We start from the raw sequence: 70,614 nt of genomic DNA on the forward strand, positions 1-70,614 counted from the left end.
TCTAATTTACGTAACTGAACTGAACAGAGCTGAACTAAACAGAGCTGAAATGAATTGTTTATGAGAGAAGGAAATTAGGAACTGAACTAAACTGATTGGAGCTGTACTGAACTAAGCTGACCTGAACTAAAATTAAGTTGAAGAGAGCAGACCCTAACACATATTAACTCTAAATGCGTCAAAGTAGACTTGTATTGTAATTGATTGGGGAAAAATAACAAAGTGCGATAATAAGATTAACCCTTAGCGCTAAGCTCCTATGGGTTTAGCAAACATATCGGATGAAAAATATATCATTACATGTATAATCGGTGATAGGTGGTAAATAATTTGGGGAAAATATTCAACGTATATGAAGGTAAAAATTACCACTACATACATAATAGTACACAAAAAGTACGATGCAGACAATTTATATTTTAATAATAGTACATTATACGTTATAATGTACCATTGTAGAGTGAACTTTTTCCAAAAGCTTGTCAAATTTACAATTTTGTTCTCCTATATTGTTGACCTTATGTTTTGATGATGACTCAAGGAAGCTAAGCAAACCTATATAAGTTTAACTTTCGTTTTTAGCTTTGATTTATGACAGGTTTATGCTATGAAATTCTTGAGTGAGAAGGGAGCATAAAACAAGATCTAAGTCAGCTATGGAAGGATAAAGAAGTCAATCAAGTCGTGTTCCTTTAGTGAGGAACTGAAGCTCCAGAGTTGAAGCTTCGAAGGAGAGTTCCTTGTGTGAGGATCTGAAGCTTCAGAGCTGAAGCTTCAGAGTCGAAGCTTCTCAGAGTTTCAAGGAGTCTAATGTATATTATCTTTATTTTAGGCTTCTTGTATTTATGCTAAGTACTATGATAATTTAGGATTCAAGTGGATTTAAATTTATTTATGATAAAGATTTTATTTTCCATATTTTAACTGATTTAATTTCGAAAATATCTTTTTGGTTAAAAAGATTTTTCTATTTTGATCTTTTCTTATTCTTTGGAAATTCCGACTTGAAAAATATTCTTTTAAACGTGTGTTTTATCTTGTCAAAAGAAGTTGAGAAAAATAAGGAAGCCAGTAAAACCACTTCCTCATAATTCGATTGACTTGCTGCCCAAGCTCTCATGAACTGCACTTCCTAGTTTTATGGAAGTTGTGGATTAGTGGAGATTAAGGCAAAACGACAATGTTTTAACTTCCTTTTCTGCCTATAAATATATTTAGTTTTCTGTTGAGAAAAACACACTTGAGCATTACAGTCTTTTAGCTTTAAAAAAAGTCATAATCCACTTGAGTCCTTGAGTGTCTTTGTACTTAGCAATTTAGAGTTTAATCTTGAGTTGTATTGGCACTACTAAAATTCGGCTAAATTGCGACCGCCTCTAACGGTCGCAAAAAATAGCAAAAACGGTCGCTAAGAATGATTGCGACCGTCAACGGTCGTAAAGGGGTGTCGTTATTTACATGGTCGCAAAAAAGTCAAAATTGCGACCGCTTGGCGGTCGCAATTTTATTGCGGCCGTTTCCTTTATTTTCAACGACCATGTCAACAACGGTCGCAAATATTATGATTTACGACTGCAATAGAAACGGTCGCAAAATTTACCATTTGCGACGGCTTAAGGCGGTCGCTAAAAATTTTAAAAAAAATTAAAAAAAAAAGTCGATACACCCAACAGATCCAGCAAGCAGCAGCACCCTCAAGCCTCAACCACCTGTACCACCACCACCACCAACTGCCTTCCCTAAACCCTGTCAACCCGCCACCACCGCCAACCGCCTTAATCCAAAAAAACACCAAAAAATTAATCCCACAAATTAAACCCAAATTACCAGAAAATTAAACACTATAAAATTAAACCCGTAAAAAAATATAACCCACAAAATTAAACCCAAAATAAAAGAAAATTAAACCCATAAAAAATATAACCTACAAAAATATATCCACAAAATTAGTCACCAAAAACGAACCACAAAACAAACCCAAATTAAAAACGAAAATCAAACCCAAACATAACAAATATCAAACCAAAAAAAAAAAAAAAAAAAAAAAAAAAAAAAAAAACGAAATCGAAAATCAATCCCAAAATGAACAAAATCTAACAAAAAAAATCAACATTCGTGGAAATTCGAACAAGAAATGCAAAACAAATTCGGAAAAAAAAATCAAACAAATAAGTATTAACACGATAACATACCTTAAACCCCAAATAGACTTCTAATTTCATCTCAAAATTGGTTTAGAAGGCCAAATTGGACCATAAAAAGTCTAGATCTAGGCTTTTCATGGTCCAATTTGAGCTTAAAAACCGTTAATATGTTCAACCATAAGATTATGAAGGTGGAGCTCGTGGTGGTGGGCTAGTGATTGTAACGGTGGAGGTCGTGGTGGTGACGCTGTTGAAGGTCGTGGTGACTAAAAGAAGAAAGGAGATGAAGAGATGAGAAAAAAAGAGGAGATGAAGAGAAAGGATGGGTGAGAATGGAAAAGGAAAGAGAAGATGGAGAAAATGAGGAGAGAGGAAAAGATAGGTTAGGGGTGAGAAAAACGGCTGCTTCTAACATATAATAGGGTTAGGGTGGGTTATGCACGAGTTTTATACTCCATTTTATTAAAAAAAATCATAACTTTATTACGACCGCTCTTAGCGGTCGCAAATGGTCGCGAATTGCGACCGTTTCCATGACAGTCGTAATTGTCGCAATTTGCGACCGTTTTGGCGGTCGCAAATAGTCTAAAATTGCGACCGTTTCTATGACGGTCGTAATGGTCGCAATTTGCGACCGTTTATGGCAGTCGCAATTTGCGACCGTTTCTATGACGGTCGTAATGGTCGCAATTTGCGACCGTTTTTGACGGTCGCAATAGAGTTGTTTTTATTTACAATTATTTTTAACATGTATATTATTTTTAAATACTTTTGCGACCGTTAAATAGCCTAAAAACGGTCGCAAATCTGCGACCGCCTTAAGAACGGTCGCAAATCTGCGACCGCCTTAAAAACGGTCGCAAATATTATATTTTGCGACCGTTTTAATGACGGTCGTAAAAAAACGGTCGTAATTTGACCGAATTTTAGTAGTGTGGGATAGAGTTTGGGGAAACTCTAAGAGTGTTTTATTTCTTTGAGTGAAGCAAGGAGAAAGAGAGAGTTAGAGAGATCGTCTGAGGGATCAGTTGAAGGGAGCTTAAGTTCGTTGAGGGACTTGAGTTTAGAGTCTTAATTTGTAATAGGTTGTTTGCCCTATTATTATTAAGAGTTGAGTTTAAAATCCCTTGTGGTCGTGGTTTTTCTTCTTGATTAGGGCCAAGAAGTTTTCTACGTAAAATCTCTCTTTGCACTTTTAGTTTTTGTTTGAGTTCCTTTATAAATTCCGCAAAAATTACCCTAGTTCCTCTACAATACAATTCACCCCCCTCTTGTATTGTTCATTCGAGTCAACATATATGTTTTGTAAATATATAGAAGCTATGCACCTAGTTGCACTCCAATAATGAGAGTGAGGGGTAGCTCAAGTAGTTAGAGCTTCCCTCCCGGTTCCAAGAGATCTAGGGATCGATTCTCACCCCCGCCCTTGTGGCTCTCTAAACAAAAAAAAAAAAGTTGCACTCCAATAATAATGACTAATGCATAAGTGAACATATATACTATGTGTAAATTTAAGTACGTCTGTCACTAAAATAGGGGCAGAAAAAATATATACGATACAAATAAAATTTAATAATGAAAGTTATTTACTTTCTCTGTCCCATAATAATACTTTGGACCTTGGGGTAGATACGTAATTTAAGAAAGCTATAAGTAAATCCATTTAAAATCGGAGTAGTATATGCTACTCCCTCTATCCCTTAATACAAAGTCTATTTTTAACATTTATTACTCACACAATAAAGAGAAAGAGGCTTTATATTAAGGCCATGTTTGGTAAATGGCTTTTTGGTGGCTTTTTGATTAGCTTTTGGCTTTTGGCTTTTTTATGAGGTCAAACAGTCAAAAAATGAGTTTGGTAATTGGCTTTTTAGCCCGTGAAAAAGCTGGTTTTTAAGCCAAAATGAAAAAGCTGCTTTGAGTAGCTTTTTTGTTGGCTTTTGGCTTGTTGGCCCACAAATTATCTAATAAACAGCTAACTACCAACAATTAATTTACCAAACACTTTTATAAATAGCTAGCTTTAACAGCCAATTTCAAAAGCCATTATAAACAGTCAAACATACCAGCTGGTCAAACAAGCCAAGTGAACCAGCCAACAGCCAATTGCCAAACAAGGCCTAAGAGACGGAGGGAGTACTTCGTAAATTCATATATATCGGTACGCGTACTATATCTAGGCACCCCTACTTGCCTTCCATACAAAGTATTACACAAGTGAACAACCATGGAAGGTCCAAAAACGCCCACCACTACCACCAACCCTCCACTCCACACTCACAAGCTCCTCTGTCGAGCCAAGTTCAACCACCTTTACATGGCGGTTTACGCGACGGCTTTACTAACCCTTCTCTACCACCATATACACACACTCCTCAACTCATCTTTTACTCTCCCCCTTCTCCTCCTCATCATCTCTGACCTAGTCCTCGCCTTCTCATGGGTCTGCACCCAATCCTACCACGTCCTCCCTATTCGCCGCCAAGAACACCTCGAAAACCTCGAAACACTAAACTTAACCAAAGGAGACGAAGCATTCCCATCGGTTGACATATTCATATGTACAGCGGACCCCGATAAGGAGCCACCCATGGGGACGGTGAACACGGCGTTGTCGGTCATGGCTTACGATTACCCACCGGAGAAGATATCGGTGTATGTGTCCGATGATGGTGGGTCCCAGGTTACTCTGTTTGCTTTCATGGAAGCTGCTAAGTTTGGCCGCCATTGGTTGCCTTTCTGTAGGGAAAATAATGTGGTGGAAAGGTGTCCTGAAGCTTACTTTAATGGCGGTTTCTACGCTACTAGTTCAATTGAAGCTCACAAAATGAAGGTATTTAATTTACATTTTACTACTTTAATGGCGGTTTATACGCTACTAGTAATCTCTCCATATATATCGGTCTCTAATTAAATAAAAATATTTGGATACAATATTTTAAACTTACAAACATAAAGTATAACAAATTTCTTATAGATCTTAAGAGAGTAGAACTATTTTTTGTTTAAATAAAATCTAAAAATCAAAGAAATTTACTCATATGTATGTACTTGATCACTATCTTATAGGCTCACTATTATATACACAAAAGTACAAATAATTATTAATTTTAAACAGAGAAAATATGCATAATTTGAAACGGACAAAGTACGCAATTTACTCCGGAAGGTGATCGATAGGTATTAATAAAAAAAATAAAATAAAAAAAAAAACTTAGATACGATACTTATCAATTAACTTGTGACTTTATCAACTCAATTTAAATCATGTATGTAGTGCACATATAGGGGTGGTTTTAAACATGTGGAGAGTAATCGACTATATAAAGCCCCTAAGTAATTAAATTTACTAAAGCTCTAATATATGAAATTTACTAAAACAGAGTAAAGAGAAAACTTGTTAATTAATAGTTTATTCTTCAATTTTATCATAAAATTTATAATATAGTAATAGATTTTTCCTTAAAGAAATTCAATTTAACAAAATTACTCTAAACCGTTTTCAGTGTTAATATTTGTAGCGTGCACATAAAATAAGATTTGGAATTTAGTAAAGAAAAGGAAGTTCACGTGAGCTTGACCAATAGTGGAAGCGGTAGAACCGCAATAATAACCAATATTATACGAAGTACAATTATATATTTGTTCAACTTCAACTCTTCAAGGTGATCTTGAGGCTATGGCCAGTGGCTTATGGATTGCTTTAAAATGTTTGTATCAGCCAACTTTGTCGGTATATTTTTCAATTTTAACTTGAACGAGGTTTGTCTACTTCGATAGTGTACATTGTACAATAATATGCCACTGCAAAATTTTCAGAATAAATTTACTTTCATTCCTATATTCTATCGTATATAAATAATAAATTCAAAGTTATAAGTAAGTTATGCGTTAATTAAAGTTAAATTATGAAAAATTTGGATTTTGGTACCTCGAATATAGGGGTAATTGAAATTTCGTACGCGTTTAAAATTTATTTTTAAATTGGTACCTCCAAAAACACAAAACTGTAGATTTCAGTACCTCCGTCCATATTCCGTTAAGTTTTCCGTTAGTGGGGCCCATGATCTAATTATTTAATAATTTAATTTATTAAAAAAAAAAACAAATTATAAAAAAAAAACTTAAAAAATAATAATAAAAAAATGAAAAATCCCTAAAATCTTAACCAGCCACCACCGGCGCCAACCCCCACCGCCGTCACCCAATCCCAACTGACCACCCTTGACCCACGAAGTCAGCCGACCGACCTTCCTCGAACCACGAAACCAGTCGTCCGACCACTCTCGTTCGACCTTCGAAACGAGCCCAACTGTACCCTAACAACCTCAGCCCCGATTTGGTTTCAGGGTAAAGGGTGAGAGGAGTACGACGGTTTGTGGGTTTTGGTATGGGTGTGGGTTGGGGTTTCGACAGTTCGGCGACGGTTTTGGGTAGGGGAGAGGAGTTCTGCGGCAGTGGTGGGTTGATTTGCTGCTGTCGGCGGTGGTGGGTTTCGGGGAAGGGGAAAACAGGGAGGGAAAGGGAAAGGGAGGGGATGGGGTGTCGCGGCCAGGAAAGAGGAAGGGAGGGAAGATGGTGGTGGTTGCGCTAGGGTTTCAGGGAAGGGGAAAACAGGAGGGAAAGAGAAGAGGTGGCCGGCGCCGGTGCCAGAGAAAATTGGCCACCAATAGCCGGAAGCCGGCGCCGGCGCTGGTGGCAGTGGGCCAGTGGCTGTTTTTTTTTTAATTATTTTTTAAGTTTTTTTTTTATAAAATGTTTTTTCTTTTTTTTTTTAATAAATTAAATTATTAAATAATTAGATAATGGGCCCCATTAACGGAAAACTTAACGGAACTGAACGGAGGTACAGAAATCTACAATTTTGTGTTTTTGGAGGTACCAATTTAAAAATAAATTTTAAACGGGTACGAAATTTCAATTACCCCTATATTCGAGGTACCAAAATCCAAATTTTCCTTAAATTATTGTACTTGTACACCTTCTTTGTACATCTTTTTTATTTGTATTTGTACACCTTGTAATTGTTATTACTTTATTACTCCCTCCGTTTTTAAATACTTGCTCCATTTTTATTTTTTCCACTATTCATTTATCTTACCTTGACTAATGTTTGTGATTTATACATAAGAAAAAATATAGTTATGTGGGTACTTGTTGGAATCATCTCAATGAATAGATTGTTAATTTTCAATTATTAGAATGTATATTTATTGATAATTAAAGATATTAGTGATCAAAGATTAGCATCGGCATACGTGTCCAAGAGAAATGGAGCAAGTATTTAAAAACGGAGGGAGTAGATAAGACACGAAGTAAACTCTACTAATTTAAATTATACTCCGTAATATTTTTTTTTTGTTCCACTCGATTAGCCCTTTAGACTAATTCGAATTTGGAGTTCATTTATGAGTTAGATTTCAGTCCCTTATACAGTAATCTTTAACCTAAGTTGTAATATGTAGATGTACACAGTACACAAGGATATCTAATTTTTTACGTAGTTTGAAGTAATCTCCTAGAGTCCTAGTTCCTAATTGTTATACGAGTAGTTATTTTATGTTTTTGTTTTACTATATATACGTCATACTACTACATATGTATTTACTTCCTAATAAATGTCCTTGTTTGGAAATTTTCAAAAAAAAAAAAAAAAAAAGGCTATTTTACTTACCTTAGTATTTCCATATGTTCATTGTTCAACCATGCATATTTAATGAACATATTTAAATTTAATCTAGCTAACTCCACAACCCACATCGGCCACATGTTTATAAAATCGCAATTAATTACTCGGGTACTCCTTCCGTCCCTTATTACATTTGTAAATTATGATTTGTAGATTTTTTTTCTCTAATAATTACGATTTGTAAATTGTGGTTGCAGACAATGTACGAAAGCATGAAGGTAAGAGTAGAAAATGCACTAGAGAGAGGGAAGGTTGAAGAGAGGCATATTGATGACGAAGAAATGTTAGACGCCTTTGCCAAATGGACCAACAACTTTACACGACAAGTTCACCCTACCGTAATACAGGTCTGTTTCACCTTTCAAATCATAATTCCTTCATTTCTAATTTAATTTGATGCCACATCTTGAGTTTTGAGTTTTTGACTCTATATATAAACTCTACTTTGACTAATTTTTGTGATTTATATAAAAAAATAGTCAAATACAATCTTGTTGACATTCTTTTAATGTGTGATTTTAAAATATCAAAATTTTTTTTTCTTTTCTTTTTTTTTGTCTTTTCTTTTTTTTTTTTCTAATGATGATCAAATAGGAATGTGTCTAAAAGAAATGAATATTTTAATTAAAAGCATTAAACCGGATATTGCATTATACCTATGGAATATTTCATAAATTATAACAATGATTTAAGGCGTCATGTTATTTGTATATCAGGTTTTACTATCTACTACGAAAGACAAAGACGTAACTGGTAAATTGATGCCAAACTTGATTTATGTATCAAGAGAGAAAAGTAAGATCCATCACCATCGCTTCAAGGCAGGTGCCCTCAATGCTTTGGTAAGTGTAAATTAACATCTATGTTTCTACTAGTAATGAAGGGGTTGATAATTCGATATACTCTTTTACCAGCTTAACTATTTAAGATTAAGGGTCAATTCTGTTCAGCTTAATTTCAGTTTGGCTTCAATCAATTCAGTTCACTTTAGTTCCTAATTCTCTTATCTCATAAACAATTTATTTTAGCTATATTCTATTCAGTTAGGTTTTGTTAAGCTCTAATCAGTTTAGTTGTTTTCATTAATCGAAACAGGCCCTAAAACACATAAAATGAGATGAAAGGAGTTCTGAGTTACATGTAACCTTTTAAAGCCCTCTAACATTATTAAGAAAATTTCTCCGCCAGTCTAATAGGACCCAATCGTATAGAAAATTACACAATCAAGATTGTTGACCACAAAATTATGATTTATATATCTAATGATAAAAAAAAAAAAAAAAAATCTTATCCTGCCTTTGTATACCACTAGGTTTCAGTTTAGTTTGATTTGTCTGACACTTTCATTTTTTTTTTTTTTTTGTATCCATAATGGGATGATTTACAAAAATATACTTCCTCCGTTCTGTTAATATTGCAACAAGGAGGAAATTACGCATCCCAATACACATTTTATATGCTAAATATCTATAATTGTGTAAGAGTAAAAATTATAAAAAGTTGATATTGTGAAAGTATTTTATGAGACGAATCCAACAAGATCTCACTTGACTATATTTTGCTTAAGGTATAACTCATATTATATTGTCAAACAAGAGTGATGAATAGTGCAAAAAGTCCATTGTTGCAATATTAATAGAACGGAGGAAGTAGCTTTTAAGAAACTTATTTACAGTTTTGCATTGGAATGAAACTTATTTACGAAAATATAGTCCACGTAGGCTTGGAGATACATTTGGAGGTAATTTTTTTCTTTAGAGACAAACCGCTACCTTAAGTAGCGGCTATAGTCTAAAACCGCTACTTGAGGTAACGGTTTGTCATTAGTACTCTAAGTAAAGATACATTTAATCAATTTATGAAGGGTAAAATCGCTACCTCAAGTAGCGGTTTTAGTACATAAACCGCTACTTGAGGTAGCGGTTTTACTTTGAAAAATAATAAATTAAAATAAAATCTTATTCGAGCCTACGTGGACAGTAATTTCGTAATTAAGTTTCATTCCAACGCAAAAGTGTAAATAAGTTTTAAAATAACCATACTTTCGTAAATCATCCTCCATAATGCATATGTTCTTATAGTCTTATACTCTTATAGACATATATTTGTATAATATATTAATGTCAATTGTCTGTATATTAATAAAGTATTTGAATTAATGCTGAATTTTCAGTTTCATATCAATATACTACCTCCGTTACAAGTTATGTGCAACGATTTGACATAAAGTAGAGAGGGAAAATGTCTAATCGTTGCACATAACTTGTAACGGAGGTAGTAGTGACTTTGTTGTTTATAGGTTTTTTTTTGGTTCATGTTGTTTATAGGTTCGTGTATCAGCAACAATGACAAATGCACCAATAGTACTAACATTGGACTGTGACACATACTCTAATGATCCACAAACCATCAAACGGGCTTTATGTTACTTTTTGGATCCTGAAATTCGGCCCACATTAGCATATCTTCAATTTCCACAAATCTTTCGTGGGCTCAACAAAGGTGACATCTATTTCAGTGAACATAAACGTCTTTTCCAAATTAACACATTGGGAATGGATGGGCTTTCTGGCCCAAATTATGTTGGAACTGGATGCTTCTTTCAACGTCGAGCCTTCTTTGGAAGTCCGTCATCTTTGATCCACCCTGAAGTCCCCGAACTTGGCCCCGATCATGTCGTAAATAAGCTCATTAGATCACAAGAGATTCTCGAATTGGCCCACTCCGTCGCTGCTTGCAATTATGAGAACGAAGAGGAGTGGGGCGAGAAGGTGAGACTGTCTTACACTAATTTAATACTGTCTTCATTTCATGCTTTTTGAGAATTTTCAAGTCTTGGCAACATATTTATCTCATACTATAATGTAATTTACTACTCCATGTTTGTATAGTTGGGCTTCCGGTATGGGTCATTAGTGGAGGATTATAATACGGGCTACCGGATGAAATGTGAGGGATGGAGGTCCATGTTTTGCAGCCCACAAAGGCCGGCTTTCTTGGGGGACTCACCAGTGACACTAATTGACTTGCTAAGCCAATGTAAAAGATGGATGAATGGGCTTCTTGATGTTCTCTTCTCAAGATATAGTACAATGACTTATGGTATTCAGAAATTGGGCCTAGTCATGAGTTTCACTTATACACATTACACACTTTGGCCCATTATCTCCATTCCATTCACCATTTATGCTTTCATCCCTCAACTTGCTCTCATCAAAGGAATTTCCACCTTCCCAGAGGTAAGTAAAACAACTACTACTTCCGGTCTAAAATACTCGCTACTTTAGAATATTTTATATCTCACAAATAATAACCCAAAGTTGCGAGTAATTTAGACCGGAGGTAGTATATAATTTCTATTTCGTAAACGTAACAATTTTTTTACTTGTATATGTGTAACTATTTTTTTCCCCTAAGGGTAAAATACATGACAAATTTTAATACAATGGTATGATACTCTTAGAATGGCAAGGTACAATTATATAAGCTTACAAAACAAAAGCTTTGACCAAAATATATTCTAATACTATTTTCGCCCAAACACGCTTACTTGCGGAGTTCTAATGGAATGTGGTACCAATGTCTCTATTACATTAGCCAACTAGTGAAAAGTTGGTGTCCAAAATTTTGAACTAACAAAATTGTCCTTACTAAGTTGTCATTTGTGTTAGTTTTTGAAATTTTTTATATGCACGCGGTTGAATATGTTATTCAAGTAACTAATCGCATGTGCTATGGTACAGATTTCAGACCCAAGGTTTATGTTGTACATATTTCTATTCATTGGGGCCAACGGAAAAGACCTAATAGACTTTCTTCTAGAGAAAGGAACATTTGAAAGGTGGTGGAATTCTCAAAGAATGTTGATGATATGTGGACTCTCAAGTTTCCTCTTTGGATGCATGGACTACACTCTTGGCTCATTAGGCATCGTGGTTCGTGGATTTGATGTGACTAGCAAACTACAAGACGATGAACTCAGCAAGAGGTACGATCAAGGGACTTTCGAGTTTGGTGTCGCGTCACCTATGTTTGTGCCTATGACAATGGCAGCCATAATCAACCTCATATCCTTTGTTGTGGGACTTTTAGGGGTGTTTAGAAAGGGGATGGAAAATATGGAAGGGCTTATTTTGCAGATTTTGTTGTCTGGTTTTGTGGTGATTAATTGCTGGCCACTTTATCAGGCTATGGTGTTTAGGAGTGACAAAGGGAGGATGCCCACTAAAATTACCCTAATTGCTGCATTTTTAGCTTCAATTTTGATTTTGGGAAGCTAAACTTATGGTTTTATAAACTCTTGTTTGTACTACTAATATACTTATAATGAAATTCCCCTTCTAAATAAAAATTTGAGTAGATCATATACATACATGCGTCTGACGGTCTAATTCTGATCCTACTTGAAACATGATGTACAAGTATGTTTAATTTCTTAGTTGGTTTACATTGGTATGTCCATCTTGTATTTCTTCACCTGTTTTATACTTTGTATTTTTAGTTCGTTGTATCATATTAAGTGACTTTATGACATATATTGAGACAAGTTTAACAAGGTCTGATTCTACTTTAAAAAATGTATGTTTCTCCTTACGTATAACTAATCATAAATTGTTAAATATAAGTATGTGAATATTATAAATGCCTTAAACGTTCATAATGGTATAGCACATTAGCACATTCTCCATTTTGGTTCTCCGTTTGATTCAAATTAAATGCAGAATTTTCACTTTGCAGTCCAATTTATTGTATAGCACATTAGCACATTCAAATTAAAACCAAAATCACACTACGACACAAGTACAAAATTGCACACATATAGTGAATAGTGATACATAAAAATGAAACAAAATATTCATTGTTTCATTTGGCACTCATAATTAGAAACTGAAGAATTTGTTACTCTCATATCTTGATGATTTAAGTATAAAAGACGTTACTAAATATATATAAGCTACAAGTTTTATTCAATTCATATTCATCCTAAGCTACAAAATTTTGGGGCAACCTTTTCCCCGTTAACTTATAGACCAACACCCAGAGCAATATGACACCCGGCGTGATAGATGCACCACCACAACGCTAGTCGTCGAGGTTATAAGCCAACACAAACATGTACACTATACTCCATAGTCGTCTCATGTATCATCACAACTATCCTAGGTACTACTACATGTACAATATTTAGAATTGGATTTTTTCATACCTCCTAACATAAACTTGGACGACGGATTTAATTTATTGGAACGTTACTTGGTTTAAATTAGAATTATATTTAAAGGTATTTTATGAAGCGTTGTTGCTACTTGAAGGTAGCTCATCAGCAATTTCAATTACATGCTCTTCCGTTCTTGTTGAGTTGTGCACTTCTGAGGTACTACCACTTCCAACGTTTTCTAACTCAAGTTGTGAGATAGGGTTACCATTTCCTAGGTTTACAAGGTCTGGACCAAGCCCAACGGGCCGGGCCGTCTTTAGGGTAGGCATGACATGGCACCTGCAGAGTGGACACGTAGCGTTGGTTCGGAGCCAGAGGCGGATGCAATCGCCATGGAACACGTGTTTGCACAATGGCAATTGTCTTAGCTCCTCCTTCAACTCAAACTCTCCCAAGCAAACACAACATCTAAGGAAGGGAAACAAATTAGAGTTAATAATTTTTAATTGAAGAAGCAAAAAGGTAAGCAAATTAAAAGAATATACGATATTATGGTAGACTTTTCAACATTTCGTTTCCCTTTGAATGCCTAACTATTAGGCAATTAGCTCACCATTGTCGTAATTCAAAATAAGCAAACAAAAGTAGTGCATTATAACATTCTTCAATATAAGGCGAAAGACAAAATTAGGCTACAATTTACACTTTTTTTTTCCCTTTTCATTCTTACTTTGGCCATTTGCTACATCAAAGTTTTACAATAAAAATAGAGCGAATCTAACAAATTTATTTAAGTGTCTAAAATTCTTCCTTATACGCATCAAAATTCAAAAGTATAGTTTTAGTAGCCTAAAAAGTAAAAACTTTATATTATATGACTAATTAATAAGTAAGCATGATAATGATGATGTGTGTTGTTATATATTCCTTTTATCTCTTTACCTTACAATAAAATTTATACGTGAAAAAAAAAAAAAAATGTTTATATCAAGCAATTTAGAGCCTACCAAACTTAGATTATTTTTTTTTTAAAGCTGGGTCGACCCCAATTGTGAGAAAAGCTTCTTAACAATATATTCTTTTAGAATTTCATTAGATTGAGAGGGCAGGAGATAAGAATATAATATATGCTTAAAAGATTAATTAAAACCTCCACTAATTAAATCTCATTTTGGCCACCTAGATTTAACACATCAGCTAAAATAAAGAAGAAAATAAATAAAGCATGCACTTTTTTAGAAGGTAAAACTGTAAAAGAAGTGACACAATCACTAACTCATAAAGTATAGCATTATCTTTATTCTTTAGCATTTTAAAATAAACCAAATAAGCTTTGATAATGATTATAATAGTAAGCAGTAAGCACAGTAATTAATCATTTACTTACAGTGAATCTTTTGCTCTTAATTCTTCATCAAACTGGATTACTTGTAACTTGTCCTTTATTTCTCCTTTGATCCCTATACTCCATGGCTAAAACCCAGAAAAAATAAAAAAAATAAAAAAATCAGAAACTTTATTTCAAATAATAAAAATAAATATATGACTAATATGATCACTTAAAAATTCGGATTTCTAAAGTGTTTTTTTCATTGCTCCATAATAATACTTCCTCCGCCCACAATTATGTGTACAACTATGAAGTACGAGAAGAAGTAAGAGTAAAGTACTAAAAATAGTAAGTGAAGAAAGCTTACAGGGGAAAGGAAAGAGACAGAGTGATGATGAACAGATTGCTGTAATCTTGGATGTGTTGACATATTATTGTTGGCTCTTCTCTTGAGATAAAAGAGATAAAATAAAAGAAATAAAATGATGGCAAATAATATTGGTATTGAAAATATAAATGCTTGATATAATTTAAGCTGTAATTCTTCTGGGTATAAATTTGGATTTGTAGGAATTTCATCTTCATGTCTCCCCATAATTTATAATATCAACTTAAACTAAGATTAGTAATAATACCACACAAAATTTTTATTGTTTTTAGATATTTAGAGTTGAAAGAGAAAGGGAAGGAGGATTTTGGTGCTTCAATTCAGCTCTATTTATATAGTAGTACAAGGGATTCAATTTATCAATTGATTTAATAATTTAGAAAAACAGTTGAGAAAACGACAATAAAAAATAAGCAACTTTTGTACATAATATAGGAGGCTAGAAGGGTGTTTTTAAATGAACCACAAATGATGAAATATTATTATTCTCTGTGTTTATTTCATTTTTATTATTTTGATGGGACAAGCCCATAATTCTCCACTAAGAGAGGAAAAAGATAGGAAAGAGAAAAAAGTTTATAGAAAAAATATTTTATGGGCCCAATATAACATTAAGCACAATTGGGGGCCTACTTGATGCTAATCTTTTAGCCCAAATGGAGCCCAATTATTATCCCACATTTTCAACTGAGGATGATAGGCAAGATAGTTAAAATGATTGGAGAATGCATAGTGGTAAAAATTAGAATTAATGAAATTTAATACTAGTATTTAGTGATGATAAAGTTCAAATTAAATTTTTTTTTATGTCAATTCTATTTTCTGCCATTTGAGAATGGAGTTCTTGTAAATTGTGGTTTTAAGTTATGGGTGTGACATTAAAGTACATGGAAGATGAGACAACATCATTTCTATCATGGGGTATGATGTCTTTATTTTTTAAAAAAAATGGTTTGTAACGATAATCAATTACTCGGTATGATTAATGTATATGACAATTTGGTTGTGAATCTAATTTTTGAAAATTGTCTTAATTAAATTATCAACTGTATGAATGAATATGTAACAGATATCTTCATATAAAAATATGTTTTCTTGACAAGATTGTCAACAATAAATATCGGTTTTTAGTCGGCCTGGGCTCAAATGTATAAAAGCTTTCTTTAAGTATATAGAAAGAATTTCATTTTATATTATCATCATTACAACTAACCATAAATTTTATAATACCCCTCATCATAAATTTTGTATACCAATTACAAAGTATTATTTTAGTTTGTTTCTCTTTCTAACAACTAAGATAACTATTCTACTCCATTTTTATTACAAAATATGAAAATATCCCTACTCATATTAGTCATATAATTATTATTTTTATTTTATCATTTTATAAAACATACATTTTTTTTTGGGGGGGGGGGGGGGGGGAGGGGAGATCACATGTTATTTCGTAGCAATTGACTTTTCTTTCTACAAATAAAATCACATATTTGATCTACCAATTTTGTTTGTTTCACTTGTTTTGACAAGGTTAGTTATAACTCTTAATAATAAGGTAAAATTGTCGGGAGATAATAAATTAACCAATGTTAGGAGCAAATGTTGTTGAAGACCTAGCATATAGTTCGACAAGAAGTTTGGTTTAACAGATCTTCAATTCAAGAGACGAATCACCACCACAACAACGCACCACCTTAAAATAAAATAGCTAGGTAAGTAAACACATTGTCTCTTTGAAGACCACATTTGAAAACCATGATTATGATAAGTGGTTGGTGGTGGTTCGGTTAAAACCTAACCACGAAAATTTTGTTACTTTGTCTTTTATCATGGAGTAAGTCTTAATTAATGAGAGTTGATAATTTGATATAAATAGATATATACGAATTATAATTAATTTTTAGTTTGAGATAAAGTTTGGATTTTGTGAATGGTCGATTTTTCTTAATTAAAAGGAACATTAAGAATTTTCTTGGTTTTCATCTGCTGCATTATCAATTTTATCATATCAATAAGACAATAATGGAGTTGATCATATTCTTCCTATCACACTCTAATATATATGGTGCATTTAGTTGCATACTTTTCCAAATTGCGCTGTATACTTGTATGATTTTTCAAACTGTATTCGAGTAATAGGCACAATACTACTTTCAAATATTACGGATTATATTATTTTTACAAACTAAATTATTTGACAATTTTATAATCACTAAAAATTATGTCTTTTGAATCTAAGAAATTGTATGTTACTTGTACGTATAATCGTGTATTTGATCACTTAACCCCTACGGCCCTGCATAAACTTTGTTTAATATTTCTTCATGACTTATAATTTATTACTTATTATAATATACGGAATACAAAATTTTATATGTGGGTGACCTACTATGTAGGTGGGTTTACTTGATTATGGGTTACTTGATCTTGGATTACTCAATAGGTCATGGGTTACTTGGTCAATCAGAGTTACCCGTGTATTAGCCGACCACACAGAGAAAGCATTGATTATAATAAAGTGATCCAAAAAAAACTATAGCTAAGGACCACAACCCTGTTTTACTCTATTAATTAATACAAAGCATACAAAACTTTTTCTTTTGCAATTAAATTAATGGAAGTAAGTTGTTACAAATCAAATAACAACATCTAGTGAAATGACTAGGATGTAATATATACTTAATTCAAGAGGTAAATCAACTTACATAGATTTATAACTTTTAAATTTGACTAATTTGTCCTATATACATTTGTTTACACAAAATTGAGTTTGAGACAATATATTGTTGAACTAAACAGTAAAGTTTTAATTGTTTATACGAAAGTGTTGTCTAAAGTTCTTCATGTAGGAATTTGCGAAGACGGACTTACAAAGTTAGTTGGAGTAGTTAAGATTATCAACTCTTAAACAATAAAGTTTCACCAATTAACACCCTGCATACTTTCACATCATCAACTCTTAACATCAGAAGAATTCTGACATGGCAGCCATTATCACCTTAAGACAAAATTGTAATCTTATAGTATGTACTCCTAATTCACCTTATTAAGATCTTTAATTATCTCATGAACCATTAGTTATCGCATGAGTTTCAAAAAAAAAAAAAAACTATAATATTGTATGCATCATTTCGCTCAAAGGTTTATCTAATTACGTAAGTAAATTTGCACTTATAAAGTAGTATTACGTAAGTAAAATTGCACTTATAAAGTAGGTGTTTCTGGTCAGGGTCAAGGTCAGGGTCGGGTGGGTGTTTATGGTCAGGGCCGAGGTCAAAGTCGGGTGGGTATTTCTGGTCAAGGTCGAAGTGGGTGTTTGTGAGTTGGTGTCGAGGTGTGAGTTTCTGGGTTAAGATCGGGGTAGACTGGCTACGGGAGATCGTGGTGGTGGCGGACTCACGATGAGTCCGTCTCACCCAAAACTTTACCACAAGGGATCGGAATATTGCTAGACAGTGGCGAATATATGTATCACCTTACATGACTTTACCAGCTACTTGCGCTAGTTGACATCCATACATAATAACCAATAACCTTAATTAGTGTACGGAGTAAGTGCATATAATTGGCATCCACCGGAGTGAGTGGATCAAAAAGTAAACAACCTCTAGTCTAAAATAAGATAAATGAGAAAGAAGTCAAGTCTAGAACTATAAGATTATGGAACTACATCATCAAATCTGATTCTCTAATATGCCCAAAAATTGTATGAATCTTACACGTACAACTTTTATTCATTAAAATTGGGGATAAAGTGGAGGGTTAGCTTGTTCCTATTAGCAACCAAAGAGACTATGATTGAGCTGCGGAAAAACGTACATAAATTAATAGAATCGCTTGTTTCCAATCAAATATGTTTAGTACTACTTGTTAATAATTGTTATGGCTTTAATGCTTTTATGCGGCTCTTTGAAGTGTCAAGTGAACAAAATATCTTGCACCTCACTTAACAGCATTAATATACATGATTAGTGCTGTCTGATACAGATTAAGGAATACCTTTTCTTAATATAATACATGATCTTTTCTATATTATATTGTATGGCTTGAAATTTTTGAATATTTCATTAGCATCATCATACACCATACACCATGAATATATTGTGTTTTCAAACTCGGAGTATTGGTAAGAGACTCGTACATGAATGTAATTATAAGAAGAAAATCTCGAGTGAGCTTTACAAGATCGAATTGAAAATTATAACGGGGAATGAAGGCCTCCTCTAGACTTTTTTTATTAGACGCGAGGTTCCAACAGTTTATACTTAATTGATCTGGGAGTTCTTCTCGGGCATTTTGAAAGAAAAAAAATACGAAGCACTTCCTATAATCTTTAACTTCATCCCTTTGAAAAAAAGAGATAGCACCGGGAAAGTTGGAAATACGGCCATAGTGGATCTATTCTATGTCGAATGAGCAAGACAGCAAGCAAATTAATTCCACGTTGGCAAGCCAACAGCGGTACAACTGTCCGCTTTTCGACCGGGAAGGTCAGTTCATCATCAAGAATAACTTTCCCACCGGGACTAGCTCTAGTGGATATTGACAAGATTGGTTGGTTCAAGTCTGCTAATTAGCCAAATCTGACATTAATCACCTATCTGAAGAACTTTCAATCCCGAATCAGAGAAATCTTCATTATAAGTAATCATAACTTGTGCTATTCAACCTCAGTCTAATCGAGGTAACACAGCTAAAGCCATAATAAGATAATGGCTGTCATATTCAGCATGAGTACCTTACACTAAAGTTATTGCTGCACATGGAACATACCAACAGGAAAAAGAAATTTCGATCCAAGGCGAAGTTGTGTCATTTCAAGGGAATATCAGTAATGGGAAAGAGAAACACTGTAGTTCAAACATGACTTACAAATTGGTTCAAATTGAACTTACATGCCTTAAAATTTCCAAAAAATGATATGCTACAAATTAAAGTAATGACCAACTAAGGCAAGTAGGCAACAGTGTAAAAATGAGGGAATTAGGCCAGTAGGGTACACAACATCCAGATGAAATCTAAAAATTCTCCTCATTCACATTCGATAAGAACCTAGAGAGTAGAGACTACTGTTCGAAATAGAGTTGTCAGTATTTTCTCTTACGGATCTTGAAGCTTGTTGACCTGATGACATCGTCGTCAGTTTGGAGTGTTGCCTCGAGAGCAGAAATGGATTCAGGCTTAGTGAAATACGTGAAGAGGAGGTAGATGCCATCCAAGTAAGTGTTGGTTTCTCCTGCTTTGTTCTTCTTTTTGATGCTGTAGGCTAGTGGTATCACCCCTCTGTTGAAGACTTCTACATACATGGCTCCCCCAGCAACAAGCAACTGCAAAAATTAAACAGGCGACCATGGTCACTAACACAGCATGTTGATACTCCTTTAAGGCTTTAAGTTTAATGTGAGAGTGATCTAAGAGCTGAATAACAACTACTCTCACCCTTCAAACCTACATAATACTCGCTTGTTCTCACATTGAAGACCACATATCTATTTATCATTGTCACATTTCATAATAATGGTCTGTAATTAGGTTCCCCAACTAAGCAGTGGCTGAGAGAATACAAAAGGCAGCTCTAGCAAAAGGCTTTTTGTAAAATCATGTAATCCATGTCACATCCTTAACCATGAGGAGTTGATCTGAATGGAGCAGGATTGTGATTCGTGAACATGTTGGTGAAGGCTTGATGATAATCTTTAAATCAAGTAGGACTAGATGTGAAACATCAGCAACAAAGAGATACAGCTTCGTTTATAAATCAAACCTTTTGAGTAATTAATGCGAAGGAAAATGGATTAGGAACACAAAGCCATTGTAAGAAGAATTAAAACTATATGCAAATAGACCATGTCCAACATATAATAAAACTAAAATTAGTTGATCTACAATGAAATTCCACCAGAAAGTCATTTCACATTATCTCTACATTCCTAATTCAATGTTTTGATCAGATTTAAGTCCTTCCGGGAAATAAATATAGCATCAACAGGAGAACTCACATCAACAGTGAGGTGCTACAAGATTCATTCTTAGGCTTTCCATTTAAGTAATGTGGTTCAGTGGTTCTCCCACTCAATATTTAACAGTTGCTTTTTTCTTCTTTTTGACAAGAAATATATAAACTATTCTTATGTTCTCATTACAGCGTATATTTTAAGGTGAGGTTCCAATTTTAGATGGCATAGCCAGTGTTTCCCACCACAGCAGCAACAGTGCAATTCCAAGCTTTAAAAATATCTAGTACTTCAGAGGATATTACATACAGCATAAGATATTTTCCTACATCTAATATACCTTAATATCTCTACTACAATAAAGTACTCCGTATCTAATTTACTCAAATATCTAGCTTTCCATGAAATCCAACTAGCCTAACTTAAAGTACATCCAAGAAGCTTCAAATGCCCACACAACGACGAAGTCAGTACTTCAACATTACTCCCTCCCCTTCTCGAGTACCTCAAAAGGCATGTTGGCCAAGATATAGAAAAGCCTAAATGCGCTACGCCTTTCCTCCGCTACAAATCCCAAGAAGAAAGCCACATTGACATGTCAATACAGTTAACTAGCGGCAAAGTTGGACAGCATAGATACATTCCCAAAGAAAAGAATTGGAGCATTAGCATACTGCCTTGCAGTAAATACATACACATCTTGACAATGTGTACCATAAAAAGTCTTCAGAGGGTGAATTTAGAGTAGTACACAAATGAACAGTGCTCTCTTAGCTCTCCTCCAGTAAAATTTATAGGGAAAAGGAAGACGCATTCAAAACCCTCCTCCTTCCTACCCCACCTCCTCCCAAGTCCCAATCAGTGGATGAATTTATTGGACCAAGGGAAACCAAAGTCCCCTTTAAGCTTCCTAATGTACCAGTAAAAAAACATAGGTATGCTAATCTTTGTACTTATTAGTTATTATGCATACCCATCCCAGTCAGTGGATATGGTTATGAGGAAACCATAGTCTCCTTTGAGCTCCCTGTTGTACCTGTTAAAAATCATAGGTCTTCCAATGTCTTTCCTTACGCAAATGTGGACTCTGTGTGACTGGACCAATCAAGTCTATGCAATATATTTATGTAGCAGCAATCAACTCAAAACAAAAGGGTAACACAAGCATTGAATTGGAAAAGCTAATATGAGAAGGCAAACAAATATGCCAAAATCAGCCTTGATTAATCAGAGTTTATCCATTGATCATAACTTTATCCCAACGAATCTTACAAAAGGTATAGGCGGAGGCGGTTGGAAAGAATGAGATCAAGTTTTGAAAAATATCTTACAAAAGAGAGTGAGATTTGTGTGCAAGTTAACAGCATAAACTGACAAATTAATCTTAGTCAATTCTCGGAAAATTGGCTTTATAATAGGAAAATGCATTTAGGAGTCATTTTTGTTACTTTTCGGGTAGTCAATGACAAAAAGATCTAAAAAGGTACAAGCTCACAAATTCAACCCAACATACACTTTATGAGTTTCTGACAATTTTGCCATTAAAATCTTTGATCTGACTCTAATTCTTTTAAGTAGTTTGCTAAATTTGATCTTTTGTTTTCATTTAGCCAGATTTGTGTCTGAATCTCTGGATGGTTCAATCCGCTTATAGAAGACAGGGGAGGGAGGTGCGGATGGTGGTGTGTGCCCTTTGCTACACTTCTGGTGACACAAATACAATGCAAGGGAAGCCTAGATATCAAGCGGAGGCAAGGACAAGCCTCTAATCTATGTGACTATGTCCAATGTATCCGTAATTTCATACCATATAAACAATATCAAAAGTTACTTTTGGAAACCTTTCACTAAGGCCCCGTTTGGTATAATGTACAACATTTTTGATGAAAAATCAATTTTCATGTAAAACATATTTTAGAGAGATTAGGTATAAGTTTTCCTTTGTTTGGTTCCATACAAGAAAAATTATAGAGAACTAATAATAAGAATGAAAATATGAGGATGGATGAGACGAAAGTAAAAAGAACGTTAGGAGGAGGGAGGAAAATGTGGCTTCCCTTATCTTGTAAGGGAAAATGTTTTCCACCATAAGGATGCCTTTTTTCACCATTGAGAAAATTGTTTTTCACCGCTTTACAAATCAAACAAAGACAAAATGGGAAAATCGTTTACCATAAAAACATTTTACATCAAACCAAACGGAGCTTTAGGCTTCACCACTTTTCCAAATTACCCACTTCCTCTTCATAGCTTCATTCCCTCCACCCCAAACATATCTCATCCCAATAGTTGCCGTAATGGGAATGGATTTAGTGAAAGTTGTCATTATGGCCGAAATCTATTTATGAAGTATTAAACTTAGAGTTTTTTTTTTTTTTCAATTTTCATTCAAAGCCCCTTGCAATTCTGAGGCCAACTATTTTTCATTTTTTTGCATTTTTTAAAAGTTTAATTAATACTCCCATTTTACTTAATACTCCGTAATATTAAAACAAATAAATAAAACTACCTATTTTATCACATTATCCAACAATCAAATCCAATTGTCATTGTGTATATTCTTTACAACATACAAGACATAAAATGAAGCAAAGGCAAGCAAATAAATTAGTACTACATAAATTCAATGCATTCACCAATCACCATTATCACCAATAATGCCTAAAAATAAAAATTGCCCCCATGCAGGATCGAACTACAGACCTTCAGTTTACAAGACTGACGCTCTACCACTGAGCTATAGGGGCAATGTTAATCCCCACTTTCATCATCAACTATTTCTACTAATCAACAATTAACCACACTAAACTCTACCCTAAAAACAATCCACAAAACTTCACCAAATTATCTATCCCCAAAATGCTCAAAACAAAATTCAAATAAAATTTGTACCTCTTCATATTTCTGGGTAAGTGTAAGACGCTCATCTTCAGTCATATCAGGTCTAAGAACTGCCATGGTTTCATACTGTCGGAGCCCCGGTGGGCATTGGGGCTCCGGCTTATCTTCCACCGCTAACCCAGATGGCGGCGTTGACGGCGGGTCTTCGTCCAAACCACTGAACCCACCCTCGAAGAATGAGCCGGAGAAGTCCAAAGATAGGGCCTTAATACATGGGCCGTAATTGGGCTGGCGACCGGGTTTCGGGTTCGGGTTGAAAGTGTGGGTGAAATTGATGTTAGTGGATAAGAATTGGGTAGAGGGTTTGAGTTTGGAGATGGAGTGAAGGGAAGTAGGTGAAGAAGAAGGGAGAGTTGAGGTGAGAGAAAATGTCGCCATTGTTTTTGGGCTCTGGTTTTTTTTGCTCTCTTTGCGATGGTCTGATTCTGATAATAGATGTAGATAAGGAACATATAATTTATTTACTTTTTTTTTTTTTTTTTAATGAACTACTTTGCCTCTTTGAGTAGGCTTGGGCGCTTGGCTAGAGCCTAGAAGTGTTAATTTGAGTGACAAGGTCGGATTTGGTAGTTTGGTACTAAATTATGTGTCCATATATGATTCTAAATTAAATTTTATTTACGTCGGTTTTAAGTCAGGTTAATTTTTGTTGCTTCTAGACTGAACACATAACTTATGATTTTTTTCGACGTAGTGTTCAATATAGTGGTTAGCATTTGAGAGACTATGAGGAATAGAAGTGTCGTTTAGGTATCTTATTTTTAACTATTTAGCTTTTAAGGCAGTGACTGTTTATTAAGTTTTTGTTACTTTTTTTTAAAAAAAACAATACATGTATGATGTTAGTATTTCAACTTGTAATTTGTCAAACACTTATACTTCATATTAAGAATCATTACTTTATTGCTAACCTCTATCCACTACTCCTTCCATTTTTTTTTTTTTTGCTACGTATTTTGTAATCGACATTATATTTTATTGCAATACTCTTTAAACAAAAATACTCCACTAACATATTCTAGAGAAAATCACTAAATATTTCCTAATAAGTACTTAAGAAGTAGCTAAGTAACCTAAGTTATATCAATTTTGTGCATTATTACATGTAGAATTTTCCATTATTACTATGGTTTGGTAGTTAATTCATTTCAAAAATAATTGACATACTACCTCCATTAACTATTATTTACAATAAAGAAATATTTTATATCTCACAAATAATACCCCTTCGCTGCAAATAATAGGTAACGGAGGTAGTAATTAACTTACGCACATGTCAATGCATAGGTTTAATCTGTAATATATTATGTATGCATTTTTATACTATATGATAAATATATCCTCAAAGTTAATAGTAGTAGATGAATAGTGTAAATAGTCAAACCGTTTTAATTATAGTGAGGGAGGGAGCAGTTTTGGTATAAATAACCCAAAGAGCTAAAGTAGAGCAAAATAACTGGCTTGTTGGTAAAGAAAGGAAGAACTGAGTTAGAACTTGAAGAAAGAGCGAAACTCAGAAAAGAGGAGAGAGAAATTTGCAAATTCGTAACAATGGATCCCAAACTCACTGAGATTGCCCAGACCTTCGAACGATTCAAAGCTGCTTCCGTGCGCAACGATTTCGACACCTCTATTCGTCTCCTTTCTCAGCTTAAGGTTTTTTTCCTTTCCAATTTAAACCCTAGATCCTTCATTTTCTTCAATGTTTTGTGATTTCATACAATTACTATGTTTTTTTTATCAATTGACGAGATTTTGTGGAATTTTTGTTCAATTTGCTACTTGTTTGCTCCATTTTATCGTTTTTTAGGGTTTTATTATGTTTCATACGCTATTAATGGTAGATTTCGTGTTGCTTTTGCTGTAATTGATGGTTTATTGATTGTAATTAGTTTCGATGTTGAATTCGAGCACGATTATCTCGATTTGTGATTATAGGAAGCTTTCATTTTGTAGTTAGGATCGAAGTATGGGTTTGAATTTTCGGTGTTTGTTGAAATAATTGATGTTGAATATTGATTACAGATGAAGGAATTGTAGGTTGATGTAGATTGAAGCGAAGTGTATTTAATTGATTGGCTTATTTTCATTTCATCTTTGCTAATCGGAGGCTCAATTATGTCATGCAAATTAAGAAAAAGAAAATGGACATTGCATTTTATTCATTCGATTATGGATGAGATGAACAGTATATTATGTAATTTTATGAACCCTAATTCTTAGGATAGATTAAGTCTTTCTTTTCTGTGAGGTGCTCTTTCCTAGAATGTTGAAGTTATTCCTCCACTATTATGTCATGCTGTTTAATGCGAATGAAAAAAGAGGATTTCTATGAGTAGTTAAAAATATTGTTAAGGTTGATGATAATATTCATGAATTATGAATTGCTTAACTTGATCAATTGTGGCAGTCCTTTCTACTGAATATAATTATTTACTTGATTGACACGTTAATTATCATTTTGGTTGGATAGCAAATCAGAAGAGATAGGAAGGGAAGGGGGAAGATGGATCTCCATTTTTTCTCCTAATCCTCCAATTGGAGGGATGGTTTTTATCAAAGGAGAGAAAATATATTCCTCCCTCTCCCTCCCTATCTTCCTTTTACGCCTTTTTGTCCCTCTCCCTCCCTATCTTCCACCAACGCCTTATCCAAACAAGGGAGCTTGTTCCCTTCAATCCCTTTCTCTCAATTCCTTCTCGTCCTAACAAAGTGTAAGTGTATGTATTTGTGTTGTAGTTAGGATCGAAGTATGGGGATTGAATTTTTGGTGTTTGTTGAAATTATTGATGTCGAATATTGATTACAGATGAAGGAATTGTAGGTTGATGTAGATTGAAGCGAAGTGTATTTAATTGATTGGCTTCTTTTCACTTCATCTTTGCCAATCGGAAGCTCAATTATGTCATGCAAATTAAGGAAAAGAAAATGGACATTGCATTTTATTCATTCGATTATGGATGAGATGAACAATACATTGTGTAATTTTATGAACCCTAATTCTTAAGGTAGACTAAGTCTTTCTTTTTTTTGTGAGGTGCTGTTTCCTAGAATGTTGAAGTTATTCCTCCACTATTATGTCATGCTGTTTAATGAGAACAAAAAAAGAGGATTTCTATGAGTAGTTAAAAATATTGTTAAGGTTGATGATAATATTCCTGAATTATGGATTGCTTAACTTGATGATCAATTGTGGAAGTCCTTTCTACTAAATATAATTATTTACTTGATTGACACGTTTATTATCATTTTGGTTGGATAGCAAATCAGAAGAGAAAGGAAAGGAAGGGAAAAGGTGGATCTCCATTTTTTCTCCAAATCCTCCAATTGGAGGGATGGTGTTTATTAAAGGAGAGAAAATATATTTCTCCCTCTCCCTCCATATCTTTCTTTAACGCCTATTCGTCCCTCTCCCTCCCTTTCTTCCACCAACGCCTTATCCAAACAAGGGAGCTTGTTCCCTTCAATCCCTTTCTCTCAATTCCTTCTCGTCCTAACAAAGTGTAAGTGTATGTATTTGTGTTGTGTCAATTTTGCATATATTGTGTGGTACATTAGAGATTTTTATCTTTAGTGTAAGCTGAATGCTCAAGGATATCATTCACAGCTTGATAAAGAAAGTGAGTATTTTTACACTTTATTTTTCATGTACAAAAGAAGGCAGCACTGAAATTTATGAGAATCTTAGTTTTTAGTCTAGTTTTCTTATTTTCTATAACGCAAGTACCTACATCACTGCATGGTATATGTTAAGGAAGGAAAAGCACAAGAGATCTTTAAATCAAGTTATGGGAGGAAATCTGAAGATTCCATATACCATTAGAAAACAATTTTAAAGCATATTTTTGCTACATAGATTTTTCATTATCCGTGAATGTTGACTTTGTTCCTTAACCATTGTGGCATGCTCTTTTACGGCTGATTAGAGAGGAACGTGTGAGTTTTTAGATGAGCATATGTTTGATAGTGCTCTTGAAGTATGATTGCTGATCATGTAGATCAATTGTAGTAGTCCCTTCATCAAATAAGATTAGTTGCATGGTTGGCATGCTTGACCAATTTACTTGTGCTTTGCAGGTATCACTTACAGAATTCCGAAGCCTTCCTCCATTGTTTGAAGCAACACCAAATGCTGTTCATGAATTGAGCTTAGCAAGTAACTCTATTGACCTTATTGTGTCCATCTTTCTCCTTCAATATTTGATAGTTTATCACTTATGGTCATTTACAATCTTTTCCTGATTTATCTTTAGGGGATATCTATGAGCATGCTGTTGTTCTAAGTGTCAAGATGGAGGATCAGGAAGCATTTGAGAGGGATTTCTGCCAACTGAAACCTTATTACACTGATGCCAGGTAAATTCTCATCTAACTCAAGGCAAGGTTACTTCAAGTGGTAGTGTTAGGTATACCCTAGATATGCAACTAACTATGCAAGTGATGAAAACCCCTACTTTTTGAATTGGGTTACCGGGGAACTCCCCTTATGCTTTGACATGTAGGATTAATCCTCCTATTTGGTCTTCCAATTCTTTGATTGTCACCGAGTATAGAAATCCTTTTAACATGGTTGTGAGTAATCTATACTTGGGAATGTTGTTTCAAATTCTGAATTTTGCCAAATTATTGAAGCTCCGAAGAAATCCTAAATAGGTAAATCTGAAATGACAATTCAGATAATGTTTCTTTTAATTCCTTTGTAGCTCTCTCTCAAATTGTACAAAAGGTTCTTAAGCAATAGATGTTCAGTAGAAATTTGAGTTAATGACATATGCAAACTATCTCTGTGGATCTGAATATACCTTAATTGTACTCTGAAAACTGAAAATGAAGTAAATGGTGTTCAATTTTGTACTTTTTTCTGCTCAGTTACTAAGGAATACTATTGTGTTCATTAAGCTTTTGGAACAAACATAGTGTTCTTAATCTTCCCTATCCAATCCCTTTCTCTTCCAACTCCTCAGGTAAACTGCTGATTTTTCTCAAAAAAAAAAAAAAAGAAAAAAGAAAAAAAAAAAGAAAAAAAAAAGGTAAACCGGTGATAAATTGTGTTCTTCGTTGTCATGCTGTCTTACCTGATAAAAAGTAAAGTTATGGGAAGTGGAAGAGGTAGCAATTCATATTCAGTAGCATAATAGAAATATTTGAGGCCTTTGTATTGAGAAGTTGGTAGTTGTTGAAACTTGAGAGAGTTTACAATATTTCTCTGATGTACAGAGAAAAAGTGCAACTCCACCCCTTAGGTTGAGGTGTAATAAGGGCATAACTACTTTTTCCATTAACATGTTTTGTTGGCTTGTCACTTTTGATACAGTTTGAGTCAAACCCATCTGGTTCTTTTTGGCCTACAACTTTGCACTATCTGAGTGTCTGGTCACACTTGATTTGTGTTTTGTCCAGAAGGCTAAGAAAATATTGTAGGCTAGGAAATTCAGGCTGCATTGATTCAATTTGCTTGGCATATTTTGAGAAATTTGTGACTGCTTATCTTAACAAGTCTGCAATGGAGTTCGTCACCCTACTTAGTGGTATTGCAACAGTCCCACAAACACAGGAGAATGTTTCTCCTTGAATAATTTTCATTGCTCCTGAAGTCTTATTCAAATGGTTTATCGCCCTGTCCAAGGAGAATAACTCATTGAATGAATCGACAAGGGAATCTACCCACCTTCAAAAGCAAACCTGAACAGTAGTTATGCAGAAATTAAACTACCTGGTAAATCTTGTGTGGGGAACACCAAGTCATTGTATGCAGCTGGGTTCTGATATAGTGGGTTAAGTTAGTAGGTCCCAAAATAGAACCTGAAGGTCATGTCTTTTGTTACACAAACTTTGTACCAATATAATAATTTTTTCTTTAACTTTTACAGATAAGGGCTGACTTTTTTTTTTTTTTTTTTTTTTTTTTTTTTTGTGGGGCAGGGGTCGTATACCGCAATCTCCACAGGAATATCCAATCTTGGGTCTGAACCTTTTGAGGCTGCTTGTCCAAAACAGAATAGCAGAGTTTCACACTGAATTGGAGTTGCTTTCATCTACTGCCTTGGATAATCCCTGCATTAAACATGCTGTAGAGCTGGAGCAGTCCTTCATGGAAGGAGCATACAACCGTGTTTTAAGTGCTAGACAGTCTGTACCTCATGAAACTTACGTGCACTTCATGGATTTGTTGGCGAAAACTGTGAGGTATTTCCTCTTGTATGACTCTGTGTGATTGTATATTTGTAACTTTGCCTCTATTTTATTCTTGTATGGGGTGGCATTCTATGTCCGTGTTATGCTTCTTGGTTTTAATGCATTCTCTATGAATGCAGAGATGAAATTGCTGGATGCAGTGAAAAGGCATATGATTCTCTTTCACTGAATGATGCTAAACAACTGTTGCTATTTTCATCTGACAAGGATTTGCTCGAGTATATCAATGAGGTAAGCATAACAGACTTGTGGTTGAGGGGTTTTCCATTTACTAGTTCAATAGATTGAGAAAGATCAGAGCTGATGCGTGATTTCTGCCACAATTACACAAACTAAATGTTTAAAGAATTTGAATAAGCAACTTTTGTTAAGGGAAACTATTGTATGTAAGCTGTGTTCCATGAAAAGATTGGCTGTGATATTGTCTACTGCTAAAATAGGTTGAAACTTTAGCCACTTGAATGGCAGAAATTCTAATTTGCTTTAGATGATTCTCCTGTTTGCTGAATGTTATTAAGTTGTTAGTCTGAATTTTATCCACTTGCATGCTCTTCCTAATTTTGCGCTGTCTTTTTTCGCACTTCCATGGTTTATCTGTTTGATTAAATACAACTCATTCTAACCAAAAAAATCTACATGTCGCTTCCAGGAACATCCTGACTGGGAAATCAAAGGTGGGTGTGTTTATTTCCAGAAGGCAAAAGAATCTGCACCATGCAAGGAGATTCCATCTCTGCTACTTATCAACCAAACCCTCAGTTATGCTAGGGAACTCGAGAGGATCGTGTAGTGGATTAGCTTTAAACAGTTCTATATCCAGTGCAGCAATTGATGCAAGGTGTTTTAATGCACAGCCTACTACTTCCTGTAGACAGGATTAGTTGAGCCTGAGAAGGTGCATATGCACACATGCTTGCCGAAGTGATTTGTATTTTGATTTTAGCATTGCATTGAAAGGTCTCATGCAGTAACAATTAAAATTGGCATTTAACCTTTTTGTTGTCTGCTTTCTTAAGATCTCTTTTCTCTTTCAAATGTTCTGTGATTTATCTCTTTTCTATTGTGTTGCCAATATTTAATCTGAAGATATTTACCAGTATTTATGTCAACATTAGTTTTCGTTTAACCATCCATGCCTATCATCGAGTTTTAAATTGCCCAAACTTGCTTGCTGGACCAAGGAATAATTGAAATTATACTACGTAAATGCTTTTTGAAAAACACAATGCCCTGTGTTTTTAGAGTTGAGGAATTTTCTAAAATAATGCATTGGTATATAATCTAAAGATGGGTTTGAAATCCAGGTTTTGTGTACTGCAATTCAGATACTTTTCCTTCACTGATTATATTCCCTCTTTCTTTTTTCAACAGCTACCTGTTCAATTATAAACATTAGTAAAGCGAATAGCTAATAAATGACCAGTTATGCAAGACCAACTATAACAACTTGTTGCAAAAAATGGCAAGTTATGCAAGATTAGCTATAATTGCACGTTGCAAACTCACATTAAATTCCCAAATCGAAACTTGGGCAGTCCATTGTAATATTTGACTTTTCAGTGTTCACAGATTTCGGTTTCTTCATGCCAACCAGATTACCAAACCATTTTGACATGTCTCTGGTGGAAGCTGTTTGCTCTTTACTTTTTGGGTCTGTCTTCGGCAACTTTGTAGATGGCTACATAAGAACATAAAATAGGTGAACTTTAGCAAATTATACTATAAATAACTAAATAAGACCTGAAATTTTAGAAAAGCTGAGGATTCCTGAGTAGTTTGCAGACCTGATAGGTTGTAGTTTCACTAACCACTGATAAATGACTGCCAATGAAGCTTGTTCCTGAAGAAGTTCTGTCAGATTTTGTTTAAAGTAAGGTGATATAGTGCTGATGATATCATAAACGCCGTAAATTGCATGCTAGTCAGGCTAAACTTGCCTTTAGAAGATTGTAGGACAGCTGGTATTTCATCAACACTTGATTCAGCAGCAGATTTGTGCTTGCAAGGAGATTCATATGCATTGGTTCTGATTATTTCGGTCCCTTCTGTGGAATCTGGCCTTTCAAGGTTATTACAATTGCCTTCAGAAAATGTGCTACTGCATCCGCCAGCTGCAGCCTTCTCATTGTTATGCTTCTCCACTGCCTGGTCTGCCTCTAGCACTTGACAGCGATCAACTGGAACTGAACTGTCAAATGTCTGACTTGGTTGAGTGTCATCATGTAACTGAACCAGCTCTGAAGCACTTGAAGGGCATTGTTGCACAGGAGCATCTTTGACAGTGGAAAGGGTTTCCCGAGTAATAGGTTTCCTCATAATTGATAAAATTTGATTGGCTGCAAAAGAAGAAACAAATCAGAAACTGGTGTAACTGCTAGTGCTAGAGAGCTATAATAATAAAGTAACTGCTCTTGAGATAGATCAGGACTCAGGTGATGTCTATAACAGGCTTAAAAAGCTGTTCAATCAGTTTCCAACTAGTCTACATGTATTGTTGAGTTGTTGACTGACACCCACAAGTTCATGCTCGGCAGCTCGGGCATGAGCGACCCAGACCAGATCCCAATGCTACGAAACCACAGGCACAAATATCAATAACTATCACCCTTTTCCATTAATCCGTGGACTATATAAAGAAGAAAATACAAGGCAAAGGCCAAAGCAGAGCACCTCTTTGCGGCATTCTACTTTAAAGAGGTTTAGAATCAAATACAGTAACAAAATTCCATTACTTAATTTCTCCCCTTTTTTTTCGTGCTATGAGGAGAAGGTTGAAGCCCGATTGCCTACAATGTGCAAAGAGGTAGAGCCTACATACCATCACGTATAGGCGAGTGAGAAGCAGTGTTCTCTTTAATCGTATCAAATCCAATTCGTCTTGCAATAGAGTTAACATGTTTGGTATTATGAGGTTTCCCTGCAAGTGGTGATTGAGTAAACAATATAAGCTTGGAAACAAGCATAGATGTCACATAACTTATTCATCAGCAAAAGAAGTTCACAACAAAGATATGCATACTGGAAGCTTGATGATCTCTTCTAATTTGGTTAGAAACCAATGAACATAAAGAAAATATACTAGCATTATATCTTAGCACATGCCAGAAAGAAAACAAGGCTGGAATATGGAAATAATTTCTACTACTAATGCATAATTTATAGAAAGTAACTGCCAACAGACCTATCCCAACGGAATTGCCAGAACCAAATTGATCCATCAGTGTAGATTCTTTGCTTTTTTTTGCTTTTGAAGCCGAAAAATCTGCTATCAGAGGAAATAACCAATTCAGCCAATTGCTCTGGTATGGTCAAATTGAATGCAACACCGTAGCAGCCTGAAAGCTTAGCTAAAAATGCTTTTATATCACATAAATTTGGGATTATATAAATCATTTGGCAGAAGGGTCCAACTGGGAATGCAGATAGGCCAGATACCACTAAACGGCTTTTGCCATTGGCGACCAGAAAGTATCTCTGATTTTTCAGTAGAAGTGCTGTGTCTTTCATTTATCTTCACATCTGCGTCATCTCCGCTGTTCCCCACATGATCTCCAATATCAACCAAATGAGCATCAAATGTCAATGATCCACCAGAATTGATAACTTCATCTTTCTTCAAAAATCTCTTATCTATTTGATTTTTGCTGGAGTCATACAGCATAATCTGAAAGGAGACGAGAAAGGGGTCTATGTAAACAGCAAAGAGACAAGGATTAACAAAGCAAAACAGAAAAATTGATTCAGTCTACCCTCTAAAAATCAATTAAGATAATGCAGGGGGGAAATATTTTTTCAGGATGGAAAGAAGGATCACTATCACCAGCAACAGGTTCATTCTCAATAGAAGGATCAGAGTCAAGACAGGTTGAAAAATGAATCAATCAATAACATAATACATCTTTTTTGATTGATTTTGAATTAATATTATAATTCATTGTAAAATTTTGTAAAAACTGTGCGTGGCACAGGGCTTGATCTAGTATCCATAAAACTGGAGTGACATAGATTGGAATCATTAAATTTGTTATGTTATGTAGCACATTGCTCTAAAAGCTCTTCTAAACTATTCCACTCAAAATCCACAGATCCGAAGGTTTATGTATAGGACTAGCAGCTTACTGATTAGCGGTAAGAATGCATACAAGTTGCTCTCCTCAACCAAGCCACACATTAGGTGGTGGTTGTGAGGTTGTAATGTCTACAACTTTATATCAGTGTACTACTCACATAACAATTAACATTTCACTGACCATAAGAGATATGGTTCACGGAGCGTGTGAAAGTGTACTTTTGCACTAGAACATATATTTGAACAATATTTGTACACATGCTTTCTTTATGTATTCAATTTCATCAAGCTTTACTCACTAGTGTTTTTGCAGCAATTCAAATTCATTGTCGTAAAATAATACAGAGATGGAATATAATAGAACCTGTCTCCCCTGTGAACCACAAAAGATCATGCGTATGAAGCCATCATGATACTTCTTGGCCTTTTGTGTAAGTTGTGTTGTATACAATGCTTCCCACTCTGCAATGCAAGACAAGGATTTTAGCTGGAGGAAAGAGGGGAAATGCATCAGCTTAAGAGAGACTAGAATGCATGAAGTCCCAGTTTGTGCCTCAGCAATTCAAAATTTTAACAGTATTGTGGAAGTCCAAGATTGCTGAGGGAAAAGGTGCACTAGTCTATCTGCTAGTGCTATGTTGTATCAGCAAAACTAGTGAACTGGTACTAAATATAGAACAATAGTTTCAGAAAAAAAACTTGAATATTTAGACTTTATACTTGACAAAACAGACAAAAATAAAGTAGCACATCCATGCCAAAATTTACAAATTATGAGGTGGCTACATATGTACATGCAAACCTTTAGCAGATGGAGTCACTGGACTTGTTGGGCTGTGTGCACCATACTTGAGAACTTCATTTTTCTTGAACACTGTAATGTGCTACCGTTAGTTAGCTATAAGTTGCTCTAAATATATGTTAAGGACATTAATGACAAATTGCAACAGAAGTTTAACATAACACTTCCTTGTCCCACACATCTCTAATGAAAGCATTCTCAAAATCATTCATTTTACATGACATATATATATAACAACTTAACAAAATATCAAGCTTAGGTAGACATGAAAAGCAACAGTAAAAACCTCTGATAATCTTCTGAGACGGACTTAAGCAGACTGTTGTGTTTTTTCTTCCTGCTGTATTAGGCTTCCTACCTTAGAAAATAGAAACAATAGCAAATGAGAATCATATAAGGTCTAGTAATTTAAAGCTGAAAATCCAAAGACAGGACAGGACTTCCTCCTTATTCCTAACCAGTAAAAGTATGTCTTAATTTCTCTCCTTGAGGCATTTGAGTTCTCTCGTGAGGCTTAACATCACGTTCGTACTTGGGCTTTGGATTGGATATTGGATTGCAGTTGTTTTCAGGATCACCAATATCAACAAGAAATGAAGCAAATGTTAATGAATCCCCTGATTTCACTGCTTCATCTTTCGTCAAGAATTTAGTGTCTAATAGCTGCTCACCCTCATCATACAGCACCACCTGTTAATTGATTATGCCAATAAATTTTTGTTCCACAGACATTCCACACTAAAAGTTAATGGCGGTATTACAGTAACCAGCTACTAAACTAACTAGTACTCGACTACTCGGTAGCTCACAATTGAAATTATTCCACAATCCAACAGACTACAATGCAACAGTTCAGAACCAAATCAATTCTGAAATACTCTCTAAACCAATTGGACATTTGATAGAATAACTAAATTATTAAGAAAATACAAACTATTATTATCTGGTAACTTCAAATTGAATAATTTCCAGTATATGTAAGAGAAGATTAGCCAAAAATAGTCGAAAACCTAGTGGATTACAGTTAGATCGAGTCAATTTGACGCCAATTTATCAAAATTTAGGGAAAATTAGCCAAATCAGCTAATTGAAATTTGCGCGCCAATGATTTAGGGTTCTGCGATTTCGCTAAACAATAAAAAATCGAAATCGATCATATATCTGACAATTTTTATGCGCATTTTTTGCTCCGAAATTAAATTAATTCTACTAAAAATTAAACAATTGTAGTGCATCAGTAACTTCAAATTACATGATTTTTAGTCCATATGACACAGAAGATTAAGCTAATCATGCTCGCGAAACTAGTTGATCAGCTAAATCAAGTCAATTTGAAAATGATTTGTCAAAAATTAGGGAAAAATAACCTAATTTCTTCAATTTTGGGCGGGAAACAATCTAGGTATTGCAATTTCACTACCAAAAAAAAACGAATAATCGTAATCATTCAAAATTTAGATATACGCGCACATATTTCTTCTCCGAAAATCAAATTAAATTATGGAAAAAAAAAAAAAAAAAAACAAATCATTTGAATCGGAAAATTAGAGATTGTAAAACAGAAAAAAGACGACGAAACCTTGTTGTTGGAAAGGAGATGAAGACTGCCATCTTGATAAACTTTTCTCTTTTGCTTCACATGCTTTGTGTACGTCACCGTCCATTTCTTCAAATCTCCCATTCTCTCTCCTCTCTCCTCTCTCCTCTCTCCTCTCTCCTCTCTCTTTCTCTCTCTAACTTGATAAAAAAACGTTAATGGCGGGAGCAGAGAAAATTTTGAAAAATCTCAGACAAATAAATACGTATCAGAATAATAAAGTATTTGGGCTTGGGCTGACTTTTTTTTCTTTCTTGATTGTATTGTATGGACTTTAAAACAAAATGCGGCCCAATTCTATTTAGGAGGTTAGGTAATCTGTTAGCCGTTAGGGGAGAGTGTTACTTAAAATACAAATTTTTTATATGTGGCTGATTGGCTGACGACACTCATTAATTCATTATAGGGTACTTTGTTAGTATTATAGGGGTTACTTTGTTAGTATTATAGGGGCTACTTGGTCAGGGGTTGCTTGGTCGGTTAGGGGTTACTAAGTCGATCGGGGGTACTTATTTGGTTATGGGTTACCTAGTCGGTCAGGGTTACTTATTCGGTCATGGGTTAAAAAGTCGACCAAGGGTTACTAAGTTGGTTAAGTATTACTTGGTCGATCAGGGATTGTTTGGTCAGAAGTTATCTGTCGATTAAGGGTTAGTTGGTGTGTGTCAGCTGGCCATACAATGTGCAGGTCAGTCGCACACAAAAGTTGTTGTACTTAAAGTAGAAATAAAATAAGAATACGTCGGTTAGAGATAAGTATTACTTCTAATAATAGTCTTTGTTAATGAATCTTTCAACTTGATTAATGAATCTTTCAATAATTAATTTATCATCTTGCCCGTTTAAGAAGGTTGAAAAAGCACCTCCCAATTAAATAAAATAATTAAAAAAATGATAAGTTTTGGTTAGAAGAAAAGATCTAGGTTAATGTCATGAGATGTAGCAAAGTGTGAGGTTGACATGGTGTGAAGTGTGACATTATAACCAAGTTCTCATCACCAAAGATAGAGACAAAAGACGTGATTAGGGAAATTTCTTAGGGGTTTGCGTTTTGGAATTTTGCTCATATTATAAAGTTTTTAATGATATAAAATAACATAATATATATATAATGTGAGTTGTTTTATGAGAGATGTTAATAAATTAATAATATTAATAATCTATAATGGTTCTTTATTTGTTGGAGTAGAGTAGTAGACACAAGCATGAGACGCTTTCTAATTGGTAAGGTATTGAGTTATTCAAGTATTTCAGATAATCAAATATATGATGAAAATTTATTGAGTGTAAGTGTGTAACATATATTCCTATTTACAAAGCTGAAATTGTTTAATATACTCATCAGATCCCTTGGCAATTAAGCATTGTAAGTAATGCAAGTTCTTTTTTTTTTTTTTTTGGTGCAAGAGAGGGGCAAGGCCCCAAGTAATGCAAGTTCTAAATAGCTTAATAATAATGCAAATTTTTGAAAGGTAAGGAAAAGCACCATAACGGCGATGCCCCCCAATTTGTTGTCGAAAGATAATTATACTACATCTACTAAATATTAGTTGCAACTTTGGGGTATTATTTGTGAGATATAAAATATTTCAAAGTTACAATTCATATTTACTGGGGTAGACATGATTAAGAGGAAGTAATTATTATTAAAATTTTGGATATCTTGCAAGTTACAACCAACCTTGAAGCTATGCCAAGTTGCAAGGTATACTTGTTGGTGGCACCGCGCATGGTAGCTTTCCTACTTGTATGTAATTAGCTTTTGTAAAAAAGCCAAACTTAGCTTACGATTTAGTGAATAATGACCTCTACTTATTGACTCTTAATTCTTAAAAGATCCAATGGGATATGTTTGCTTCCATAAGACATTATACCCTTGAGAATCTCATGTATTTTTTACTAAAATATCTATTTGATAGTGTGATACTCTCATTATTGCACCCTCCAATAGTTACAGGACACTATTCAATGGATTGGAGTGACATAATTATAAAAAATCAAATTCAATTATAAATTTTTACTTTTTCTTTCCAAATTAATAGTCGAATAATTAATTAATTAATTAATTAGATGTGTGACGACCTTTTCAAATCAAATTCATAACTTCTAAAATTTATTACGTACGTCTGTCTTATGTCATTAATCGAAAAAAAAAAAAAAAAAAAAAAAAAAAAAAAAAAAAACATAAAACTATAAGGGTTTATATAGCGATTTAACAATTGAAAACCGAAAAAATAATTTAAAAAAAAAAAATACTAGCATTATTTTGGAAACATGACTTCAATTGTAGCACTTATATAATTAACAAGCTACTTTATGTCATGTAGATTATACAAATAGTTTTTGAATAACAACCATATTGTATAATACAAATATATAAATTTTTAAGCATAAACTAATTTATAAGAAATTTGACTAAGAAAACCAGGTTGGTGGAAGCAGTTGAAAATGAAAATGACGAAGGTGGGCAATGATATGATTAATGTATAGTAAGTGATTGGTTGGGGTTTAATGGAGAATTTATCTTTACTTTTTTATTTGATACATGTTATGGAACTAATTACGTGTGCCACTCATCATCGCTTTATGTTCTTTTTTTTTGTCTTTCTCCCATTTTTTTGTATTCCTAACTTACACACTATTTGCTACTACTTCCACTTTCTTCCTCCTTTTTTATTTTTATTTTTGCTTTGTTTTCGGATTTTGATTCAACTCTTCTCTGTAGCTTTACAGGTTGGTCTTCCAACTAAGTTTGCTAATTGCCAAACAAAGATTATTAAAACGAAGTTAATTTTTCGAAGTACAAAAGGTTATGAAATTAATGAGTACAAAACACAAACATAACACCTAAAGCTCACATCATTAACAATAAGTCAATAACATATTAGCTAGGGAGGGATACTAACTAACCTTGTCGATAATGTTTTAGAGAGTGATGCACATTGTATCAATGATTGAATTGAATATAATCTCATCTATATTGTTGTCGTTTACTCCTCTATGCATAATTGAAAGAAAAATGAGAAAGATATAATTTACTGTTTAATAATGCATGCTAGATATAAGAGGATTGTTTTGAAATAGACGGTAATTTGATGTATTTAACTTATGCATCAAAAATGAATTTAGGCTGAGTAAGCAATAAAGAAGATAATAAAAAACACGCAAGGATGTAGTGATGTACGTAGTTTGGTCAACTAGTGCTACTCAACATGCATGTGAAGGGAAATTCGAGGGTTTCTCTTCACTTTTAATTTAGAGAAAACAAGAGTAATATACAAAAAGTAGTCTTCCAATAGCCTAATAGTTTAAAGGCTCAAGCTATGCCAAATGATCACCCACTTAACGATCTCATTTACTATAATATAAGGAAAGCCTAAATAAACCTTTAATTTTTCTCCAAGAACAATCCTAATAACCTTAGCGACTTAGGGCCTGTTCTCATTGACTGAACTCAGCTGAACTGAACTGAACTGAACTGAACTGAATATTTTATAAGAGAAGGAAATTAGAAGCTGAACTGAACTGAACTGAACTGAACTAGACTGAACTGAACTGAATTTCAACGTTTGAGAACAGGCCCTAAGGGCCTGTTCACATTTACTGAACTGTGCTGAACTGAACTAATTGGAGCTGAACTAAACTGAACTGATTGGAGCTGAACTGAACTGACTGGAACTGAGCTGAAATGAATATTTTATGAGAGATGGAGATTAGGAGCTGAACTGAATTGAACTGATTGGAGCTTAATAAACTGAAGTGAAATGAAATTAAGTAAATGTGAACAGACCCTTACAAACAATTTTTTATTTTTCACAACACAAAATATTACTTAACACTTTATTGGACGTATGTTTGAGTGTTTGACTGTGTGTAACATGTGTGTTGGTCATTCAATTCACACTATATAATATTGTGCAATTGAAGGCCTCTTAAATTAGAATAAGAAATTTAATCAATTAAAAAGTAGTTAATTTTATAAAGTACATAAGAGTCTACTTTGTATGTGGTGCGGCAAATTGTGAAAATTTGTATGAATATGAAATTGGATAATTATGCATTGGCTACTTGGCTAGGCATGGAATTAGCTCAAGATTATGTGAATCTTTTACGTTTGTTTTACTTGTACAACTAATCGAACACCAACCGTACAAAGATCTTTACGTGTCCTACCACAGAAAGTGATATGCATGTATACTAATATATAGTTTTGCTTAATATAATTTTAAGATGGTCTTACAAAAATCCTATAAATTCATACAGATATTTCCCATGAAATTTTATAAAGCTGTAATAATTGAGAGATTGGTCTAATTTTTTTTCTTTCTTAAATATAAGATATGAGCTCTATTTGGTCCCCATCTTGGTTGCTGCGGGCTGCGGCATATTTATTAGTCTTTGTTATTTCTTTTTCATTAAAAAGGATAATTAATGAGCCACTATATTTTATTTTAATCCTAACAATTTGTTTTATTAATTTAGGGTGTCGATTTAATTGGGGTGTCAATTGTATATTAAAATAAAGGATAATTTACACAAAATATATATTTCCACTATTAGTAATCCTACAAAAATGTACTATACATTTGAAATATACATTATCCATCCTAAGCCGCTCCTAACTATTGATGAATGATAATAATAATAATAATGCATTAGATTAGAATGGCCATAGTATCATATCATATCATATATAACTAATATATAAAGCTAAACTTTTAGTCAGCTCACGACGTTGCGACACTTGGCATTCCAACTTTTCGCCAAGTGTCGCGCCACGTCGGAGCGATTTAAATAAACTTCATAAGATAAAAAAAAATAGAATTTTAGGATAAAATTTTAAGTTTAGAATTTTATTTTCGATAAAAGATCAATATTTTAGAGATACAAATTGAATTATAATTCTATTCAAAAAAAAATTATTAGATTATAATTCTTAAAAGTTATCATATAAATTAAATTTTTTATGTCATAATAGTTTAATGTGTAAAACATCTATTTATAATATATACTAATCGGTTAAAATAATATACTTCACAACTAATAGAATTTTAATACTACATAGACCTGTCAATTAGGGTTGAGTCATGAGTCATCTCGGATTGGGTCACTTTAGTTTACGAGTCAAGAAATGTTCAACCCTTGCCCAAAGTTTTGGATTTGGGTCAACCCAACGGGCTTTGAACATTTATCTTATTTAATTTATTATTTGCTTTTTTTTAATGTATTAAATCAAACATTTCCACTAATATTAGTATTAGTCATTACATGCCTACTAGATAGCAAAACGTCACAAAAGCACATCAATAAACTAATTTTGTATCAATGGTATATTTTAAAATTTGACATATAGATTAAAAATTTTATCTTTAAATTCAATAAACAACCGGGCATCGCATGAGTACAAAACTAGAAACTGAATATATAAAGCTAGCCCCACTTAGTTTTTTAGCAATAAAGTAATAGAAAAGAGCATCTTTTCTACAATAAACAAATACTACCTCCGGTACAATTTAATCGCAAACAAAGGACATATTTGGGAAACCAAGGCAAGTCACGAGGCAGCGACACTACTTGGCGTTCTAACTTTTCACCAAGTGTCACGCCACGCTGGATAATTTTTAATAGATTTCATAAGATAATAAAGTTAGTTTATAGAATTTTAGGATAAAATTGTTTGTTTAGAATTTTATTTTCGATAAAATACCAGTGTACAAATTGAATTATAATTTTATTAAAAAAGATTATAGATTATAATTCTAAAAAATTATCATATAAATTTATTTTTTTATATCATAATATTTTTTGTAGTGAAGGAAGTAGTTTGAAGTCTAAACATACATCTATAATATGCATGTAGATCTGTGAATTAGTTCAAACCTTTATTTAATTTATTTTTTGCTATTTTTTTTAATGTATTAAATCGAACATTATCACCAACATTATTATTAGTCATTACATGCTTACTAATAAATAGCAAATCGTAAGCACATAAATTTCTAACTAATTTTGTATCAATGATATATTTTAAAGTTTGATACATAGATTAAAAATTTATCTTGAAATTCAATAAACAACCCGGCCATCACACGGGGCACAAAACTAGTATATTAATAAATAAATAAAAAATAACTATATAATAAGCATAAAAAATGTAAGATAAAATTGAACAATTAATTTAAGCAACATCTTTCCAAAAAAATATAATTAAGCAACAACGTTTCAGGAGATCAAATATATACGTTACTTAGATAATTCTCATTGTTTCCATTTATTACGCAACAAAAAATATATTTTCTTTATTAGTGATATCACCTACAACATTTTTTTTAGCTTTATTATTTGCTTTATATTTTCATATATATTGGGAGATAATTTATTCAAATCATCATTTTAGCTACACAATCACTAAGAAACAAAGAAATTCATCATGTAACTAGGTAAAAGTAAAGATGGACATACAATTATACAAAGTAGTAAAATAATTAAATTAGATAAACTTTGAGAGAGGGTCAAAGGATCCCACACCCGAAACAAAATCAATTACAGATAGAATATTGACAATTTGACATTCGAATATTAGCTGGAAATTTTATTTGAGGCTGGCATTACCAAATGACTGTCACGATGGAATATATATCGATCTAATACCTTTTTTTTTTTTTTTTAATTTATATAATTTGTAGTATAACTTTATTTAATCTTTTTGGAAACTTATCCACTATCGATGGAAGGAGATATTGAACAGAATAATTCTAACGTTAGTGTTACCAACATATTACGTAATAAAAAGCAACAACATTACTTAGCTTATTGCTATGATTTTTTTTAATTTTTTTTTAATTCATCTAAAGAATGTATGTCAGCTTACATATTACTCCGTATTGGTTTAATTTTGTGATAAATTGAAATCAGTTTTGATTGGATTTATAAACTTGGATAGCAAACTAACCAACCAATTGGCATAAAAAAAAGTAGGGAGGTGATTAAAATAAATAAATAAGCAGGCCGGGATAATAATCCTTTTGGAGGGAAAAAACATTATCGCTTTAGTATTGAATATAGACTATTTTGGGTTCCTAATAAGCTAGAAGAATATCCAATTGCGACGACATGTAGAATTATGCTAACAATGATATTGATGGTACTATGGTAGGGATTTTTTTTATAATTATCCCTCAAAGTAATGGTGTATTAAAAACGACGTATGTAATCAAAATATACTTATACATTATTACCATGGTATACATATTCCTACAATATACTTAATGCTCCATATATCTCTAATATTGTTTAGCTTATTCGCTAATTTGGCCAAGCTAATTTTTGAAGAGTTTCGATCTAGTCTCTTTCATTTTACCTTAATTAAATAGAATGGGAAAATAAGATTAAACGTATGCAATTATCAAATATTTAACATCTTCAGCTAGAAAGGTGGAAGTTCCCATCCAGTTGTGATCGAGTTTGTGGCAAATAAAGCTCAGTTGGAAAATACACGTACTATATGAAGCTAGTTGATCAATTATAATAAGAGTTGACTTAAATTTAATTTGTTGGGGTGACGAATTCAACCACTAGGTTATGTAAATAATAACGACGTTATAATTTTATAATCATATAGTAATTATTTGCTAACATGAAATTATGTTTGTGTTTATGTACCTAGACTTATATCAGTACAAAAGGAAGCCTAGTCCAATGTGTACTTGTTCAATTTTTACACAATAAAAAAGGAGATTTTAAACAAATGGGAGAAGGTGATTGTCTACTCGTATTAAAAAAAAGGCAAGTAGGTTATATATTTTCATTTATAATTATTTTTTCCTGTTTTGGAAAATACGATGTCGAGACACTCCAACTCCAACAACTAATTATTATTATTTCCTAAAAAAAAAAAAAATTATTATTATTATTATTTTTTTTTTGGCTAAAACTAATTAAATTTTCAACCAAGCAAGTACACTTGATTATTTTATTTTTTGTATCAATAATAAGAGTACAATTTGGTCTTCGTACAGCCTTAAATACTTGGATTTTATTAGTTGGTTCTTTTTCTTATTATAATATTACGGAGTAGTAAATTTGTACTCGTATTATTAGCTGGCCTGGTTCTTTGATATGGTGTCAAAAATCATACGGATTAACAAATTGTATAAAAAGAGGACAATTGGACAAATACAATATATCTATCATCCACACTAGCTTGAAGGCTCATACTCCGTGTAAAATTGGTAGGATTTATGGATCTACATTAATTTTGTAATTCAAAAACCTATCTAGCCTCTATTATTTTATACTTATAACACTTTTTTGACATAATATTTGATAGAGTGATCAAAATAGATCAACGGATGGATTAAGATAAAAGTATTTCAATAAATTTTTCACTTACCTACTATAATATCTTAATTAAAGTGACGTATCAAATAAAAAATAAAAATAAATAAATAAAAAAACGGTGGAAGTACGTGTAAATAGTTACAAAAATTAGTCACAATTATTGTAAGCATAAATGATCACCATAATTCCATAAGGAATGCAAGATTTACGTGGTAACTCATGAATTAAGAAGAAAAAAAAAACATGGGAATGATGCACCACGAACCCACGAATCCATGACATGAGCTCATGATCAAAATGATCATTACAGAGTATAGTTTAAGATTTACGTGGTAACTTCTAAATGAAATCACACGAAAATTAAGCTTACTAGTTAGCCATATACTAAGTATAGCTTAAGGTGTGAAATAATACATATATTATTATTACTACTAAGTACTAACCTCAAACTAAAACTACAATAAATTAAAATAAAATAGGTTTAAAACATTAAACTCAAATTAAAATAGAAAATAATGACTAAGGGTCTGTTCACATTTACTGAACTAAGCTTAACTGAGCTGAAATGAATATTTTAATAGAGAGGGAAATTAGGAGCCGAACTGAACTAATTAGAGCTGAACTGAAGTGAACTGATTCGATTGGAGCTGAATTGAACTGAACTGAAATTAAGTAAATGTGAACGAGCCCTAAGACGGCTAAAATCTATAAGAACTTAATTGATCAAAAACATATCGGCACAGAAGTGTGTATAGTAAACCAACTAGCATGATCGAAATATAGTAGTGGCATGGAAGAGTAACGAACTACTTACAAGTTTATAGAATCTTCTAAGGTATCTCAAAATCAATTGGTAAAAGAAAGAGTAACTTCTAGAGTTATAAAGTGACCTAATCATCGTCCTCTCCCTTCATAGCCCTACATCACTTGGTTATGCACAATTTCCCATCCTTTTTCTAACTTGAAAAAAAAAAAAAAGATGGTCAATACACACTCCTTCTGCCCCTATCAAATAAAGCAAATAAAAACGAAGGGGGTAGTAAAATGTATATTAGCAATAAAAGTCACTCGTATTTTGTAATTTGTGATCAATTCAAGACTTCAGGTTATGTTTGTTAAGCCTATATAGTATATAGCTCATGGGCCGATAATATGAGCCCTAATCTTTTTAGGTTGTATATATACTTGTACATACTCTAATACGAAATACACAATACTATTCTCTCTATTCTTGACATGGTATCATCATTTTCCTTTTTTCTAAGATTAACCCCCAAAGAAATAATTTCACCATCACCCGAAATTTCATTAATGAAGCAAAATATCTTATACCCTACTATATATGCATGCAAGATGGAACAGAGAACCTTACAAGTTTGCCCAAGAAACCTCGATAAGTCGATGATATTTCATATTTATAACTTACGCATTGTCAAGGAAAGTTTAGTAATTGTGTCAAAAAAAAAAAAAAAAAAAAAAGAAGGAAAGTTTAGCAATTAGTACTCCGTTACCTGTTATTAACAAAAAAGGAAAGACGTTCGTACATGTCCTTTGGTAATTAGTCATCCGATACCTTATGCAATGAAAAGCTAAAAAGAGTAGGGGGGAAAAGAGGTGCGTGGAGCATATCTTGTCACCACTTGAAATTGTCTTATTCTTTGATTTCTTTCGAAAGGAAACTTTATACGTAAAATTTAGGCCCGGATTTGTTTACTTATTTTAGGAAGAATGAACAATTAATTTATAAATTTATACTAGCAAAAAGAGTTAACAAAATAAAAAGGTTTAATTTATTTCAAAGTATATTTAAATTGATACAAGTTCAATTCACCTAATTTTATATATTTAATTATAATCGAACTTATAGAAGTTTAATTACTTGTTTCAGACTATATATACTCCATATATGTTTTATTCACCTAATTTTACTTAAATATTTCAGAAAACTAAATTATATTAAGATTAAAAAGTTCTAATAAAAAAAATCTATATAAAAATATGAATCAATCTTAATGTTTAACCGTTAAATTAAGTTTTAAATTAGATTAGTCCCCTAAAGATCAATAGTTGACGTGATAGACTACTATTCTACAATGAAACCAATAGTTAACGTGATAAAAGATCACAAGTTTAAATCACATTCACTCTTTTTCAAGTGAAATAATGTGGCAGTACGACCCGCCACTTTTTCTTTTTACTACCCCTCCTTTTCTAATTCCCGCTACTAAAAGTTAGGATCGATCGGAGGTGGGAGTGAGAGGGAGTGGGGGTGGAACCACAGAATTCTTAGCTTTCCACTGATCGAGGGTGGAGCCCTAAACAATGATGTGAGGCAGATTATTTGATAGATGATGCTATATATGCTTTCTTTTATCCACTCAATAGATAGCATCTGAGATATGTTTTAAAGGTGTATACTTGTATAGTTGTATGGTGCCAATAGAAGTAGAAGTCTCCAGTTGAGGTTGACGTGGACTCAAATTAATTGCATGAGAGTCACACAGACAAAGAAACATGTACATATACGCTTGGTACCACCACCATCGACCATCATCACCAGTTAGCCAGTTTTCAATGGACCCATCATTTTGAGTGGTCGACGACTCCTATCCACTCTCTCACTTACGAATTGGGGAAGTGTCTTGCATCCGAGGTCTTTAATTTTCGATTATAATAATATATGTTGTTGGATCAATTACAATGTTATATTTTCGTAAAATATACAATTTGGAATCTATCAGTCCCCTTCAAACGATCGATTATCATCTCATTATTCAATTTCATAAAAAAATTTGATGAACGAATCAAGATCGGAAAAATTCTCTAGGAATTAGATAGGCTTTGATATCATGTTAAACTCAAGAAATACTGGAGAAAACGGCTTAGCCTTTCGTATTGATATTATTAATTACATATATATACACACTACACAACAAGACCTAACTTGCCTATAACTCCTAATAAGATAAACTAGCCAAAGATACAATATTAACAAATATATAACCATACCGACTCTAATATTTTGGGTGCATTATATGAACTCTCTTAGGGTGTAACCTAGCCACATTATTTTGTAATTATATTGTATTATCCTCAATATGAATAAAACGTTCATCTTGCATGTCATGGACGTAGCTAGCTTGCTAACTTATTGTTAGTGATCGAATTGAACCATACGCATGTAGAATTTGTAATTTTGTTTGTTGATTTCTTTGATCTATAGATTTTATATTGCATCTATTACATAAACTCTCTTAGGGTGTAACCATATGCATGTAGTATTATTAATGTAAAACCTTAAGTAATTGTTCCAAACCGGTTAGTGATACGAGCATTAGTCTTAAACTTGGACCTTTACCATATCTATGTCCCCCAAAAAAAATGGTGAAAAAGACAACACAACTATAAAAACATGTGGTTTAGAAATATGAAAATTTCGACCACGAAAATTTAGGGTGCTCAGATACATTTTATTTAGTGAGATCCTATTGTAACCCATATATATGATCGTATGACTTATTCAACACCTTAAAAAAAAAAAAAAATTTAAAAAAAAAAAAAAAGTGAAGAGATGAATATATTATCTTCATTTTGGACTACAACATATGCATGTACGGATGTACTCATTCAAGTTAGTGGCTTATTAGTGCCACATAAAATCATTGAATTTTAGAGGAAGGGAAAGTAGTAGAGACTCTCCGTTCTTGTATTTAGATACTTTTAGAAATGTAATAACGTGATTGTAGTATTGACATTAGAGATTATAGGTAAATAATTAACTTCATTGTAGAAGAGGGTCAGTCGTCATAACTCAATCATATCATAGTGTACTAGTAATAGATTTATAATGATCTTCGCTAACTTTGAAATTTAGCAAGCGACTAATACTGAAGATTCAAAGTTATTTTAGTAATATATTATTTTAGGCTATCTTCACATTTACTGAATTAAACTGAAGTGAATTGAATTGATTGGAGCTGAACTGAATTGAATTGATTGAAGCTGAACTGAACCGATTGGAACTGAAATGAATATTTTATGAGAGAAGGAAATTAGGAGTTAAATTGAACTAAAATGAACTGAACGGATTGGAGCTGAGCTGAAATGAATTGAAGTGAAGTGAAATTAAGCTGAAGAGAATAGGCTCAGCTTAATTTCTGTTCACTTCAGTTCAGTTCAGTTCAGCTCAGCTCCAATTACTTCATTTCAGTTCAACTCAGCTCCAATCAGTTCAGTTCAATTGAGGCTATATGAATAATGTAATTAAAGACTTGAATTTATTAAAACTTAAATTACAAAGTAATGAATGGTATATATACAGAGTAAATATATTCGTTCTTTATCTTAAAACAGTCAAAATAAATGTAGGATAGTAGTCACTCCCAAAGTCCAAATCCCATGTATCCAGAGTGAGATTTGTTTATGGAAAGCGGCAACTCTATCAAAGAATTATCATCACTTAGTGATGGGTCCATTAAATCTAAAATGCTGTTAATAAAGAGATACTACCTAAGTAATTTTGTTTCTTTTTCTAAGTCTAATTAGTTAGTTGTCCTAATTCTTGTCAAAAAAAAAAATTATTGTCCTAATTCCATTATCTCAATTCCATATATTCGAGGGGGAAAGTGTACTTGCTTTTGTAGCCTTGTTTGGAAAAACAATATATTGAGGGATAAAAAGGTCATTTCACTAATAGTGAAAGAATCATCAACACTAATTAATCAAGATTATTAAAATCATAGTGGCTAATATAATTAATCTTGTAGCCGCAGTAATAGTTAACTCCGTAATTTTAATTGATGTGCCAGAAAGTTATGCATCTGATGCATGTGAATATACTAGACTTTTGCTAATGGAAAACCGTATAAGAGTTGGTAGACGACCGCAATGTTATTACATGATTAATTAATCAATTAAGTGCACTTTATTTTTCCTGTTACAGTGCCTTTTTTATTGGATATTTATATTATATAAAGTACAATTTTAATGTCACTATATACAAAATAATTGTATTTAAAATATGAGAGCTATTTTTTATGTTACTAAGGCAGTTAATGTGCGCGATATGTGCTAGGGATGTCAGTGGGGCGGGTCAAGTGGGAGACCCGCCCCATTGGGGCAGGTATGGGTCTTGGTTGGGCGAGTGGTGGGTAGGGATGGGGATAAAAACCATACCCGCCATGGGTAATGGGGCGGGGGTGGATTTTAAGTTGTACCCGCCCCATCCCCGCCCCCGCCCCCGCCCCACCCGCATGTTGGGCTCGTGTTACCAAGCAACCCAATGATCCTAGGGTACGACCAAACACTCAAAAATACATCAAGAAGCAAGCAACGGCCTGATCGGTACAAGTATACACCTCCTGTACAAGGAAAAAAGAATACACCTACTGAACAAGGAAAAAAGAATAAAATCAAGAAGATCTCCCACGATCGACCACATTATGTTATCTTTGTAACCCTAGCTGTTCCTAGGTATAAATAGCATAATTAGACATTATAATACTCATGTACACACACTCATACATCAATAGAAACGACGGATTACTCTACTTATTCTCTCGGGACCGTGTCCTTGCTGAATAAGGAAGCCTGTCCTTTCTTAGTATTGTATCTCTAAACTTAATCTTCTTTAATATAACCATTTACTCATTGCTTTATTGTTGCTCTTGGTTATTGTATTTGATATTTATGGTTTGATTGTTATTACCCCTAAATCCCCAAGCAAATTCCTAGATGTCTTTCCTAAAATTTGCCTAAACACCACCCCATCCCCACTTAATACCCACATTTATATATCCTTAAAGCAAAATTATATACTTTTATACTACTTTATAAAATAATTACGTGAAATAAAATATTAATTATAATACTTTGTACTATATTTATATTATAAACAAAAATGTATGTAATTTTAAGAATGTTTTATTATTATTATTATTACAATTCGTATTAATTACGTAGGATTGTGTATTTGAGAGACGGAGATTAGGTGGGGATTAGGCGGGTCTTTGGTGGGGATAAGGTGGGAATTAATATCCAAGTGGGGGGTGGGACGGGGATGGTTTTGGAGTTGTACCCGCGGGAACGAGGATGTGGATGAATATTGAACCCGCCGCAGGGATGGGGATGGGTATGAAAATGTTAGGTGGGGATGGGGATGGGGATGGGAAGGCTAACATCTGACCCGCCCCGCTCCATTGACATCCCTATGCGCCATATCTAGATATATATATTCAAAAGTCTTTTTGGTTTGACCCTATGTTACAACTTTAATTGTTGGTAGCATTGTTGAGGGTAAATATATTAACAAATATTTTTATGAGCATTAATATTTGCACACTTATTTATATAATAGTTAAAAAAAAAAAAAAAAAAAAAAAAAAAAAAAAAAAAGGCAATTAACATTAATAAGGGAAAATAAGTAAATAAACAGTTTAAATCATTATTCAAATACTATTCGTTAAGCTAAAACTGTTTGAAAGGTAGAGACAATAATTATTTAAGTTTAAAACAAAAAAAATAGAGCAAATATGTAAATGAAAGGTAAATGTGTACATATAGATTTTAAGGGCTTAATCGTCTCAACATTATTCATAAAAATTTAGTCATACTTTTAAAAAAGGATAAATATGTAAATAAACATTTTTAGGTGCATACTCATCTCAACACTGTTCATAAGAGTTTAGTACTTTTTAAAAGGTAAGAAAGGCTTGCTTGAAAATAACATTTATGAGCTAACTGAAGATGTAAATTAAAACAATTTCATTGAGACTACCAATAAAGACATTTTTTCATTGCCAAGAGTGAAGCTCTAATCTCTCTCTATATCATTAAAAAAAAATAAAAATAATCTCATAATTTTCTATCGTAGAATCGTACAGTCATACAAGGTTACCTTAATCACTCAAAAGAGGAAATTACTAGTAATACATTGTGCAGCGGGTAAATTCAAGTTCCTCGATTTTATTTTATTTTTTATATGATAAAATGAAAATAATAAAGTGACACAAAAAATTAATGCATAAAGTTGTGAGAGCAGATAAAGTGAAATGTTAATCTCTGATATTAACTAAGGTTCTCAGCCGTCAATCATTAAATAAAGCATACAAATTAAAAGCACCTAATGTTTACAAAAGTTGCTATTATCTTAGAGAGCATTTGAGAATTAGTGAAAGAAAACATAGAAGATTTAGGTATGAATTTAAGTTGATAAAACTCTTCAACAACCATTGATTCTCTCACTCTTCAAAGCATCGATCTATATAAATAACAAGGTCAAAGACTGATAGTAACTAAAGTTGCAATCTCGCAACAATTTGTCTCAATTGTGATTCAATATTGAATTTGAATTGCTTGATGTTCAAAATTTTATCAATTTAGGAGGATGGAAGGCATAACTACCTATGGAGAGCTCAATGTAAGAACACCCAGGAAAAATAATAGAGTTTCTTTTTTTAGGAAATGGAGTTATTTTGTTGTACATACTCATGTCAAAGTGGAGCTTGGTGATGGAAAAGTTTACAGTACGAGAATCGAAAATGTAAAATCTCCATAAAATTCAATTGTATTAGTAGAGCATTCACTACTATGTACAAAAAAAATGCTCGTGAGCAAAAATATTGAGGAAAAAGCAAAATAAAGTTACATGTGCCATATTCTCCTATATTTACACCAATGAGCAATTTGAGAAATGAGCAAAACCAAAAATGCTCTTAGGACGAGCAAAAAAATTGATGATGGGACTCTCATTAAAAACAAACAAGTATAAATGGTGTGGAAAAAAAAAAAATATTGTTTTAGATTTTTTTTGTCATTTTTATGATAATAAATCCAATACTTTTGACAATAAAATCATAAAATATAACAATAATTTTCTTAAATAATATAATGACAATTTTACTAATTACATACTTCGTATTATTTACATTATCAATTTAATAAATTTAGATTTTAATGGTTCATAAAAGTAATTTAAACTTGGAATATGAGTACGGTGATGTGTTTAGAGAGAAAAATGTTGATGGGGTATTGAAAAAGGTTGGAGAGAGGATGGTGAATAATTTTTTTTTATCATTGTTGATATAAATATATGACCACAAAGTGGATAGAGAGAGAAAAAGGAAATGTTTTTATGTTCATTGTAGTTAGGGTTGTACAGAGTGCGGTTTAGACCGCACCAAATCGCAATTTTGCGGTTTGGTGCGGTTTGCTGTTTGAATATTGCGGTGCGGTTTTTGAAAATTGCCAAACCGCGGTTTGCGGTTTGGTGCGGTTTCCAGAAAAAAAAAATTAGACCAAACCGCACTTTAATAAAGTTTGCGGTTTTTATACTACATTTTATTAAAAATATATAAAAGAACTAAAATATATGAGCTAATCTTTGACTATTAGTTAATTAAAGGTTTTAAAAAAGTGTTTAATATTTGAATTATAAACTAATAATTATAAAATAAAATAAATAATTTGTTTTAAAAAGAATAATTATAATAAAATACGGTTAAACCGCAAACCGCATCGCACCAAACCGCATTTTGCGGTGCGGTTTGGTGCGATTTTTTTTAAAAGTGCGGTTTGAAAAAATTACAAACTGCACTTTTGCGGTTTGGCGCGGTTTAGAATCCATCCAAAACGCACCGCGAACACCCCTAATTGTAGTGAATGCTCTTATTGTACACACTTTTTAAAAAAAAACTAAGAATGCTCAACTTTTAGCCTTCCTATCCATGTTCACCAATTAAATTTCATTATATTATTTCAAAAATCTTACCATTTTATAACCTTTTTTTGTATTTACAAAAAAAAAAAAAATTTCTCCTTTAATGAAATGAAAGAAAAGGAATTTCCCAACGAGTAAAAGGAAAATGAAGAAAAGTCTTGGTTGTAGTCTTGTAAAACATATAAAAATCAAGAATCTAGATCACCATGCAAATACATCCATTACTAGATGATTATAAGATTCCAGAATTCCACAAATTACGTACTCACCTTTACTACTAAAGTACTACAGTAATAACTTAATTAATGTAATAATTCACCTCAAAAAAGGACATTAGCATAAGATAGACGATTAGAAAATGAAGAAAAATGTACATATTCTCAATATTCAAATGAAGTTGTATTTTTACATTTAAGACAGTCCAAGAGTAAAAATAAATCATCCTTTTCAACCCAACAACTAGGCTGCGCACAAAATTGAGGAGAGAGAAAATGTGGGATTCCATTCTTATGGAATCACCATCAACCTCTGAAAAGAAATTTATTTATTATTCCCACCACAAAAATAATAATAGTACCCCATTAATATATTTTTCTACCCAGTATTAAATAAATTTTTTAACCCACATAAAAAATAAATATAAAAAACAAATATTTTTTTTATTATTTTAACTTTTTTGGGAGATTTATCTAATCAAAATCACATCTTTATCTCTCTCTCCTCTTCAATTGAAAGGAAGAGAATACAAGAAGAAGAAGAAGAGGAGGAGAGAGAAAATAGTGTGTAAAGTTTATACAAGTCATTGATTGATTATGTCCGAAGCAGCAGCAGCAACAGCAACAGCAACATCAGTTGAAGAAGGTAATCAGACGGCTGGGATTAAGCCATCATATCATCATCATCATCAAATTCCAAGAACTCGGGAGCTACAATCTGGTGTGACGCAGCTACACCTTGACCCTTGTTCTTCAACTTTCATGGACCTTGATTTTGGGGATCTAGATGCTTCTTGGTCGTTTGATCAGATCCCTACTTCACCTGTTTTGATTTCTACTTCTGACCAGCCTTTTTCTCCTCTTTGGGCTTTTACCGACGGTTCTGCCGCCGCCGCCGTTAACTTTTCCGACGACCGGAATCTTCCCGGAATTCGGATTCCGGCTGAGCTTGCTCGGTTTACTCCTTGTATGATACTTTACTCCTTTTCTTGTCTTGTATAACTGGAAACTTTTGATTGGATTGAATTGACTTTACCTAGTAATGTTTGTTGGGGTTTTTCTAGTAAATTGAAGAAATTCTATATTAAATGAGGATAAAAATTTATGGGTTTTTTTGGGAATTTTTTTAACCTTTGACTTTATGTTAAATTGTTCAAATTTAGGAGTGTCAATGGTGGATGAGTTTATAAGAATACTGGGTTTATGCCTTTGACTTCTAGGGGATTGATTGATTAATTGATTGATTGCATATTTTGTAGTATCAAAGTTGAAAAGCATTGAATATTGGATTGATTTTATAGGGTAGTTACTGAATTTTGAAATTTTTGTTTGTGATATGTTAGTTTGGTTGATTGTGTAGGTAATCCAGAACCTGTGGTTGAGAATGGAGGGAATGAGGGTGGTGAGGAGGAAGATGATAAGAAGAAGATTCCGAGTCCGGGTTTAGGACATACTCCACTGGATAGCTTTGATGTATCATTTATAATCAAAGAGAGGATGACACAGGCACTTAGGCACTTCAAAGAATCAACTGAACAAAATCAGATTTTAGCTCAGATTTGGGCACCTGTAAAGAGTGGGAACCAATATGTATTGACAACATCAGGGCAGCCCTTTGTGCTAGGGCCTCACAGTAATGGATTGAATCAATATAGGACCGTTTCTTTGATGTATATGTTCTCGATTGATGGTGAGAGCGTAACGACTCTTGGGTTGCCTGGCCGTGTTTTTAGACAAAAGTTGCCAGAGTGGTCACCTAATGTGCAGTATTACACCAGCAAAGAGTATCCAAGGGTTAAACATGCCAAGCATTATAATGTTCGAGGGACGTTGGCTTTGCCTGTACTCGAACCTTCAGGGCAGTCGTGTGTTGGTGTGCTTGAGCTCATAATGACTTCGCAGAAGATTAACTATGCTCCTGAGGTTGATAAAGTCTGCAAAGCTCTTGAGGTTAGTTTATCGTTGTTCACGAAGGTGAAATGCCTAATGTCTTCTATCCCCTTTTGCTTGCTCTTTGCCTCATTTCTATCCCCTATTTTGATCAAGATATGTCTGATTTGATTTTGGTTGAATACAGATTGTGTCATTGACCTTGAATGAAATATTTTAACACATCTTGAGCCCAAATATCAGGCATTATGCTTGACTTAACACATTGTATGCTGCATTATATACATGGAATGAGATGTTAATAATGCCTTTTCCTGTAGCCAAAGAGATGGGAAGTCAATAGAAGTGTGTTATGGCTGAACTATGTTGCTTTTGTATTGGCTGATTTCAAATTTTCAAATATGATTTATATTGAGCTCTTTCAAACCCTCAGTCAGGGGTGATGTTGGTCTGATGTTGAGGAGGTATTGGAAAATTTATCATAGATTTTGTGTCGATTGTATGGAAATCTGTGTGCCCGAGTTCTATGGACTTGACAAGAAATATTCCAACACAACTATGTTGGACTTGGGTAGAAATGTCCAACAGATGTTGGACTGGGCTGTTTTCAATTTTCAAAGACCTCACGATTTGATTCGCCATTGAAGTGTCTGCCTCATATAGGGTGTGTATTTGACACCACTAATATAAATTAATCAAAAGGTGCTTGAACATAAAGCATGTCATGTTATTATGATTTTTCCAGCCACAACCCCCACAGGGACCCTGCTCCTAATTAGTTTATGGTTTTTGCAAAGCAGATTGAGGAACTAGAGTAAGAAGGATTCTCTGAGATATGGTTTATATCTACCCTTCTTGCAATGTGTACTTATTTAGCAGAGATGGCCATTGGGCTCTTAATAGCCCTGAAAAAGTGGAAAGTTATATATCTAGTTTACTCCCTCTATTTATAAGTGCTTTGTTTCAACATAGGCACCATTCTATATATTCAGTGCGAGATTTTGGTCAAAATTTCTTATTTCACTAATTAGTCCATCTATATTAGATCTTTCAAGTCAATCAATTTGAAAAGGAAAAATGGAAGGGAAGGGGTTGTATGCTCTTCTTAAGCTGTCTTAAAATTTAAAAAATATTGCATGTAAACAACCTGTGTTTTCTGTCAACAATTCAACATATGCTTAAACTTTATACTGTCTTTCTGCTTTCAAACTTCAACAAGGTCTAAATTACATAATTTCAACTCTTTTGCAGGCTGTAAATCTGAAGAGCTCAGAGATATTGGATCATCCTAATATCCAGGTAAATGATCTTGCAATGCTTAAGTTCCAGTGTCACCATAATCTCTAAAGACTAATATGACAATGGTGCTTGTCCAGATCTGCAATGAAGGTCGCCAAAATGCACTTGCGGAAATCTTGGAAGTATTGACTGAGGTATGTGAAACCTATAAATTGCCACTGGCGCAGACTTGGGTTCCATGCAGGCATAGGAGTGTTCTAGCCTATGGTGGTGGTGTGAAGAAAAGTTGTTCCAGCTTTGATGGAAGCTGTATGGGACAAGTATGCATGTCCACCACTGATGTCGCATTCTATGTTGTAGATGCTCATATGTGGGGCTTCCGAGAAGCCTGTGCCGAGCATCATCTTCAGAAAGGGCAGGGTGTTGCTGGGAGGTCATTTTCATCCCATGGTTTGAGTTTTTGTCGAGATATATCACAGTTTTGTAAAATTGAATACCCATTGGTACACTATGCTCGTATGTTTGGGTTAACTGGAAGCTTTGCTATCTGTTTAAGGAGCAAACATACAGGAGATGATGATTATATTCTTGAATTTTTCCTCCCTCTTGACTTAAAAGACACTACAGAGCAGCTTAAATTGCTAGGCTCCATATTGGCTACAATGAAGCAGGATCTCCAGAATCTAATGGTAGCTTCTGGAAGATCTCTGGAAGAGGAAAGGAAATATATGGAAATCATTGAAGTGTCCGCAGATGAGAATCAGGACCTACAAGTTGAATCTAATTTGTCGACTAACCCTCAATCTGTGGCTGAAACAATAAATGGTGTACCACCGCCGCTAAATATATCCCAGCCCCAGTTGGTGGAACTTGATTCTAGAAATGCTGGAAAAAGCGTTGTTGGAGCTGGTCAATGCCACAATGGAATCTCTGTAGTTGAAAATAAAGAGCCCAAGAAAACCTCTGAAAGAAAACGTGGAAAAGCTGAAAAACAAATTAGCTTAGAGGTTCTTCAACAGTATTTTGCCGGGAGTCTTAAAGATGCTGCAAAAAGCCTTGGAGGTTAGTCTTTATTGCAATCTATTCATTATTTATTAACATGGTTAAGTGTCTTATCTTAACGGCATTTTTCTGTAAGGTTATGTCTGTTTATTACATTTGGATAACCAGTAATTAAGGGTTTTGCATTGTATTTGACAGTGTGTCCAACAACGATGAAGCGCATCTGTAGGCAGCATGGCATATCACGTTGGCCATCTCGCAAGATCAATAAGGTGAATCGCTCCCTTACAAAGCTTAAGCGTGTGATTGAATCTGTCCAGGGAACTGATGGAACATTTAGCTTGACTTCCTTAGGTCAACCTACTATCCCCGTTCCTGTTGGGTCTATTAGTTGGCCTGCTGGTGTGAATGGAACTTATCAACAACAATCACCAACTTCTAAATCTTATGATCTTCCAGATGAAAGGAGTGAGGTGCCACAGTTTAGCCAAAGAGTCGATAGGCAAACCAGCGGCAGGGAATCAAGTCATGAAGAAAGAACTCATGAGCAAAACGAGTTTGTGTCTAAAGCAGGGAGTGGATCCCGAGAAGTAAGTGCAGGGACATCAACTTCTCATGGATCATGTCATGGAAGTCCTGGAATTGAAAGCAACCCACCAAATGGCCATTTCATTCCCAACTTTCATGATCAAATAGGTAACTCTACTGGTATGATGGGTCAACTAAATGGAGAATCACATATGGTTTCCGGCTACTCAATGCCAGACGCCCTCCTTGCAGCACATCATCCTCGAGAAGCCTTTGGGGGCATGCCTCTTGAGGATGCAGGAAGCTCAAAGGATTTAAGAAATCTATGTCCTTCAGCCAATGACACCAATGTAGAAGAAGTCATTCCGGAACATGGGTGGACAAATCATCATTGTCCTATTCCATCTCCTAGAGTGTCTATGAGTCCTGCTGGTATGATGCCCAGATATTTAGCTCGGCAAGATATGAATGCTGTTACCATAAAGGCCACATTTAGAGAAGATATTATCAGATTTAGATTCTCTTTGAACTCCAATATTGTGGAGTTGAAGGAGGAGGTGGCAAAAAGGTTTAAACTCGAAGTGGGAACATTTGAGATAAAATATCTCGACGATGATCACGAGTGGGTTTTCATAGCTTGTGACTCTGACCTACAAGAGTGCTTAGATATTTCAAAATCATCAGGAAGCAATATGGTGAGACTGTTGATTCAAGACGTATTAGGTAATCCTGGAAGTTCGTGTGAAAGCTCGGGAGGTTGAAAACCATTTGAACAGTTAGATACTTGCATAGATTGTAATCCATTCTTGTAGTAGTATTAGGATGGTGGGCAAGTCAGAATTTGTAGATGGGTGTATCAGTTGGTTGTTTATGCAAGCTGTATATAGTTTGCTGGTAATATTTAGGGGTGAGCACAATGTGGATGTTGTTCTCTTTTGCCTTCAGTTTTGCTAAATTTTTGTTCTCTGTTCATTGTAATTGTAAACAGAACATTTTCAGTTATAAGACATGGTTTTTCTGGAAAGAAAACAATTGCTTTCCACTGGTTAGTCCTGTCATTTAACCAGCCATGAATTTGACTGTTCTGTTGTATAATACTTGTAAACTCGTAGTATATGGGTGTGTGGCTTGCATAGATATGTGGGTGACGTATAATAAAATTTTCTTTACCATTAATGGAAGAAGTTTTTTTTTTTTTTTTTTTTTGGTGTTAAGAGAGCCACAAGGACAGATAATGAGAATCGATCACAAGATCTAACCACTTGAGCTATGGAGCATTAATTATTCTGAACTACAGAGCATTACAAATTTTTTCAACATTAACTAGCCATACATTACAAAGCTATGGAATTTGCAATTCCTATTACTCCCCTGGTCTTTCAGACTCGAAACCTTGCCACATGATTTAAATGAGTCCATCATTGTAGCTGTTGCGGAGATGCACTTTCGAAAAACCTGGAATGAACTCAGAAAAGAGATTGCTCCTTTGTCATTTCCACTTCTTGGAGGTATAGTAAGTCTTTTCTTATTATGTTCAAAAAGAACTTGTCACTTATTGTCAGATTTTTTTTTCCTCCAATTTTTGTAAGTTTTATCTATTGAGCTTTTTTCTACTGCTGTTGTTGAAATTACAGCAGAAATAGCTCAGAATCAATGCAAGTGCTCATACGAGAGAATTGCTTGTCCCTCCATAGTATTTCCTTGGGGATACCTCCGGTTGAAGGGAGACCCGGGGCCATGGATTAATCGTCACTATGATTCTCATTCGTTGGTGCGATTTCTGGACTTAGACTTATCGTGCGATACTGATCAAATATCAGAGTCCATAGGGGAGCTTGCAGAGCTGAATCGTCTTTATCTTTATAATAGTTCATACCTCAAATACCTCCCTAACAAAATCACAATGTTACAGAAATTGGAGCTGTTGAGTGTTCAGCATTGTGATGTTGAATTGCCACCAGACTTGAATCAGTTAGTCACCCCCTAAGACACCTTTCTCCTGTAGTCAATGGCGTTGAATCCATCACTTATGGCTTAGAGAAGCTATCCAACTTGGAAACTCTAAATCTCCGAGGATCGTTTGATTCCCTCACAGAATTGCCACTAGATTTTGTCCATTTTGATAAGTGTTTCAGACTTGAAAGTTTGCCTAGTAATTTGAATGATTCGGTCAGGATTTTTGTTGACAACACAGATGACACATATTATTGAGAACCTGGGCTACTATGACTGTCTAACCTCTGCAAAAGCCTCAACTGAAGGTAATTAGATTCCAGCAGGTTCTTTGAGGGGTTGATGTAGTCAGTAATTTGAGAAAGCGATTACAGGACAAGAAATCATTGGCTAGCGGCTAGCACTCATAACACTATAACAGCACAAAGAGCTGAATCTGTGTGACGCTGATCAAGGGTCAATTGTCATTCTCTGCGTCACAGCTCTTTTACATTCAAGATAGTGTGTCATGCTCAAGTTCTTGGAAACGTTGGAGATGTGCTTCCAATACTCCGTATAATAGCACTTTAGGTGATTATCAGCTTCTTTGTGCAAAATAGATTATCAACTCTCCCATTTTCAATTTCTCTAATATCTTTTTTAGGAAACAAAGAAATACTAATTTGCTATTGTGGTTGTAGAACCTGAATTCAGACTAGCAGTATCTAATTGTTGAAATGCTTCATAATTAAGCCTGCGAGTAATCAACTTCATACAGTATTACTTTTACAGATGTACACCTTCTCCTTTAAACCCATCTCTTTATCTACTGATTCAGATGTTGCTTTTTAAAATCTCTGATTGAATGAACATGAAAACAGCTTAAAATCACTCTTTTGGATCATATCTATGTTTTAGATCAATAAACATCTAAATAGATGTTGCTTTTGAAAATCACAAACTCTTAGCTAGAAAAATGAATGAACTCAGTCAAATTGCAATCAATGAATAAATCAAATCAAATAAGTATATAGAAATCAAAGAATCTAATACAAGTATCAATGTAAATTGCAATTTACAAAGAGCTAAAAAATGTAGTAAAAGACCAATTGAGCTGGTATAAGCAGAATACTATAATAACTTATACCCAGAAAGATCTTAAAACTGCTTTTGTCAAAATATAACCCAAAAAAATGTCAATTAATTTGGCATCAATTGAAACTGAGAACAAACATGTTAAAAAAAGCAATATATTTCATATATTCGATTCAAATTTCCAATTACATCAGAAAGTAATTAAAACTTCTTGAAACTACACTTAGATCTAAACACAAAGCCTAAAAACAGTAAAAACAACTTAACCACCAAATCCGTAGAGAGTACGGCCTTGCCTCTTAAGTGCATAGACAACATCCATAGCAGTGACCGTCTTACGGCGAGCGTGCTCGGTGTAGGTAACAGCATCCCTGATGACATTCTCCAAAAATATCTTCAAAACACCGCGAGTCTCTTCATAGATGAGGCCACTAATCCTCTTAACACCACCTCGACGAGCAAGACGACGAATGGCGGGCTTAGTGATACCCTGAATGTTGTCTCTCAACACCTTCCTGTGCCTCTTGGCACCTCCCTTTCCGAGACCCTTTCCTCCCTTTCCTCTTCCTGACATTTTCTCTCTCTGAGAATTTTGTGGATTTTTGAGATTTGGTTTTTCTGGGTTTTGGTTTTGGTTGTGATGGGAAATGGTAAGTGGGGAAAAGGGGTTTATATAGGGAAGGGGAAAAGAGTGTTCGAAATTTTTGAAATTTTGGTTTTGGAGGGGTTTGTTCCGCGTTTGTTTTTGATCGTTGGATGTGTTTTAATCGGACGGTGTATATTGGTGATCCGTGTCGATTGTGATTTTTGCTTTTATAGCGTTGATGCTTTATATCTGACGGTTGGATGTTGCTGGTGAATGCGTTTTGGATTTGCCTTGGGTATCTGAGAGTTCAGGAACCGAGACTATATACAGAGTACTACATACAAAAAAAATACTCCAATAATAATAATCTTCCCTAATACGGCAATTTTATTTCCTTTTCTTTTATTGTACTCAAATACACCGAATGGCCATGAATTAATATTGCTTAGGATAATTTGTCAATTACTACCGCAAATTAATACCACTTTGTAAATTACTACTGCAAATTAAAAAAGTTGTGAATTACTACCGCAAAAATTTTTAAGATGTTGCGATTACTACCAAACCCCATCAAACCCAACTATGACGTCATTATATCCCTTTAACCCGTGTTTGACCATGGTTAAGGGCTTAAACCCGCCCTCAAAAAAAAAAATGGGTTAGGGATATAATGATGTCATCGTTAAGGGCTTTAACCATGGGTTAAAGTGATATAATGACGTCATAGTTGGGTTTAATGGGGGTTTGGTAGTAATCACAACATCTTAAAATTTTTTGTGGTAGTAATTCACAACTTTTTTAATTTGCGGTAGTAATTTACAAAGTAGTATTAACTTGTGGTAGTAATTGGCAAATTTTCCTATTGCGTATGAATGGTCCATATTTAAATACGAAGTATTATACTGTACTAGTTACTCGTACAAAATTATTGTAGTGATTGTAAAATTATCCTTCAATAGTTCAATTTATACTCAGTATTTTATATTCACATTTTCTTTCATAGTGTAATGAATTAATCTTCAATTCTTCATATTCTTAATCTTTTTACAGTACTGCACATTGAAAGTAATTCAACAAAGGTCAAACATGACAATTTTATATTTTATAGAGTATATAAGTAGCAATAGGCGATTAGATAAAGTTGTAGAGACTCCCTCAAAAGAAAGGGCGAACCTACCTCGGAAGAAAGGCGAACCTACCACCACGCTAGTGGTTTTCCCTGGCCACTATGGCTGACGATCTTGCTGAAAAATACTCGAATTTGAATTTAGAAGAGGATGAGAGCGAAATTGTGGACATTGGTGCTGTGAATTCTGAGGAATCGGAGGCTAGGGTTTCACTGATGTTAGTTGGGAAACTTTTGACAAACAGATGAGTTAACACAGAGGTGTTTCGGCGAACCATAACCCAGTCTTGGGGGATGGTGGGGAAGGTAATAATTCGATCAATTGGAGCGAACACCTTTGTTTTTCAGTTCTTTCATTGGCGAGATAAGGAGAGGGTAATGAACGACAGACCTTGGTGCTTTGAACAAAGTCTTTTGATTCTTAACGGAATCAATGGAGATGAACAACCTAATGACGTGACTCTTACTCATTCCCCTTTCTGGATTAGACTGGAGGACCTCCCATTCAATTGCCGATCTGATGACCATGTTAGGGTTATTGCTTCGAAAAATGGTGATGTAATTGAAATTGAGAATGATTTGTTGGGGATTGGTAAGAATCGAAGGGTGAAAGTGATGCTGGATGTTAATAAACCCTTAAGAAGATTTCAGAATGTCAAGAACAGGGATGGTGTGATTGTTAGGATCAAATTGAAATATGAACGACTCCCTTTCTTTTGCTTCATGTGTGGAGTCATGGGACATAGTGAAAAAGACTGTGTGAATGTATCTGAGGAAATTCAAAGCCATGGCTTCGGTTGGGGGACATGGCTTAAAGCCTCTCCTAGGAGAGGGAGGAAGATAGAAGTTGAAGAAGTAAAAGACTGGAATGCCTCAAAGAGGTTAGTGTTTGTTACAAAGTCAGAGGATGCACCTTTGCTGAAACCTCATGAGAACGAGGATATGGGTAATAAACTGGGATAGAATGCGAATGAGTCTTCCTCGAGGAATGCAGAACTCGTGATGAAGGGTGCACAGGAGGGGGTGAGTCTGATAAGGCACTCAAATGACCATACTGTACAAGAGGACTCGTCTGGGATGGACTGTGATGAGAACGTTCCTGACTATAGCTTTAGCACTATACCTTTTAACATTGGTGTATCACAAAAGAGCTTGGTGCATTACAGGAAAATGAGAAAAAAGTTGAAGCATTCCCCTGCAACTTTGAAAATTGGGGGAGATAACACTGAAGTTTCTGAAACTTGTGGGCAGAAGAGGAAGAGCAAGTGGGATGGTGAAGGGGACTGTGAAGATGAACCTGGAATAGGAGAAGCCTGTAAACGGAGTAAGATTAATCTACAGGTTTTGGAGAATTGTAACTTAACGACGGAGGTTGGCAATGACCAACCCCGTCAGTCATCATGAGTATTTTATGTTGGAACTGTCGGGGACTGGGCAATCCCGAGACAGTTCGTCGCCTTCGTAAATGGAGTGCATCTATTGCCCCTGATTTAGTTTTTATCTCGGAAACTATGATCAGTAAGGACGCGGTGGAGAATTTAAAGGATAGAGTTGGTTTCTCTAATGCTTTTGGGGTGGCGAGTCGAGGTAAATCGGGTGGTTTGTGTGTGTTTTGGAATGAGGAGGTCACTAGCTTTTCGTTAGTCTCTTACTCTGGGCATCATATTTGTGGTGATGTTAGGAAAGGGGAGGAGAGTTGGAGATTCGTAGGGATTTATGGTTGGACGGAGTCAGAGAACAAACACCTTACTTGGAGACTTATGGAGAACCTTTGTGAGGAAGCTACAGGGCCGATTATTTTTGGAGGAGACTTCAATGAACTGCTTTCGTATGAAGAGAAGGAAGGGGGGTCAAATAGGGAGAGAGGGGAGATAGCAAAATTCAGAGAAGCAGTTGACACTTGTGAGTTGAGGGACCTTGGTGTTGAAGGCAAATGGTGGACTTGGGAGCGTGGCAAAAATATTGATACACGGGTCAGGGAGCGGTTAGATCGATTCCTTGCTTCACAGTCCTGGTTGTCTTTGTATCCTCACGTCTATGTGGAGCACCTGATGAGGTTCAGATCGGACCACACTCCTATAGTGGTCAGATCAAGGGAAGAGGAGAGGAAGAAGCGCAAACCGAAGAAGAAGTTTAAGTTTGAGACGGCCTGGCTTTTAGATGGTGCGTGTGAAGACATTGTGCGTGAGTCATGGACAAAATCAGCCCACCATGATATTATGGGGAAGTTGAGTATGCTTGGGGGAACTCTAATTAAGTGGAGTAAGACCAAGTTTGACGACCTAGGGGAGAAAATTGAGAAGGCAGAGAAGGCGTTGAAGGAGGTGCAGCAACTGCCTCTAAACAATGTGAACTGTGAAAGGAGTGTAGAGCTTGAAAAAACTCTTGATGACTTGCATTCGAACACATGAGGCATACTGGTACTTAAGGTCTCGAGTGATTGAGGTGCGTGATGGTGACAAGAATACCTCGTATTTTCACCACAAGGCGTCTCAAAGGAAGAAGAAGAATAGAATAAAAGGCCTATTCGATGTGGATGGAAACTGGCAGCAAGATGAGAATAAGCTGGAAGGGGTGGTTTGCGAGTATTACTCGACTTTGTTCACATCCAATGAGCCGAGTGAAACTTGTATGCATGAGGTTCTTAGGCATGTGAGTCCGAGAATTTCAGAGGTGAATAATGCAGAGCTCCTTCGTCCATATACGAAGCAGGAGATTTACACAGCACTTCAACAAATGCACCCTTGCAAAGCCCCGGGGCCGGATGGTATGCATGCTATCTTTTACCAAAAATTTTGGCATATTATTGGAGATGATGTATTCAAATTTGTTAGTACTGTGCTCCATGGTTCTTCTTCCCCGGGTCCTGTAAATTGTACTAACATTGCCCTGATCCCAAAAGTTAATTCCCCGACTTGCATGACTGAATTTCTTCCTATTAGCCTTTGTAATGTGCTATATAAAATCATATCGAAGGCGATAGTCATGAGATTGAAAAATATTCTCCCTGGAGTGGTGACGGAAAATCAGAGTGTTTTTGTTCCAGGGAGACTTATTACAGACAATGTTTTAATAGCCCTGAAACTTTTCCACACTATGAAAAAGCGGAGTCGGAGTAGAAAAGGAACTATTGCTTTGAAGCTAGATATGAGTAAAGCCTATGATCGTGTTGAATGGGGCTTTTTGAGAAAATTGCTTCTTACTATGGGGTTCGATGGCCGATGGGTGAACTTAATAACGGATTGTGTAATGTTTGTCTCATACTCTTTCATTATTAATGGACGAGTTTGTGGCTCGGTGTCCCCAACTAGGGGGCTCCGCCAGGGGGACCCTCTTTCCCCGTACTTATTTATTCTGGTAGCAGATGCTTTTTCTCACATGTTGCAGAATAAAGTGAGAGAAAAGGAGATTCATGGTGCGAAAGCGAGTAGGTGTGGCTCTATTATTTCTCACCTTTTGTTTGCAGATGACAGCTTACTTTTTGCGAGAGCTAACCGACGAGAATGCGAAGTTATAGTTGATATCCTCAACCAATATGAAGTAGCATCAGGGCAAAAAATTAATTATGAGAAATCTGAGGTTTCTTTCAGCAAAGGAGTGAGCATTGAGCGAAGAGATGAGTTAATGGGCGTTCTGAATATGAGACAAGTTGACAGGCATGAGAAGTACTTGGGAATTCCCACTGTTGTTGGGAGGTCAAGGAAGGTCATTTTTGAAGCTCTTACTGATAGGATATGGAAGAAATTGCAGGGTTGGAAAGAGAAGCTCCTTTCAAGAGCCGGCAAAGAAATACTCCTTAAATCTGTCATTCAGGCAATTCCGACGTATTTAATGGGAGTATATAAATTTCCGTGCTCAGTTATTCAGAGTATAAGGTCTGTAATGGCTCGGTTCTTTTGGGGACAAAAGGGCGCTAGAAGGAAGGTGCATTGGAAGTCTTGGGATGCAATGTGCGAACCAAAATGTATGGGAGGAATGGGGTTTAAAGACCTCGAAATTTTTAATGATGCATTGCTCGGAAAACAGGCTTGGAGGTTGGTGCACAAGGAGGAATCTCTCTTGGGTCGAGTCATGAAAGCCAAATATTACCCGAATACCTCTTTCTTAGATGCTTATTTGGGATTTGGGGGGAGCTATTCATGGCGGAGTATATGGAGTAGTAAGGCCTTGTTGAAAGAAGGGGTGATATGGAGAGTCGGGAATGGTGGAAGTATCAATGTTTGGAGTGACCCGTGGCTTGCAGACTCCGAAGGCAGGTTTGTGACTAGTCCGAATGTAGAAGGGATCACTTATGTAAGTGATTTAATTGATTCAGAGAACAAGGACTGGAATTTAGATGTTGTCTCCTTGGTTTTTAATGAACGAGATCAGAAATGCATCCTATCAATCCCAATTAGTGTAAGAGAGCCCAGGGACATTCTCAGTTGGGCGTTCTCGAATGATGGATTATATTCAACAAAAACTGCATATATGTTGGGGAAAGGGTGCAACTTTGATGATTTCCACCAAGCTTGGGTGGTAATTTGGGGAATGGAAGTATCGCCGAAGGTAAGACATTTTTTGTGGAGGCTTTGCATAAACACATTGTCGACTAAAGCTCTTCTTCTTAGTCGACATATGCTGGTAAATCCTGCGTGCCCATGGTGTGTAGGGGAGGCAGAAACCTCCTGTCATGCCTTATTTGACTGTGTGAGAGTCCAGGAGTTGTGGGAAGATAGTGGATGCCAAGCCTTTTTGCGGGATAAAGATGGTTCCTGGTGCGATATGCTGATGAGATGGAAGGAAATGGACAAGAGGAGAATGCAAAGAGCAGCCTACCTGATGTGGATTATTTGGTCCGAGCGTAACAAAAAGGTTTTTGAGGGCTCTTGCACGCCAAACTCGGTTTTGCTTGCACGAATGAGGAGATTGGTCGATGAGTATGGAGTGTACAGCAAAAAGATTTATGGTTCTAAAAATTCAGCTAGCTCGAAAAGCCCATCCCACTGGATTGCTCCTCCGAGGGATGTGGTTAAAATCAATGCAGATGCTAATTTGGCCGAGGATGGGTGGATTGGGCTGGGGGTTGTTGCGCGTAATTACAAAGGGGAGGTGCTGTTGGCTGCAACACGAAGAGTGAGAGCATGGTGGCCCGTGGAGATAACTGAAGCGAAGGCAATCAGCATGGCAGTCAAGCTTGCAAGAAGATTTGGATACGTTGATGCTATATTTGAGTCGGACTGCCAAGTACTAGTGAATCGCCTTTCGATGGGTGTTGTCTTCTATGCGGATTTGGATGGAGTGCTAGAGGATATCCTATCTTTAAGTTGTGATTTTAACTCTTTTGTATGGTCTCATGTCAAACGCGAAGGCAACAATGTAGCCCATTATCTTGCTAGAGTTGTACCCTTTGGAGTTGAGCAAGTGTGGGTTAACCATTGCCCTTCGGAGGTTTCTCCCTATGTACTCTCGGACGCTCTGTCCCTTGATTAATATACTCGCTCAGTGCGTTTTCCCTCAAAAAAAAAAAGTAGCAATAGACAGTATTTTAACAAATACAAGTAAGGGCCTGTTCACATTTACTGAACTGAGCTGAACTGAACTGATTGGAGCTGAACTGAAATGAACTGAACTGAATTGAATTGAGCTGAAATGAATATTTTATGAGAGAGAGAAATCAAGAGCTGAACTGAACTGAACTGATTGAAGCTGAACTGAACTGAACTGAACTGAAATTAAGTAAATGTGAACAAGCCCTAAGTAAGGGAGTTGGAAAAAAATGAAAAGGTGTACAAAGTAAACTCGACAATCTTTAAAACAATAATAAATAAATAAATAAACTAGCCCAAGCTCATTATCCTCTTGAAATATTTAGGCTAAGACCTAATGTGGCTCCGAAACAATGACCCAAAACGCGAAGTGATTCTAACCAAAACCTGACCCAACGCAAAGTGACTCGCCTAATTTACCCTAATCGAAAGTAATTACCTAATACCCAAAGTGGCCCAACCTTGATTTTAACTCAAATAACCCTGATATATTGACACCTAAATTGATTTCAACCTGAATTAATTAATTCAAGTAGACCAGAAAATTGAAATTAAAAAAAAAAAAAAAAAAAAAAAACCAAATTGAATCAACTGTACTTGTTTTTTTAAATCAAAATATTACCTCGGTTTTTTTTTTGTTTTTTTTTTTGGTAACACCTTTCTTTATAACGTTTGTGGCGCTTGCTAATACAATATTTTAATGATTAATATCTCTATCTCGATAATGTAAAATTATAAAAAGTGGTTATTAATAAAAAAAATATTATATAATAAGACGATTTAGACAATATCTCACTTGATTATGTCTAATCACATATATTAATAACAAAAATTAGTCAAAGTGTAGTTTGTAAATAGTATAAAAATCAAGTGATGTCAACTTAAAGGACACCGGAGGAAATATTTTTATTGTACAAATTGCATACTTTGAGTATTCCCTTTTAAGCCTTGAATTCACTTATCAAATTTGAAATTCAAAACAACCTAATTTCTTAATTTTTTGAATTCTAAAATATTTGATTGTTCAAATGTTGACTTGATTTGAAATGACATGATTCAAACTTGACCCGATGAAAATCTAAAATGGTTCTACCCGATCGAACTTGACCTGAAATCCAACTCAACCCAATCAATTATCACTCTGACACACCCAAAAAACAAACTGGACCAACCTGATTCGAAGTCATAGTGGACTTGAAATTATCCGACCCATATATGATTGTGAGGTCTTGTACAAAATATAAGATCATAGTATGGAGTAGTATGCTTAAGACTATTTAAACCACCACTTTAAGTAGCGTGTTTATAGGTAGTACCACTATTCAAAACTCTATGAGAGTGAGGGGTAGCTCAAGAGAGCTTCCCTCCCGGTTCTAAGAGATCTTGGGATCGATTCTCACCCCGCCCTTATGGTTCTCTAAACACACAAAAAATAAAAAAATAAAAAATTCAAAACTCTATAGGACTTCTTTTTTTTTTCTTTTTATTAAAAAAATAATATGTTCAAAAATAGTTTTACTCCCTCCATATGTTTATTAAGTGTTACATTTTTCATTTTCGACCGTGTTTTTTTAAGTGTTACACTTTATTTTTTGTCAAAAAGTTACATTAAGATATTATATCTCTCTTCTCATGGTCCTCACTTAAACCCACTACTACTTTTTTATTATGATTTTCCTCTCGCATTCATTACTTTTCAATAAACTATTAGCCCCACTATCTTTCTTTTACAAATTTTTAATACTCCAATTACCCCACTAACCTCATAATTTATTTAAGTCAATTAAAGTGCCTAAAACTATGTGGCGGTCAAACTGTAACACTTAAAAAAACACAGAGGGAGTAACAATTTTTAGAAAAGTTGTCCCTCACTACGGATACGTAAAAACTCAAAGTATTCCGTATTAATGTATTATCTTCATTTACACTGTAATTTTTAAAACATGTTATGTAATTAAAGTATCCGACCCTTTTCCTGGATAAAAAGTGAACTGGCCACTGGAAACCTCATAAAACTCTTGTCTTTTGCCCAAAACTCCGGTTACCACGCACGATAATCAGTTTTGGGCTCCGATTACCATGCACCATAACCAATTTGAGCTCCATTTACCATACGCGGTAATTGATTTTGGGCTTTGGTTACCGCGATAGCTTGATATTTTTTTTTTTTAGAAAAAAGAGGGAAGGTGG

The 70,614-nt window shown here is 34.5% G+C and overlaps 8 protein-coding genes and 1 non-coding gene across 9 annotated transcripts; 3 read left to right on the forward strand and 6 right to left on the reverse strand.

The window, feature by feature from the left end:
* The first annotated feature begins 4,330 nt into the window (after window positions 1–4,330).
* Window positions 4,331–12,346, forward strand: LOC145592598 (cellulose synthase-like protein G3). Its single transcript, XM_081649106.1, has 6 exons — window positions 4,331–4,977; window positions 8,031–8,180; window positions 8,550–8,675; window positions 10,161–10,604; window positions 10,725–11,072; window positions 11,577–12,346. The coding sequence occupies exons 1-6, from the start codon at window positions 4,372–4,374 to the stop codon at window positions 12,111–12,113; spliced, it is 2,211 nt and encodes a 736-aa protein (XP_081505232.1). The 5' UTR covers window positions 4,331–4,371; the 3' UTR covers window positions 12,114–12,346.
* A 364-nt stretch (window positions 12,347–12,710) lies between these two features.
* Window positions 12,711–15,040, reverse strand: LOC145579191 (putative E3 ubiquitin-protein ligase RHA4A). The gene is made up of 3 exons (XM_081636442.1): window positions 14,689–15,040; window positions 14,379–14,464; window positions 12,711–13,459 (listed from the first exon to the last, which is right to left on the reverse strand). The coding sequence occupies exons 1-3, from the start codon at window positions 14,914–14,916 to the stop codon at window positions 13,120–13,122; spliced, it is 654 nt and encodes a 217-aa protein (XP_081492568.1). The 5' UTR covers window positions 14,917–15,040; the 3' UTR covers window positions 12,711–13,119.
* A 4,506-nt stretch (window positions 15,041–19,546) lies between these two features.
* LOC145592609 (small ribosomal subunit protein bS6c alpha-like) lies at window positions 19,547–24,002 on the reverse strand. Its single transcript, XM_081649117.1, has 2 exons — window positions 23,556–24,002; window positions 19,547–20,036 (listed from the first exon to the last, which is right to left on the reverse strand). The coding sequence occupies exons 1-2, from the start codon at window positions 23,940–23,942 to the stop codon at window positions 19,797–19,799; spliced, it is 627 nt and encodes a 208-aa protein (XP_081505243.1). The 5' UTR covers window positions 23,943–24,002; the 3' UTR covers window positions 19,547–19,796.
* On the reverse strand, window positions 23,339–23,410 carry TRNAT-UGU (transfer RNA threonine (anticodon UGU)). The gene has a single exon. It is a non-coding gene; the product is annotated as a tRNA-Thr (tRNA).
* Window positions 24,003–24,999: 997 nt separating the features above from the next.
* LOC145592620 (26S proteasome non-ATPase regulatory subunit 8 homolog A-like) lies at window positions 25,000–30,858 on the forward strand. Its single transcript, XM_081649127.1, has 6 exons — window positions 25,000–25,220; window positions 27,642–27,720; window positions 27,818–27,920; window positions 29,487–29,750; window positions 29,879–29,990; window positions 30,409–30,858. Exons 1-6 carry the CDS (start codon window positions 25,116–25,118, stop codon window positions 30,547–30,549), a joined length of 804 nt encoding a protein of 267 aa, XP_081505253.1. The 5' UTR covers window positions 25,000–25,115; the 3' UTR covers window positions 30,550–30,858.
* A 290-nt stretch (window positions 30,859–31,148) lies between these two features.
* Window positions 31,149–34,356, reverse strand: LOC145579201 (uncharacterized). Its single transcript, XM_081636452.1, has 7 exons — window positions 34,193–34,356; window positions 33,195–33,423; window positions 32,941–33,024; window positions 32,578–32,676; window positions 31,697–32,095; window positions 31,544–31,599; window positions 31,149–31,437 (listed from the first exon to the last, which is right to left on the reverse strand). Exons 1-7 carry the CDS (start codon window positions 34,337–34,339, stop codon window positions 31,267–31,269), a joined length of 1,185 nt encoding a protein of 394 aa, XP_081492578.1. The 5' UTR covers window positions 34,340–34,356; the 3' UTR covers window positions 31,149–31,266.
* Window positions 34,357–34,610: 254 nt separating this feature from the next.
* On the reverse strand, window positions 34,611–36,334 carry LOC145606005 (uncharacterized). The gene is made up of 4 exons (XM_081662071.1): window positions 36,210–36,334; window positions 35,089–35,320; window positions 34,917–34,988; window positions 34,611–34,702 (listed from the first exon to the last, which is right to left on the reverse strand). The coding sequence occupies exons 1-4, from the start codon at window positions 36,309–36,311 to the stop codon at window positions 34,611–34,613; spliced, it is 498 nt and encodes a 165-aa protein (XP_081518197.1). The 5' UTR covers window positions 36,312–36,334.
* Window positions 36,335–53,777: 17,443 nt separating this feature from the next.
* Window positions 53,778–59,231, forward strand: LOC145592631 (protein NLP6-like). The gene is made up of 5 exons (XM_081649138.1): window positions 53,778–54,465; window positions 54,859–55,448; window positions 56,640–56,687; window positions 56,765–57,689; window positions 57,828–59,231. Exons 1-5 carry the CDS (start codon window positions 54,096–54,098, stop codon window positions 58,916–58,918), a joined length of 3,024 nt encoding a protein of 1,007 aa, XP_081505264.1. The 5' UTR covers window positions 53,778–54,095; the 3' UTR covers window positions 58,919–59,231.
* Window positions 59,232–61,325: 2,094 nt separating this feature from the next.
* Window positions 61,326–61,823, reverse strand: LOC145579211 (histone H4). Its single transcript, XM_081636463.1, has one exon. The coding sequence runs from the start codon at window positions 61,756–61,758 to the stop codon at window positions 61,447–61,449; it is 312 nt and encodes a 103-aa protein (XP_081492589.1). The 5' UTR covers window positions 61,759–61,823; the 3' UTR covers window positions 61,326–61,446.
* Window positions 61,824–70,614: the final 8,791 nt, after the last annotated feature.

This window comes from Chenopodium album, chromosome 2 (genome assembly GCF_948465745.1).
Source record: "Chenopodium album chromosome 2, dcCheAlbu1.1, whole genome shotgun sequence".
Classification (NCBI taxonomy): Eukaryota; Viridiplantae; Streptophyta; class Magnoliopsida; order Caryophyllales; family Amaranthaceae; genus Chenopodium; species Chenopodium album.

Coding starts and splice junctions, on each gene's coding strand:
- LOC145592598 (XM_081649106.1), top strand. CDS start 4,372: ATGGAAGGTCCAAAAACGCCCACCACTACCACCAACCCTCCACTCCAC. Junction 10,605..10,724: donor AAGAGGAGTGGGGCGAGAAG/GTGAGACTGTCT, acceptor ATGTTTGTATAG/TTGGGCTTCCGGTATGGGTC. Junction 11,073..11,576: donor GAATTTCCACCTTCCCAGAG/GTAAGTAAAACA, acceptor GCTATGGTACAG/ATTTCAGACCCAAGGTTTAT.
- LOC145579191 (XM_081636442.1), bottom strand. CDS start 14,916: ATGGGGAGACATGAAGATGAAATTCCTACAAATCCAAATTTATACCCA. Junction 14,465..14,688: donor CTGTCTCTTTCCTTTCCCCT/GTAAGCTTTCTT, acceptor TCTGGGTTTTAG/CCATGGAGTATAGGGATCAA. Junction 13,460..14,378: donor TTAAGAGCAAAAGATTCACT/GTAAGTAAATGA, acceptor TCCCTTCCTTAG/ATGTTGTGTTTGCTTGGGAG.
- LOC145592609 (XM_081649117.1), bottom strand. CDS start 23,942: ATGGCGACATTTTCTCTCACCTCAACTCTCCCTTCTTCTTCACCTACT. Junction 20,037..23,555: donor TTACCCAGAAATATGAAGAG/GTACAAATTTTA, acceptor TAATTTTTGCAG/TTGCTTGTTGCTGGGGGAGC.
- LOC145592620 (XM_081649127.1), top strand. CDS start 25,116: ATGGATCCCAAACTCACTGAGATTGCCCAGACCTTCGAACGATTCAAA. Junction 25,221..27,641: donor GTCTCCTTTCTCAGCTTAAG/GTTTTTTTCCTT, acceptor TGTGCTTTGCAG/GTATCACTTACAGAATTCCG. Junction 27,721..27,817: donor TCATGAATTGAGCTTAGCAA/GTAACTCTATTG, acceptor ATTTATCTTTAG/GGGATATCTATGAGCATGCT.
- LOC145579201 (XM_081636452.1), bottom strand. CDS start 34,339: ATGCATTTCCCCTCTTTCCTCCAGCTAAAATCCTTGTCTTGCATTGCA. Junction 32,677..32,940: donor TGGCAATTCCGTTGGGATAG/GTCTGTTGGCAG, acceptor CACCACTTGCAG/GGAAACCTCATAATACCAAA. Junction 31,600..31,696: donor TGTCCTACAATCTTCTAAAG/GCAAGTTTAGCC, acceptor GAACTTCTTCAG/GAACAAGCTTCATTGGCAGT.
- LOC145606005 (XM_081662071.1), bottom strand. CDS start 36,311: ATGGGAGATTTGAAGAAATGGACGGTGACGTACACAAAGCATGTGAAG. Junction 35,321..36,209: donor ATCTCCTTTCCAACAACAAG/GTTTCGTCGTCT, acceptor ATCAATTAACAG/GTGGTGCTGTATGATGAGGG. Junction 34,703..34,916: donor GTCTCAGAAGATTATCAGAG/GTTTTTACTGTT, acceptor AGCACATTACAG/TGTTCAAGAAAAATGAAGTT.
- LOC145592631 (XM_081649138.1), top strand. CDS start 54,096: ATGTCCGAAGCAGCAGCAGCAACAGCAACAGCAACATCAGTTGAAGAA. Junction 54,466..54,858: donor GCTTGCTCGGTTTACTCCTT/GTATGATACTTT, acceptor TTGATTGTGTAG/GTAATCCAGAACCTGTGGTT. Junction 56,688..56,764: donor TGGATCATCCTAATATCCAG/GTAAATGATCTT, acceptor GTGCTTGTCCAG/ATCTGCAATGAAGGTCGCCA.
- LOC145579211 (XM_081636463.1), bottom strand. CDS start 61,758: ATGTCAGGAAGAGGAAAGGGAGGAAAGGGTCTCGGAAAGGGAGGTGCC.